We start from the raw sequence: 72089 nt of genomic DNA, 5'->3' as shown, positions 1-72089 counted from the left end.
CGAGCGTGAATCATATAGTAGATATGATCAACATAACGATGTTCACCATTGAAAACTATTCCATCTCACGTGATGATCGGTCATGGTTTAGTTGATTTGGATCACGTAATCACTTAGAGGATTAGAGGGATGTCTATCTAAGTGGGAGTTCTTAAATAATATGATTAATTGAACTTAAATTTATCATGAACTTAGTACCTGATAGTATCTTGCTTGTTTATGTTGATTGTAGATAGATGGCTCGTGCTGTTGTTCCGTTGAATTTTAATGCGTTCCTTGAGAAAGCAAAGTTGAAAGATGATGGTAGCAATTACACGGACTGGGTCCGTAACTTGAGGATTATCCTCATTGCTGCACAGAAAGATTACGTCCTGGAAGCACCGCTGGGTGCCAGGCCTGCTGCTGGAGCAACACCAGATGTTATGAATGTCTGGCAGAGCAAAGCTGATGACTACTCGATAGTTCAGTGTGCCATGCTTTACGGCTTAGAATCGGGACTTCAACAACGTTTTGAACGTCATGGAGCATATGAGATGTTCCAGGAGTTGAAGTTAATATTTCAAGCAAATGCCCGAATTGAGAGATATGAAGTCTCCAATAAGTTCTATAGCTGCAAGATGGAGGAGAACAGTTCTGTCAGTGAGCATATACTCAAAATGTCTGGGTATAATAATCACTTGATTCAATTGGGAGTTAATCTTCCGGATGATTGCGTTATTGACAGAATTCTCCAATCACTGCCACCAAGCTACAAGAGCTTCGTGATGAACTATAATATGCAAGGGATGAACAAGACTATTCCCGAGCTCTTCGCAATGCTGAAAGCTGCGGAGGTAGAAATCAAGAAGGAGCATCAAGTGTTGATGGTTAACAAGACCACTAGTTTCAAGAAAAAGGGCAAAGGGAAGAAAAAGGGGAACTTCAAGAAGAACGGGAAGCAAGTTGCTGCTCAAGAGAAGAAACCCAAGTCTGGACCTAAGCCTGAAACTGAGTGCTTCTACTGCAAGCAGACTGGTCACTGGAAGCGGAACTGCCCCAAGTATTTGGCGGATAAGAAGGATGGCAAGGTGAACAAAGGTATATGTGATATACATGTTATTGATGTGTACCTTACTAGAGCTCGCAGTAGCACCTGGGTATTTGATACTGGTTCTGTTGCTAATATTTGCAACTCGAAACAGGGACTACGGAATAAGCGGGCACTGGCAAAGGACGAGGTGACGATGCGCGTGGGAAACGGTTCCAAAGTCGATGTGATCGCGGTCGGCACGCTACCTCTACATCTACCTTCGGGATTAATATTAGACCTAAGTAATTGTTATTTGGTGCCAGCGTTGAGCATGAACATTATATCTGGATCTTGTTTAATGCGAGACGGTTATTCATTTAAATTAGAGAATAATGGTTGTTCTATTTGTATGAGTAATATCTTTTATGGTCATGCACCCTTGAAGAGTGGTCTATTCTTATTGAATCTCGATAGTAGTAATACACATATTCATAATGTTGAAGCCAAAAGTTGCAGAGTTGATAATGAAAGTGCAACTTATTTGTGGCACTGTCGTTTAGGTCATATCGGTATAAAGCGCATGAAGAAACTCCATGCTGATGGACTTTCGGAACCACTTTATTATGAATCACTTGGTACTTGCGAACCGTGCCTCATGGGCAAGATGACTAAAACACCATTCTCCGGTACTATGGAGAGAGCAACAGATTTGTTGGAAATCATACATACCGATGTATGTGGCCCGATGAATATTGAGGCTCGTGGCGGATATCGTTATTTTCTCACCTTCACAGATGATTTAAGCAGATATGGGTATATCTACTTAATGAAACATAAGTCTGAAACATTTGAAAAGTTCAAAGAATTTCAGAGTGAAGTTGAAAATCATCGTAACAAGAAAATAAAGTTTCTACGATCTGATCGTGGAGGTGAATATTTGAGTTACGAGTTTGGTGTACATTTGAAAAACTGTGGAATAGTTTCGCAACTCACGCCACCCGGAACACCACAGCGTAATGGTGTGTCCGAACGTCGTAATCGTACTTTACTAGATATGGTGCGATCTATGATGTCTCTTACTGATTTACCGCTATCATTTTGGGGATATGCTTTAGAGACGGCCGCATTCACGTTAAATAGGGCACCATCAAAATCCGTTGAGACGACGCCTTATGAACTGTGGTTTGGCAAGAAACCAAAGTTGTCGTTTCTTAAAGTTTGGGGCTGCGATGCTTATGTGAAAAAGCTTCAACCTGATAAGCTCGAACCCAAATCGGAGAAATGTGTCTTCATAGGATACCCAAAGGAAACTGTTGGGTACACCTTCTATCACAGATCCGAAGGCAAGACATTCGTTGCTAAGAATGGATCATTTCTAGAGAAGGAGTTTCTCTCGAAAGAAGTGAGTGGGAGGAAAGTAGAACTTGACGAGGTAACTGTACCTGCTCCCTTACTGGAAAGTAGTTCATCACAGAAAACTGTTTCAGTGACACCTACACCAGTTAGTGAGGAAGCCAATGATAATGATCATGAAACTTTAGATCAAGATACTACTGAACCTCGTAGATCAAACAAAGTAAGATCCGCACCAGAGTGGTACGGTAATCCTGTTCTGGAGGTCATGCTACTAGATCATGATGAACCTACGAACTATGAAGAAGCGATGGTGAGCCCAGATTCCGCAAAGTGGCTTGAAGCCATGAAATCTGAGATGGGATCCATGTATGAGAACAAAGTATGGACTTTGGTTGACTTGCCCGATGATCGGCAAGCAATTGAGAATAAATGGATTTTTAAGAAGAAGACTGACGCTGATGGTAATGTTACTGTCTACAAAGCTCGACTTGTCGCAAAAGGTTTTCGGCAAGTTCAAGGGATTGACTACGATGAGACCTTCTCACCCGTAGCGATGCTTAAGTCCGTCCGAATCATGTTAGCAATTGCCGCATTTTATGATTATGAAATTTGGCAGATGGATGTCAAAACTGCATTCCTGAATGGATTTCTGGAAGAAGAGTTGTATATGATGCAACCAGAAGGTTTTGTCGATCCAAAGGGAGCTAACAAAGTGTGCAAGCTCCAGCGATCCATTTATGGACTGGTGCAAGCCTCTCGGAGTTGGAATAAACGTTTTGATAGTGTGATCAAAGCATTTGGTTTTATACAGACTTTCGGAGAAGCCTGTATTTACAAGAAAGTGAGTGGGAGCTCTGTAGCATTTCTGATATTATATGTGGATGACATATTACTAATTGGAAATGATATAGAATTTCTGGATAGCATAAAGGGATACTTAAATAAAAGTTTTTCAATGAAAGACCTCGATGAAGCTGCTTACATATTAGGCATTAAGATCTATAGAGATAAATCAAGACGCTTAATTGGACTTTCACAAAGCACATACCTTGACAAAATTTTGAAGAAATTCAAAATGGATCAAGCAAAGAAAGGATTCTTGCCTGTATTACAAGGTGTGAAGTTGAGTAAGACTCAATGCCCGACCACTGCAGAAGATAGAGAGAATATGAAAGATGTTCCCTATGCATCAGCCATAGGCTCTATCATGTATGCAATGCTGTGTACCAGACCTGATGTGTGCCTTGCTATAAGTTTAGCAGGGAGGTACCAAAGTAATCCAGGAGTGGATCACTGGACAGCGGTCAAGAACATCCTGAAATACCTGAAAAGGACTAAGGATATGTTTCTCGTATTTCGAGGTGACAAAGAGCTCACCGTAAAAGGTTACGTTGATGCAAGCTTTGACACTGATCCGGACGATTCTAAATCGCAAACCGGATACGTGTTTACATTAAACGGTGGAGCTGTCAGTTGGTGCAGTTCTAAACAAAGCGTTGTATCCGGATCTACATGTGAAGCGGAATACATAGCTGCTTCGGAAGAAGCAAATGAAGGAGTCTGGATGAAGGAGTTCATATCCGATCTAGGTGTCATACCTAGTGCATCGGGTCCAATGAAAATCTTTTGTGACAATACTGGTGCAATTGCCTTGGCAAAGGAATCCAGATTTCACAAAAGGACCAAACACATCAAGAGACGCTTCAACTCCATCCGGGATCTAGTCCAGGTGGGAGACATAGAGATTTGCAAGATACATACGGATCTGAATGTTGCAGACCCATTGACTAAGCCTCTTCCACGAGCAAAACATGATCAGCACCAAGGCTCCATGGGTGTTAGAATCATTACAGTGTAATCTAGATTATTGACTCTAGTGCAAGTGGGAGACTGAAGGAAATATGCCCTAGAGGCAATAATAAAGTTATTATTTATTTCCTTATAATCATGATAAATGTTTATTATTCATGCTAGAAGTGTATTTACCGGAAACATAATACATGTGTGAATACATAGACAAACAAAGTGTCACTAGTATGCCTCTACTTGACTAGCTTGTTAATCAAAGATGGTTATGTTTCCTAACCATGAACAATGAGTTGTTATTTGATTAACGAGGTCACATCATTAGCAGAATGATCTGATTGACATGACCCATTCCATTAGCTTAGCACCCGATCGTTTAGTATGTTGCTATTGCTTTCTTCATGACTTATACATGTTCCTATGACTATGAGATTATGCAACTCCCGTTTACCGGAGGAACACTTTGGGTACTACCAAACGTCACAACGTAACTGGGTGATTATAAAGGAGTACTACAGGTGTCTCCAATGGTCGATGTTGGGTTGGCGTATTTCGAGATTAGGATTTGTCACTCCGATTGTCGGAGAGGTATCTCTGGGCCCTCTCGGTAATACACATCACATAAGCCTTGCAAGCATTACAACTAATATGTTAGTTGTGAGATGATGTATTACGGAACGAGTAAAGAGACTTGCCGGTAACGAGATTGAACTAGGTATTGGATACCGACGATCGAATCTCGGGCAAGTAACATACCGATGACAAAGGGAACAACGTATGTTGTTATGCGGTCTGACCGATAAAGATCTTCGTAGAATATGTAGGAGCCAATATGGGCATCCAGGTCCCGCTATTGGTTATTGACCAGAGACGTGTCTCGGTCATGTCTACATTGTTCTCGAACCCGTAGGGTCCGCACGCTTAAGGTTACGATGACAGTTATATTATGAGTTTATGCATTTTGATGTACCAAAGGTTGTTCGGAGTCCCGGATGTGATCACGGACATGACGAGGAGTCTCGAAATGGTCGAGACGTAAAGATTGATATATTGGAAGCCTATATTTGGATATCGGAAGTGTTCCGGGTAAAATCGGGATTTTACCGGAATACCGGGAGGGTTACCGGAACCCCCCAGGAGCTATTTGGGCCATAGTGGGCCTTAGTGGAAAAGAGAAGGGGCTGCCCTTGATGGGCTGCGCCCCCCCTTCCCCTAGTCCTATTAGGACTAGGAGAGGTGGCCGGCCCCCTCCTCCTCTTTTCCCCTCCGAGGAATCCTAGTTGGACTAGGATTGGAGGGGGAATCCTACTCCCAGAGGGAGTAGGACTCTCCTGCGCCTCCCCCCCTTGGCCGGCCAGCCTCCCCTCCTCTCCTCCTTTATATACGGAGGCAGGGCACCTCTAAACACACAAGTTGACACAAGTTGATCCACGTGATCTATTCCTTAGCCGTGTGCGGTGCCCCCTGCCACCATATTCCTTGATAATACTGTAGCGGAGTTTAGGCGAAGCCCTGCTGCTGTAGTTCATCAAGATCGTCACCACGCCGTCGTGCTGACGAAACTCTTCCCCGACACTTTGCTAGATCGGAGTCCGGGGATCGTCATCGAGCTGAACGTGTGCTCGAACTCGGAGGTGCCGTAGTTTCGGTACTTGATCGGTTGGATCGAGAAGACGTACGACTACTTCCTCTACGTCGTGTCATCGCTTCCGCAGTCGGTCTGCGTTGGGTACGTAGACAATACTCTCCCCTCGTTGCTATGCATCACATGATCCTGTGTGTGCGTAGGAATTTTTTTGAAATTACTACGAAACCCAACAGTCTTGTATTCATCAAGCATCGTTCTTGCCATCTCAATGAGCGTCCGGTTCTTCCTCTCAACAACTCCATTTTGTTGAGGCGTGTACATAGCTGAGAACTCATGTGAAATCCCTTCTTCGTCAAGAAAGGTATCCACATTGGCGTTCTTTAACTCCGTTCCGTTGTCGCTTCGAACCTTCTTGATCTTCACTTCAAATTGATTTTTGGGCTTCCTAGCAAAGTTCTTGAAGATATTTTGGACCTGCTATTTATCATCAAGAAAGAACACCCACGTAAATCTGGAAAAATCATCAAAAACAACCAAACCGAATGAGTTACCACCGAGACTCTTGTAAGCGTTGGGACCAAGAGATCCATATGAAGCAGCTCGAGTGGTCTTCTCGTGGTCATGATGTTCTTCACGGGATGACTTCCTCCAACTTGTTTTCCTGCTTGACAAACACTGCAAAGTCTATCCTTGTCAAATACATCGTCTTTTACACCAAGGATATGATCACCTTTAATAAGCTTATCAAGATTTCACATGCCCACGTGACCTAACCCTCTATGCCACAACCAACCTTTAGAAGATTTAGCAATTAAGTAAGTCGTAGGTTGAGCCTTTTTAGTGAAGTCAACAATGTATAAATCACCTCTACGTATACCGGTAAAGACCATATTATGATTATCTCTTCAAACTTGGTAATATACTTCAGTAAATAGAACATTGAAACCGAAATCGACTAGTCTAGATACGGAAAGCAAATTGTAGCCAAGAGATTCAACGAGCATAACATTTTGAATGGAGCTGTCATGTGAGATGGCCACCTTACCAAGGCCAACCACCTTACCATTTGAGTTATCACCAAAAGTGACATACTTTCGGGGACCATTGTTTTCAGCAAGCTCTCGGAACATATCCTTGTCACCGGTCATGTGATTGGTACATCCACTATCAAGAATCCATTCCTTTCCTCCGGCCATGTAACCACGAAGGTTAGACATAAGACCAAAGTGCCTCATAGACTCATCGAGATCAAATTCACTATCATCATCCTCTTCATAATATCCATGTTCAACATCGTCTTGGGATTGATCATCACCTGGAGAAGGTGATTCATTAGATTTATGTTCATAACAATGTGCATCTTTATGAATTCTAATGACTTGAGAGATGATGCTACTAATGAATCCAACGTCTCCTTTGGCACGCATGAGATCACGAAGCTCAAATAGACAATCATCAAATTTAGGATCACTAAGTTTCATCTTATGAAAAGCTATGGACTTTCGAAGAATCTCATCTAGATTTTTCAAAGAGTAGTTTGGAAAGCGTTCCTCAAGATATATCCATATAGTATAAGCAAATTCAAATGTAGGCAAGCATACAAGCAAATTTCTAGGCAATCCTCTTATGATAAGATTGATAGTTCTAAGGTTTCGGGTCATGTCAAGATACTCATTAGAGGTAGGATGCAAGGGATTAATAGGGGCACACAAGGGCTAGTAATGTACTTGTTCAAACCATATTCATTGAAAATATCAAGCATATCATTTTTCCAAGTATTAAAGAACTCTTCGTCAAGCACATGCACTCCATGTCTAATACTCCCAATCGTAGACTCATCCATCTTCCTCCAATGGTGATTAAACCAAAGCAATGGAGACCAATGCTCTGTTACCAATTGAAAGGATTGAGAAGAGGTGTCTAGAGGGGGGTGATTAGACCCTCAACAAGTAAAGGTGGCAGTTTTTAAGTTCTTCAAGTTGGGGTTGTAGATAAGCACAATTTTAAGCATTCCCAACACAATTCAAGCAAGCATGGCAAGAGTATAGGCAACGGAAATAGTAATGCATGCTAGTTGTAAGAAAGTAAAGGGATGGGATTGGAGCGTGCAAACGCAATGAAGACACAATTTTTTTTGGTGTGGTTCCGATAGGTGGTGATATCGTACATCCATGTTGATGGCGACTTCAACCCACAAAGGGTAACGGCTGCGCGAGTCCGCGGAGGGCTCCACCCAGGAAGGGTTCACGAAGAAGCAACCTTGTTTATCCCACCATGGCGCTTGCCCACGAAGGACTTGCCTCACTTGGGTAGATCTTCACGAAGTAGGCGATCTCCTTACCCTTACAAACTCCTTGGTTCAACTCCACAATCTTGACAGAGGCTCCCAAGTGACACCTAACCAATCTAGGAGACACCACTCTCCAAAAGGTAATGGATGGTGTGTTGATGATGAACTCCTTGCTCTTGTGCTTCCAATGATAGTCTCCCCAACACTCAACTCTCTCACCCAAATTTGGCTATGGTGAAAAGATGATTTGAGTGGAAAGCAACTTGGGGAAGGCTAGAGATCAAGATTATTGTGGTTGGATTGGAATGTCTTGGTCTCAACACATGAGTAGGTGGTTCTCTCTCAGAAAATAAGTAGTGGAAGTGTAGGCACATTCTGATGGCTCTCTCTCAAATGGAGAAGGGGGTAGAGGGGTATATATAGCCTCCACACAAAATCTAACCGTTACACACATTTGACCCAACTCGGTCAGACTGAATAGTGAAACTCAGTGAGACTGATTTAGTTCAAAATGTGAACGTTAGGAATCTCGGTAGGACTGACATGATCAACTCGGTGGGACCGATGTGCTAGGGTTGGGGCAAAACCTCATCTTGGTGAGATCGATCGCATAAACTCGGTGAGACGAATTTCAACGATTGATCAAACAGAGTGTTGTTCAGGCAAACTCGGTGGGACAGATTGCACATTTCGGTCAGACCGAAATAATTGCAATAGGAAACAGAGAGTTTGCAAGGCCATCTCGGTGAGACCGAGATCCATATCGGTGTGATCAAATTGATTAGGGTTTCTAGTAGTGGTTATGTCAAAAGAACTCGGTGGCACCAGGTAGATCAAATCGGTGGGGCCGAGTTTGACTTTAGGTTTTGGACATATGTGGAAATGAGAAAGTGGTTGAGGGTTTTGGAGCAATATCACTAAGCACTTGAGCAAGTAAACCATTAAGCAACACCTCATCCCCTTTTAATAGTATTGGCTTTCCTATGGACTCAATGTGATCTTGGATCACAAAAATGAAAATGAAGAGTCTTGAGCCTTTGCCAATCTTGGTCTTAGCATTTTGAAGGGGTTCCACATCCTATTGTCCTTGCCACTCCATTGTTGAACTCATCTAAAATATACTTGATAAAGATATTAGTCCAACAAGAGATATATTGTCATTGATTACAAAAATCACCCAGGGAGCACTTATGCTTTCAATGGCCCAAAGAATTTGTTACATATTTTGATCATAAATCTTTGAAACATGTTAAAAGACAAGCAAACTAAACCATAGACATGCTAAATAGGTTGAATTGATTGAGGTTTTCCCTTATGTCATTAAACACAACAATAGTAAAGAAAATATTATTGTTGATGCATTGTCTTATCGCTATACTATTTTTTCACAATTTTACTTTAAAATATTCGGTTTGGAGACCATGAAAAATCAATATGTGCATGATGCTGAATTTAAAGTTGTAATGTAGAATTATAAAGAAGGAAGAACTTTCATCCTTTTGTGCTAACAAGCTATGCATTCCAACTAGCTCCATTCATCTTTTCTTGTTGCAAGAGACGCATGGGGGGGGATTGGGACACTTTTGCGTGAAGAAGACAGAGGACGTACTTGTTGCACATTTCTTTTGACTAAAGATGAGAAGGGATGTTGAGAGTTTTGTTGCTCGCTGCATTACATGTGAAAAAGCTAAGTCACGACTCAATCATCATGGTCTATATATGACTTTCCCTATACCAAGTGTTCTGTGGGAGGACATATCCACGGACTTCATTTTAGGTTTACCTCGAATAAAGAAGGGGTGGGATAACATATTTTTGTTGTGGATATATTTTTGACAATGGCGACATTTATACCATTCTTTAGGGTTTCATATCCATAAGAGTGGCTGAGTTTTTACGATGGCTCGCCAAACCTATCACAACCCTCCTCCTTTACCCGGGCTTGGGACCGGCTATGCTGAGACAACATAGGCGGAGTTGTTGTTACACACTTTATACCATTGTCATAAAAGCTATGATGTTGCTACTGTTATTGATTTGTTCTTTCGTGAACTTGCATGGTGTACCAAATACTATTGTTTCATAGATACTAAATTTCTTAGCCACTTTTGAAGATGCTTGTGGGCTAAGTTGGGGACAAAGTTTCTTTTTAGTACTACATGTCACCCCCAAACTAATGGAAAAACCGAAGTAGTCAATAAAACATTGTCTACTATGCTTATGACTCGAAGGATAGCTTGAAAGTGTGGGAAGAATACTTGCCTCATACTGAATTTTTCTTATAATCCTTCACTGCATCTACCACTAAGATGTGCCATTTTAAAATTGTGTATGATTTCCTTCCTCATGCACCATTGATTTATTGCCTCTTGCATCTTTGGAGAAGGTCATTTTTATGCTAAACAACATTCTGAATTGCTTAAATATGTATGAGTTAACTAAGCAAACATTGATCGCATGAATGCTAAATACGAAGTTGCTAGTGATAAGATTAGAACACATATTGTATTTGAACCGGAAGATTTTATTTGGTTACATTTACGCAAAGATAGGTTTCCCAATTTGCGTAAATCTAAGCTAATGTCACACGTTGATGGTCCTTTTAAGATGTTATAGAAAATAAACGATAATGCATATAAACTTGAGCTGCCTATAGACTTTGGGGTTAGTCCCATATTTAACATTGTAAATTTGAAGTCTTATTTGGGTGAGGAAGTTGAACTTCTATCGATGACAACTTCATTTCATGCAGGGGAGGATGATGAGAACATCTCTACCACAACTACACCCATAGTCCATGTTGCTACACCTATTGGAACAATTACTAGAGCTCGCGCTCGCCAATTAAATCATCAGGTACTTCCGTTTCTTGCTAGTGTTTCTAATGTTCATGAGAATATGATGGGACCTAAATGGGATACATTTGTGTTGCTTACAAATGAAGGGCCTAGCATGGACAACAGGGACAAAAAATGGAGAATGATCAACCATGGAGATAACAACACACGCGAACGGAATAAGAATGGAGTTTTCAGCACTGTGAAGGCACCATGATAACATCCAAGGACATGAATGAAATAAACAAGAGAGCCTTTCATGAATTTTGTCCACAACTTATTATAGGTGTTGTGCCACCTTATTTTTAGGCCAGACCCATGTATTTTTATATACCTTTTCCTAAACTATTTTAGACTCTGTATTATAGTGGAAATGACTCAAAAGGTGTTTTAGTCCCACCTTACCAAGGGTGGACGGAATTTGCCCTATTTTCCCTCTAATACATCCCTTAATTAAGGTGTCATTTAGACTAGGGTTTTGCTTAGATTATCAAAGTTCACCATAGTTGCAACTCACATCCTTTGTTTATGTCCAACGACCAGGCCGAGGCGTTTCATAACCCCACTTCCATCAATATAGGTTTCCTCTTAAATTTGCAATATCCAAATTGCACTCTCAGTTTCTTGCATGTTCTTAGTTTGTGTGCAAGAAATAGACCCTCGTGCTCAGGTTGATCATGTGCCGGTGTGGTCAATAATCACTCAGAGTTGGTTTAGCGATTGCTAAGGTGAGATGTCTTCGCACGTTCGTAATCAAATTGGCAAATTCAACTTTCATCGTAAACAATATCTACCACTTATCGAAAGACGGGACACCTTCACCTCTATTAGGACATATTTCTCCCTAAGTGGTTTTGGTGATTGATGACAACATGTTTGCGGACTAATCATGTGCATTGAGCTTTTCAGTTGTTCAAGCATTTGGCACAAGATGATTTGTGCCCCTCAGAGTTTCAAGAGAAGACGGTTTTTGTGCCTACGGTTCTTTTCTGGTCGTCTTGAGTCGTAGGGATAACCGTACTATCAAGGGGGGGTCCGCTTCGGAAAGGTTCGGGTGGAATCAACATGTACACACTCATATTGCACCCTTTGATCCTATCTGCATCATTGGAGTTGTCCATCGTTTGTACCGAAGAAGTGGTGAAAAGCTGCAAGCGGTGGTACCGCGGACTTGGGCGGTAGTACCGCCTATGGGCGGTAGTACCGCTACGAGTACCGCTCGTGGCTGGGACCTCGATTTTTCATGTCGGGATCTACGGTAGTGCCTCCGGATTACTACCATGCTTCTCGTTTGTCCCTAGAAACTGGGTGGTTGTAGCAGCGGTAGTTGAGGCGATAGTACCGCCCATAGGCGGTAGTACCGCCCCTATTACCGCGGGTACCACCGCTCGTGCCTCTGTTTTTCCCAGTTTCCTGTTATCTCCTGTGATGCCTTCAAGGAGCGGTAGTACCGCGGATTGGGGAGGTAGTACCGCTTCTGGAGCGGTAGTACCGCATGTCTGCAGGCTGAGTGGTGCATAACGGTTGGATTTGTCTTCCAACTATGAAAGGGGTTCTTCTTCTTCAAGAATACCTGACCTCTTTTCCCCCAAGCTCCATTGTTGCTCCAAAGCTCATTTTCTCCCAATCTCTCTCTCTAGCCAATCAAACTTGTTGATTTTCTAGGGATTGGTTGAGAATGCCCGGACCTACACTTCCACCAAGAGAAATTTGATCCCCCCCCACTAATCCCTTACGGATCTTGTTACTCTTGGGTGTTTGAGCACCGTAGACGATTGGGGCCGCCTCGAAGCCACATTCCATTTTGGTGAAGCTCCATGGTATCGTTGGGAGCCTCCAATCAAGTTGTGGAGATTGCCCCCAGCCTTGTTTGTAAAGGTTCGGTCACCGCCTTCAAGGGCACTACTAGTGGAATCGCGGCATCTCGCATTGTGTGAGGGCGTGAGGAGAATGTGGTGGGCCTAGTGGCTTTTTAGGGAGCATTGTGCCTCCACACTGCTCCAATGGAGACGTACTTCTCCAAAGGTAAGGAACTTCGATAACACATCCTCGTCTCCACTGGCTCCGCTTGTGGTTATCTCTTCTCTTTACTTTGTGTAAGCTATTGTTGTGTTGTATCCGTTGCTTGAACTTGTTGTTGTTGTGGTTTGCATCATATAGGTTGCTCACCTAGTTGCACATATAGATAAACTATTTATTGCTAAATCTAATTTGTTAAGAAAAGCTAAAAAGTGGTCGTTGCCTATTCACCCCCCCCCCTCTAGTCAACCATATCAATCCTTTCAACCTCTATCAACCTCCCACAATGCACCTCACGTGGGGAGAAAGCCACATATTCCCTCCATTCGAAAATACTTGCCGAAGAAATAGATGTATGTAGATGTATTTTAGTTTTAGATACATCCATTTTTATACATTTCCATGACAAGTAATTCCGGACAGAGGAAGTACATGGCTGCCATCTGCAAACCAAGGAACTGTCGACGTGCACAACCACGATGGGTTGATAGACAGCATCACGACACTAGGAAGTCCTCGGCCGCCACCAAACGCAACAGAGAACGCCAACACGCCATTCGCATGCCAAACAAATAGGGAGCCCAGTCTATAACAGAGGCACGGGAAAGACCAACTCTCAATGGATCTGTGTGGGATTCAATCGGATCCACACCACAACACGCCCAGATGATGACAGGACGGGGACTCGCACGGACGAGGCCACCACCTGGGACCACCTCCCATGCCTCGTAGAGGCCCTCACCATCGACCCATCCCATGGTCGAGGGATGCAGGACGACTGCGATGCCCACCACCCGCACAAGCCGGAGCATCGCTGGAGCTTCGAGGACCGCCACGCACGCACCACCGGAGCACCTACACCGCCGATGTGCTCCCACGTGAGAGTCATACCACACGGGGAACGAGGCCCACCATTGCCACCCAACACCAAGGTTTGCTCGGCGGCGCATGCCAGCGACGACAGGGGGGGTGGAGGGGGCAGCGAGGTTGATGGCTAGGTTTCTACCCGAGCCGCTCTTGTGGAGCGACTTTTTTTTCAAGCACACGCAAGAGCATTGCACACTTTTCCATTTAAGAGAGAAGATAGTTCATTTACATGATAGTTACACAATGCAAAAGAAGCATAGTCCACAGGCCCAAACTATTACATACTATGTTACATCTCTCACTAGTTCACCTATTTTGGCTCTAATCCACATTTGAAATTCATCTTGGATTCTATGGGCCACTTGAGAGTGCGTTATATCGACTAGAGGGGGGTGTCGGTGTCAAAACCGGCGGATCTCGGGTAGAGGGTCACGAATTGTGCGTCTAGGCGGATGGTAACAGGAGACAAGGGACACGATGTTTTTACCCAGGTTCGGGCCCTCTCGGTGGAGGTAAAACCCTACTCCTGCTTGATTAATATTGATGGTATGGGTATTACAAGAGTTGATCTACCACGAGATCAGAGAGGCTAAACCCTAAAAGCTAGCCTATGGTATGATTGTTGTTCGTCCTATGGACTAAACCTCTCCGGTTTATATAGACACCGGAGAGGGCTAGGGTTACACAGAGTCGGTTACAATGGGAGGAGATCTTCATATCGTATCGCCAAGCTTGCCTTCCACGCCAAGAAAAGTCCCATCCGGACACGGGACGAGGTCTTCAATCTTGTATCTTCATAGTCTAGGAGTCCGGCCAAAGGTCATAGTCCGGCCATCCGGACACCCCCTAATCCAGGACTCCCTCAGTAGCCCCTGAACCAGGCTTCAATGACGATGAGTCCGGCGCGCAAGTTGTCTTTGGCATTGCAAGGCGGGTTCCTCCTCCGAATACTTCATAGAAGATGTTGAACACAAGGATAGTGTCTGGCTCTGCAAAAATAAGTTCCACATACCGCCGTAGAGAGAATAATTTCTACACAAATCTAATCTGCTGACGTATTCCGCAGCGTGACATCACGCCACGGCCAAGCCTGTATTTGAATCGTTTTACTGCTCCACCTCAGCGTGTTTAGCGAGGCGGTTTCCTTGGCACGTCTCGTCAAAGCAGAGACTGTGTCCCTTATTCCGGGATTCTCATCAATATGGGCGTGGGTAACCCAACCGCGCCATTAACCGCGGCGCTTGGGAGATAAGCGAGTTTTATTAGGCCGATGGGGGCTCATAGTTTCGGCCACCCATATAAGGGGATAAGGATCTACCCTTTCCATTTATGCCTTCTTCCTCCTTTGCTTATCCGTCCCTGCGCGCTCGAGCTCCAACGCCCAAGCCCGCACTTCCCACCTCAACCTTCTCCAATCATGTACGGAGCGGGAGGTAGATGGATGGCCTCCTCCGTCACGGAGGGGCAAATCAAAAAGTTGAGGACGGCCGAATACTTGTCTGACGACATCGCGCACCAGCTTCCAGATGCGGGGCAACTCATCCCCACCCCCAGGCCCCATGAGAGGGTTGTTTTTCTCCCTCATTTCCTCCGCGGACTGGGTTTTCCTCTTCACCCGTTCGTCCGGGGGCTCATGTTCTACTACGGCCTGGACTTCCACGATCTGGCCCCGAACTTTATCCTCAACATCTCGGCGTTCATCGTCGTGTGCGAGGCCTTCCTCTGCATCCAGCCCCACTTCGGCTTATGGATGAAGGCTTTCAATGTCAAGCCGAAAGTGGTGGGCGGCCGCCAAGCGGAGTGCGGAGGTACCATGGTGGGCCGGATGGCCAACGTCCTATGGCTCGAGGGCTCCTTCATGGAGACAATAAAAGGATGGCAATCGGGGTGGTTCTACATCACCGAGCCGCGCGACCCCAAATGGGAAGCGGCCCCCAAATTCCAATCTGGCTTTCCCACACGGCTCACCTCCTGGAAAGAGATGGGCCTAACGTGGAGAGATTCGGAAGAGCTGACCGGACTCCAAACCTGTGTCAAAAAGCTGGTGAGCAAGAACCTCAAGCTCGTCAACGTAGTCCAGGTCATGCTTATCCGCCGGGTCCTCCCATGCCAACAACGGGCCTTCAAATTGTGGGAGTTTGATCCGGCACAACACCCAACCTTGAGCGGGCTCTTCTACACCACGTACGAAGATGCCTGGAAGGTGCTGTTCAAGGGTGTCGAGGCCCCCGCGTCCGCTACCGAGGATCGCGGATTCAGCTCGCGGCGCCAGGCCAACGAGGTAAGATATTCTACCCTCTACGGGACTCTTGTCTTTCATAGTTTGACTCTATGCGGGATCTAAAGTCCCCTACCTTTGACAGGACTGGCTGAAGAAGTCCGGGCAGGTTATCTGTCCGGCTCCCCTAACAGAAGACCCAGCGGACGCCCGATTGACGGGGCTGCTGGTTCCGGCACCTCACGTGGTGCCGGCGAAGAAGGCCAAGAAGAAGGCCACGGGGACTCGAGAGAGCTCCCGGCGCCTGGTGGTGTCGGATTCATCGCCCGACAACCCCGACGCACCCTCCGCCTCCGAAGACGAGGAGGAGGAAGAAGAAGAAGCCTCTCCCCCTCCAACGGGGGGAGGAAAGAAAAGAAAGGCCGCCCCAACTGGGGAGGCCGGAGAGTCCAAGAAGGGGAAGACCCTTCTACCGGACTACGCCTCTGATGCCGAAGACGGCGGGGAGGAATGGCCATCCAGGGTCAAGCCCCTCGCAAAATCGTAAGTGTCCGTCTACCCGAATGACTTATGGCGCTCCTCTATTATTCGATAGCTTCTGACGCCGAATTTAATTATGCAGTCCACCCAGAGCTCAGCTCGGCGATTCGTCGAGTGGCTCCCTGAATTCGTCGGATGTGAATAGCACTTCACTTCTGACGGCCTCCTCCCCGCTCCCTGCGGACAACGCCGAGGTGGAGTCCCAAAAGGGACCGAACCAGGAGGAGGTGGTCCTGGAGGCGCCTCAAGGCGACCTCCCAGACTCCAGGCCCAAAGGGGGTAAAGCCCCAGAGGGATCTAAGTCCGGCCCCAGGTCAGACACTGCTCCGGAACCATCACCAGTTCCAGAGTCTGACAGGCGGCGCCTTCATAAGAAGGGAAAGCCTACGATGTTGGCGACCCCCGTCCATCCGGAGGTGCCGGACAATTTGCTGGAGGTGCTTAACGGCGCCTCCATCAATGAAGAACACCGCACTGTTATGAGTGCGGTGATTCAGAAGGTTCAGTCCGCCAAGAGCGGGCTGACAGAAGCCTGTACAAGTCTGTTAACAGGCTTCGAGGTACGTGTTCAAAACACACACAAAATGTTACCGCATAGACAGTAGCCCCTGATGCTCAGTTCGGCATTCGGAAAGAAGAGCTAAGCTGAGGTTCTAAAATGATATACGCAGGAGTCTAATAAAAATATGTCAATATGGGAATGCAGGCTGCGCTGCTGACCTCTGCCGCACTGACTGCGGAGGTCAATGCATTGAAGGAAAGCCTCGAGCGGTCCGAGAGCAAGCTCGGCCGTGCCAAGAAGCAGCTCGAGGATAAAGAGGGTACGTAGTACCGCATGTAAATGTATATAGAAATACTTGGTTGCAAATAATGATAGGACCAACGTAAATGTTGCACGGGCCACGGCCGAGGTGGCGATCCTGAAGGAGGCGGTCTCCAAGGCCGAAAACAGTGCGGCCCTGGAGCGCACCAAGCGAGAGAAGCAAGAGGCACGGGTGGCGGAGCTGCGGCAAGAGCTCCAGGCTCTCATGGAAAAACACGAGAGTTTGGAGCGTGACTTGAAGACTCGGGAGTCTGAGCTCGCCTTGGCTCTTGAGAGTGCCAAAACCGCTAAGGCCGAATCCCAGAAGGCCCTCCAGGAGATCGAGGCGATGAAGAAGATAGCGGTGGGTAAGGCATTCTTTATGCAAAGCAAGAACATAAAAGTAAATTATCTGTTACTTACCCGAATCCGGAGCTCTCCAGGAGCGTTCGCCGATCTACCCCGTAGTGTGTGTGATGCTGCCACGTTCTACCGAGCCGAGGAGGGGAGCTCGACGGAAAAGGTGTTCTGGTCTCAGTATGCTGAGGCCGAACATCCGGTGCCCCTGAGCGACCAGCTGAAGTAGCTGGTCGAGCTCCACAAGGTGGCCGAACATGCCATGAAGGGCCTCATAGTTCGACTATGGCCTAGGGAAGCCATGCCTGGGAGCTACTTTGGTCTGGTGCGGCGGCTGGCAGACGCTTGTCCGTGGATTGAGGTCATCAAGCGCTCCGTCTGCATTGAAGGTGCCCGTCGGGCCCTTGCCCGTTGAGGGAGTCCTGGATTAGCGGGTGTCCGGATGGCCGGACTATGACCTTCGGCCAGACTCCTGGACTACGAAGATACAAGATTGAAGACTCCGTCCTGTGTCCGGATGGGACTTGCTGTTTTGATGCTACTCGTCTTGCTCTATCCAACAAGCTTGAGTTTGCTCAATTCGGAGCTCATATGAAGAAGTTATGGCAGTTCTGGTTTTCCTTGGAGTATTCTTTGTTTTCGTGGTTGTGGCTTAAGGTTGGTGCCAGCGGTAGTAACGCGACCCTCAGCGGTAGTACCGCCGAAGCTCCCCAGTGGTAGTACCGCTTTTAGAGCGGTAGTACTGCTCCAAGCGGTAGTACCGCTAGTACCGCTTGGGAGTTTCGGCCGTAGTACCGCTGTGCGTCTGGGCTACTTCCGCCTTGATTCTCGAACGAAGTTTTTCATGTCGGGTTTTGCGGCACTAAGAGAGGTAGTAGGAGCGGTAGTACCGCCCTAAGCGGTAGTACCGCTCTTCCCTAGCGGTAGTACCGCCCTGGGGTCAGGGACCTGGCAGCGCGGCAGTACCGCTGGGTTGAGCGGTAGTACCGCCCGGAGCGGTAGTACCGCCCTTCCCTAGCGGTAGTACCGCTCTGTGCGGGGATGTTCAATGGGGTAACGGTTGGATTTTCCCCCTCCTATAAAAGGGGGTCTTCTTCCCCATTGAACCTTATCCTTTGAGCTCGTGTTCTTCCCCCATTGTTGACCTTCTCCGAGCTTGCTATCTCTCAATCCCTCCATGGATTCTTGCTAGTTTTTGGGGGAAAAGAGAGAGGAGATCTAGATCCACATTTCCACCAATCACTTTCTCCTCTATGTGAGGGGAACCCCTTGGATCTAGTTCTTGGAGTTCTTGGTGTTCTCCTTCTTGTTCTTCCTCTCATTTTCCTCCCTAGCATTAGTTGCTTTGGTGGGATTTGAGAGAGAAGGACCTGGGCACTCTGTGTGCCCTTGCCATTGCATTTGTGCATCGGTTTGAGTTCTCCACGGTGATACGTGGAAGTTACAAGTTGAGAAGCTTATTACTCTTGGGTGCTTGGTGCCCTTGAGCTTGTTCATCTTGGGTGCTTGGGCGCCCTAGTCGGTTGGTGGTGTTCGGAGCTCAATCATTGTGGTGTAAAGCTCCGGGCAAGCATCGGGGTCTCCAATTAGGTTGTGGAGATCGCCCCGAGCATTTTGACGGGTTCCGGTGACCGCCCCCAAGGGTTGCCAAAGTGTACGGGTTCGGTGACCGCCCCCAAGGGTCGCCATTTGTACGGGTTCAGTGACCGCCCTCAAGGGTCCCTTAGTGGAATCACGGCATCTTGCATTGTGCGAGGGCGTGAGGAGATTACGGTGGCCCTAGTGGCTTCTTGGGGAGCATTGTGCCTCCACACCGCTCCAAACGGAGATTAGCATCCGCAAGGGTGTGAACTTTGGGATACATCATCGTCTCCGCGTGCCTCGGTTATCTCTTACCCAAGCCCCTTTACTTATGCACTTTACTTTGTGATAGCCATATTGTTCTTTGTCATATATCTTGCTATCACATAGTTGCTTATCTTGCTTAGCATAAGTTGTTGGTGCACATAGGTGAGCCTAGTTGTTGTAGGTTTTGTGCTTGACAAATTAACCGCTAGGTTTATTCCGCATTTGTTCAAGCCTAAACCGTAATTATTTTAAAGCGCCTATTCACCCCCCCTCTAGGCGACATCCTCGATCTTTCAGCCTGTTCGGCCACCTTGTGAAGCTCAACCAGCTACTTCAGCTGGTCACTCAGGGGCACCGGATGTTCGGCCTCAGCATACTGAGACCAGAACACTTTTTCCGTCGAGCTCCCCTCTTTGGCTCGGTAGTATGCAGCGGCATCAGACACACTACGGGACAGATCGGCGAACGCTCCTGGTGAGCTCCGGATTCGGGTAAGTAGCAGATAATTAACTTTTATATTTTTGCTTTGCATAAAGAATGCCTTACCCTCTTCATCGCCTCGATCTCCTGAAGGGCCTTCTGGGCTTCGGCCTTAGTGGTCTTGGCACTCTCAAGAGCCAAGGCAAGATCGGACTCTCGAGTCTTCCAGTCACGCTCCAAACTCTCGTGTTTTTTCACGAGAGCCTGGAGCTCTTGCCGCACCTCCGCCACCCGCGCCTCCTACTTCTCTCGCTCGGCGCGCTCCAAGGCCACACTCTTTTCGGCCTTGGAGACCGCCTCTTTCAGGGTCGCCACCTCGGTCGTGGCTCCTGCAACATTAACGTTGGTCCTGTTACTATTATTATGCAACCAAGTATTTCTATATACATTTACAGGAGGTACTACGTACCCTCTTTATCCTCGAGCTGCCTCTTGGCACGGCCGAGCTCGCTCTCGGACCGCTCGAGGCTTTCCTTCAAGGCATTGACCTCCGCAGTCAGTGCGGCAGAGGTCAGCAACGCAGCCTGCATTCCCATATTGACATATTTCCATTAGACTCCTGCGTATATCTTTTGAGATCCTCGGTTCGGCTCTTCTTTCCGAACACCAAACTGAGCATCAGGGGCTACTGTCTATGCGGTAACATTTTTATATGTTTTTAAACACATACCTCAAAGCCCGTTAACAGGCTTGTGCAGGCTTCCGTCAGCCCGCTCTTGGCGGACTGAACCTTCTGAATCACCGCACTCATAACAATGCGGTCTTCTTCGTCGATGGAGGTGCCATTAAGCGCCTCCAGCAAATTTTCCGGCGCCTCCGGATGGACGGAAGTCGCCGGCGTTGCAGGTTTGCCCTTCTTATGAAGGCGCCGCCTGTCGGGCTCTAGAACCACTGATGGTTCCGGAGCAGTGTCCGGCTCAGGGCCGAACTTAGATCCCTCCGGGGCTTTACCCCCTTTGGGCTGGGAGTCCGGAAGGTCGTCTTGTGGTGCTTCCAGGACCACCTCCTCCTGGTTTTGTCCCCTACAGGACTTCGCCTCAGCATCGTCTGTAGGGAGAGGGGAGGAGGCCGTCGGAAGTGAAGTGCTATTCACATCCGACGAATTCAGAGATCCGCTCGACGAATCACCCAGCTGAGCTCTGGGCGGACTGCATGATTAGCTTTGGTGTTAGAAGCTATCAAATAATAAAGGAGTGCAATAATTCATTCGGGTAGCCAGACACTTACGACTTTGCCAGGGGCTTGACGATCGATGGCCAGTCCTCTCCGCCGTCTTCGGCATCGGGGGCATAGTCCAGCAGAAGGGACTTCCCCTTCTTGGACCCTCCGGCTTCCCTAGTGAGGGCGGCCTTTCTCTTCTTTCCTCCCCCCGTTGGAGGGGGAGAGGCACCTTCTTCTTCCTCCTCCTCGTCTTCGGAGGCGGAGGGTGCGTTGGGGCCGTCAGGAAAATCCGACGACACCGGTCGCCGGGAACTCTTTCGGGTCCCCGTGGCCTTCTCCTTGGCCTTCTTCTCCGGCACCACGTGGGGTGCCGGAACCAGTAGCTTCGCTAAGTCTACGTCTATTGGGCCTTCGGGCAAAGGGGCCGGACAGTCGAACTGTTTGGATGTCCTCTTCCAGTCCTGTCAAAGGAACGGGAGTTTAGATCCCACATAAAGTCACACTACGAAATTCGGGTATCCCGTAAGGGACTAAAGGTAAGCTTACTTCGAAGGCTTGACGTTTGGTGCAGAACCCGCGATCCTCGGTGACAGGAGGGGAGACCTCGAAGATTTTGAAAAGCACCTTCCAGGCGTCCTCGTGCTTCGTTTCGAAGAGCCGGGATAGAGTCTGGTGCCGGGCCGGGTCGAACTCCCACAAATTGAAGTCCCGTCGTTGACACGGGAGGATCCGGCGGAAGAGCATGACCTGGACCACGTTGACAAGTTTGACCTTCTTGGCCACCAGGTCTCGGACGCAGGTTTGGAGTCCGGTCACCTCTTCCGGATTTCCCCACAACAAGCCCGTCTCTTTCCAAGATGTGAGCCGGGTGGGGATGCCGGATCGAAATTCAGGGGCCGCTGCCCATTTAGGGTCACGCGGCTCGGTAATATAAAACCACCCAGATTGCCACCCTTTGATGGTTTCCACGAAGGCACCCTCGAGCCAGGTGACGTTGGCTATCTTGCCCACCATGGCACCTCCGCATTCCGCCTGTCGGCCTTGCACTTGACGCTGAAGATCTTCGGCCATAGGATAAAGTGGGGCTGGATGCGGAAGAAGGCCTCGCACACGACGATAAACGCCGAGATGTTGAGGATGAAGTTTGGGGCCAGGTCATGGAAGTCCAGGCCGTAGTAGAACATGAGCCCTCGGACGAACGGGTGAAGAGGAAAACCCAGTCCGCGGAGGAAATGGGGAAGAAAGACAACCCTCTCATGGGGCCTGGGGGTGGGGATAAGTTGCCCTGCATCTGGGAGCCGGTGCGCGATGTCGTTAGACAAGTATCCGGCCTTCCTCAGGTTTTTGATTTGTCCCTCCGTGATGGAGGAGGCCATCCATCTACCTCCCGCTCCTGACATGGTTGGAGAAGGTTGAGGTGGGAAGTGCGGGCTTGGGCGCTGGAGCTCGAGCGCGCAGGGACGGATAAGCAAAGGAGGAAGAGGGCGTGAATGGAAAGGGCGGATTCTTATCCCCTTAGATGGGCGGCCAAAACTATGAGCCCCCCACCGTCCTAATAAAACTCGCTTATCCCCCAAGCGCCGCGGTTAATGGCGCGGTTGGGTTACCCACACCCGTATTGATGAGAATCCTGGAATGAGGGGACACGATCTCTGCTTTGACAAGACGTGCCAAGGAAACCGCCTCACTAAACGCGCTGAGGTGGAACAATAAAACAAATAAAGAGCCTGGCTGTGGCATGATGTCACGCCACAGAATACGTCAGCAGATCCGATTAATACAAATATTATTCTCTCTACGAAGGAATGTGGAACTTATTTTGCAGAGCCGGACACTACCCTGGTGTTCAACATCTTCTATGAAATATTCGGAGGAGGAACCCGCCTTGCAATGCCGAAGACAACTTGCGCGCCGGACTCGTCGTCATTGAAGCCTGGTTCAGGGGCTACTGAGGGAGTCCTGGATTAGGGGGTGTCCGAATGGCCAGAACCTTCAGCCGGACTCCTGGACTACAAAGATACAAGATTGAAGACTCCGTCCTGTGTCCAGATGGGACTTTCCTTGGCATGGAAGGCAAGATTGGCGATACGATATGAAGATCTCCTCCCATTGTAACCGACTCTGTGTAACCCTAGCCCTCTCCGGTGTCTATATAAACCAGAGAGTTTTAGTCCGTAGGACGAACAACAATCATACCATAGGCTAGATTCTAGGGTTTAGCCACTCCGATCTCGTGGTAGATCTACTCTTGTACTACCCATATCATCAATATTAATCAAGTAGGAGTAGGGTTTTACCTCCATCGAGAGGGCCCGAAACTGGGTAAAAACATCGTGTCCCTTGTCTCCTGTTACCATCCGCCTAGACGCACAGTTCGGGACCCCCTACCCGAGATCCGCCGGTTTTGACACCGACACCCGTGCTAAAGTGCACTGGGGCAAGCTGGACGCGGAGAAGCTTTTGACGGACGCGCCACCGCCGGGCAAGGAGTATCGCACGCCCGAGATGTATTATAAGGGCGTCCTGAAGGGTGCCCGCCGTATAGCGGATGAGTGCTCCAAAGATGTAATTTTTGAGTAGACTCACATTTGTTATCCTGTACGCTGAAAACTTTGTTCATGTGCGTTAAGCAACGCTTGTTAATTTAAAATATTGCCTTCTGTGCGGCCGTTTATCAAATCTGAGAGATGCAAGTCGTCGGCTTCTACCCCCATGTCAAAACCGGCGGATCTCGGGTAGGGGGTCCCGAACTATGCGTCTAGGCGGATGGTAACAGGAGACAAGGGACACGATGTTTTTACCCAGGTTCGGGCCCTCTCGGTGGAGGTAAAACCCTACTCCTGCTTGATTAATATTGATGGTATGGGTATTACAAGAGTTGATCTACCACGAGATCAGAGAGGCTAAACCCTAAAAGCTAGCCTATGGTATGATTGTTGTTCGTCCTACGGACTAAACCTCTCCAGTTTATATAGACACCGGAGAGGGCTAGGGTTACACAGAGTCGGTTACAATGGGAGGAGATCTTCATATCATATCGCCAAGCTTGCCTTCCACGCCAAGGAAAGTCCCATCCGGACACGGGACGAGGTCTTCAATCTTGTATCTTCATAGTCCGGGAGTCCGGCCAAAGGTCATAGTCCGGTCATCCGGACACCCCTAATCCAGGACTCCCTCCCTGAATAGGTGACTTTTACAAATTCGTCACTGGGGAATTTCTACGTGAAGATATTCCTAAGCAACGACACACTAGCAGCGGAATAAGTACTTAGCTATAAACAGAACAGGGCAACATCATAGTCATCATGATGAAATGAAAACAAGCACAGAGTACAGATAGCGTGATAACAGGATAAGCAGGCTGAAGACTATGTGATTGAAGAAATTGGATTGAGGAAATAGAGAAAGTCTTCAGTCAAAGTCATCAAACAGTAATGATCAGGTCCATCAACACATGAATGAGGAAATGGAAGGGTTGAGGAAATAGAACCAGTTGGCTTGATGAAGACAATGATTTGGTAGACCAGTTCCAACTGTTGTGACAGTTATACGTCTGGTTGGAGCGGCTGAGTATTTAAACTCGCGGACACACAGTCCCGGACACACAGTCCTCACCGTATTCTCCTTGAGCTAAAGTCACACAGACCTCACCCAACACTCGTGGTAAGTCTTCAGGTGACTTCCAAACCTTCACAGACTTGGTCACTCGGTGATCCACAATTCCTCTTCGATGCTCTGACCATGATGCCTAACCGTCTGGAGGATACACAATCCTCAAAGGTAACAAGCGTCGTTTCCACACAGGAACAATCTCTTCAGTGATGCTCAATCACTTTGGGTTTGTTGGTGTTTGGGTTTTCCTCACTTGATGATTTTCGCTCAAAGTCCTCGGAGGATGGGATGCTCTCAATGACAAGTGTTAGTTTCTCGCAGAGCGGCCAACCAGCTAGTGGTTGTAGGGGGTGACTATTTATAGCCTAGGGAGCAGCCCGACATGATAAGACATAAATGCCCTTCAATGATATGACCGTTAGGTGGGTAGATATTTGGGGATAGCTAGCGCGTAGCACAGCAACGGTCGGATATTTGAGGTTCGAATTGCTCAGGGCTATCATGTTCCTCACTGTGTAGGCAATCCGCACTGGCAAATTCCTAACTCTTCAGTCAGAAAAAATTTCTCAAAGACCAGAAGATCTTCGTCTCTGTCACTGAAGAAATTGATTAAACTGATATGAGATTTCCAATGGCTTCACTCGAAAGGATTAGGTAGGTGTAGGATTTTGAGATGAGCATCACTTGGAAATCAGTTTCCTTAGTATTACCTCGACCCCCTTTAACAGTATGGTGTTTCCTATGACTCAAGAAAGAGAAAATGAAACTACGAAACAAAAGTCTTCACACTTCATAATCCTCGCATGAATATCCAAGTCTTCAAGGTCACACCAATTTCTTCACTTTCAAAATCTTCAGGAGAACCAAAGTCTTCAGTTGAAGACATACATTTTTAGGGGTCGACTTTCATCGTAAATATCAAACTCCTCATCGACTTATAGAGCGTGTGTACACTCACAAACATATTAGTCCCTTAACCTATAAGTCTTCAATACACCAAAATCACTAAGGGGCACTAGATGCACTTACAATCTCCCCCTTTTTGGTGATTGGTGACAAATAGGTTAAGTTTTCAACGGGGATAAACATATCAATTGAAAGTGCTCAATATTGAGGAATTTGATTGCGAGATATAGAAGAACTCCCCATGAAGATGTGCACATGTGAGGAATTTGCTTTCAACAAGGAATGCACATTGTAGAGTAATATCATGGAGATCTCCCCCTATATCTTGTAATTCATACACGCATTTAACATATCGAATGAAGAATTTGAAATGCATGATGAAATATGGTGACTGATGTAATTCAGCATGCGTACATTAACATCTATGAGGAAATAGCAAACAGAAAAACAGAGCAAAAGTATCAGGCCACCATCGTACTTAAGTTTACAACTTGATCCAACAAATATTTCAGAAGAACGACAGTTGTAACTTAGCAAAAAAAATGCCCATATATAGACCCGCTTGAAGACTAACTCAAATTTCTCCCCCTTTGTCATCAAATGACCAAAAGGGATGAAAAGTGAGGAGTAACACCCCAGAAGAATATCATCATGATGTCGATGGAGGAGCGCCAGCGTTGTTGGGGTCGTCCAATGTAGTAGGCCCTGCTGTAGTGTTGTCCAAATCTTCACCTTCGTCCGTCTCGCGCGATGAAGAATATGAGCTGATGACCAGCGGAGGAACTTTGACCTTCTTGAATTTCTTTGAAGGTGGTTGAGACCAGTCAAAGTCCTGTTGGAAGTCTATCTTCTTGAGTTCATCATCGGTGTAGACATGTGAAAGAATAGCCCAGGTGCGGTCGAAGACTTGATGCAGATAATAGTGATTCTTCTTCACAGTATTTTGAGTGACTGTCATGTTGTGAAGAATAGCACCAAACTGACGCTTGACCCACTTGTGATTTCTGCCCACCTTCTGATGAAGACTTAGGAGCAGCTCACGATCAGTCATCACACGCGAAGTTGTTGCTTGAGGATTTTGCTTTGAAGCATTTGCAGCAGTATCATGTGTGGCAAAGTCATCATTAGTGGAGTAGGATGCTGCCTTTCGAAAATGTCCATCCAAAGGACGAGTGCCTTCATCAATAAATGCAGCCTTGCCCTTCTCATCAATTGAGGAATTAGTCCGTTTGAGAGCTTCAATCGGGGGAAAATAGTTGAGATGATTTTGAAAATCAGCCTTGTAGTGAATTGAAGTCCTTGATCTGATGAATTCCATGATCCAGGGAGCGTAAGGCTTCAACTCAAAAGGTGACAAAGTAGCATTGGCCAAAGTCCTCATGAAGAAATCATGATAGTTGATTGGAATACCATGCATTATGTTGAAAAGCAAGTTATTCATGATGCCAATAACTTCTTCTTCTTTAGAGTTGTGGCCCTTCATGGGACTGAGGGTTTTCGCCATAATGCGATAGACAGTCCTTGGCACATATAGCAGATCTTTGACGAGGAAATTTGTCCTTGGCGCTTCGCCAGCCTTCAAAGTCTTTGTCAGCACTTGCATCAGATGATTTGATAGTTCAGGTTCCTCATATAGCTTCAGTGCTCCTTCAGTGGGCGGACTAACTGGGACGGCATAAAGAAATTCAGAGGTCGGAACTTTGTCATGAGTATTTTCAGTCATCCAGTCCAAGACCCATGAATTCACATCGTCAACATTGCCTGTCAGATGCAGATGGCATAGAACTGAAGAATTAGCTCTTCATTCCAATCACAGATGTCGATGCAGAAGTTGAGCAGCCCTGCATCATGAAGAACACTGAGGACTAGAGTAAAGCACGGAAGTGACTCCATATCCACATGAGGAAGATGCTCATGGTCAAACACTTTATCCTTGTCAAACAGCAGCGAGGAATAAAAGTTCATCTGAGAAGCAGTCCATAAGTGCTTGCGGCGAAGGCGGGCAGCGTCATATGGTTTGAAATCTGAGAAGAAATGATGCTCAGCAAAGAAGTCATCAGCCTTGAACTTCTGCTTCTTGGAGTAAGGATTCTGTGGCTTGGGTTGAAGATTTATAGTTGAAGTCTTCACAGTCGTTTCAAGCGCAGCTTTTGGAGCCTCAGGCTGAGGAATCTGTGGAGCAGTTTCTTCTGATGTCTTCTTCTCAATTTCATCAGCACTAGTGGCTGGAATTTCTTTGGGGATGGAGTGAAGTGAAGCTTGACCTTGATCAGAAGCCGGGTGAGTGACTTCAGTGTGCACGGGGGACTGAGGAATTTGCTGCAGAGGAGTGAACATAGGAGAATTGGGATGATGACTTCCCCAAAAATCGTCATTCATTACTGGAGTTGTAGACCCGATGTCCACATCCTCTTCATCGGCTTCAACTTCTTCAACACCGGCCTCTTCAGCAGTGAACTGAGGTAGGGGTGATGATACGTGTAGTGGTGAAGGGATATTATCCACTTCGATTTCTTCATCCAACTGCTCTGACATAGCAGTAGATGATTCTTCTTCATCAATGTCATCATTGATGACATATTCTTCACCAAAAGGAACAATTTCCTTTGGTGGCATGACATTTAGTGGAACAACATCAATGGGATTCTCAAAGGAGCTCGTCAAAGTCTTCACTTTCTTCGGAGCTGAAGACTCTGAGGCATCTGCTGCTTTCCTCTTCTTAGTTGTTGCCCTTTCGGCAGCCTTGGTTTTCTTCGCTTTTAATACAGAAGGAAGGAGAGTGCTTTTCATCTGTGAAGATTTTGCAGGAGGAGCATATGAAAGAGGCACAATTCTTCAGGCACAACTGTGTCAGTTGCCCTGGCAAGTTTAGATTATTCAGGCACAGCGACAGATTCTTCAGTTGTCCTGGCTTGATCTTCAAGCGCAACATTGGTGGTTGCCCTGGCAGTTTCATCATGAGCTGGAATATCATCATCAGCTCTGGCACTCTCAGTTTCATCAGCGGTGCTGGCATGTTCTTTAGTGGGTTGAGCAGATGCTTCACCCTGAGGAACTTCTTGTTGCGCTTCAACAGCAACATTGGGCTTGAGGCCTTTAGCCAGCTTGACGAATCTGACTTTGGCTCCTAGCCAAACAGCTTTGTATGCGCCAAATTCAGCACTGAGAGCTTTGATTTTAGACTGAATAGTTACAAGTTCCTTGGTCGTCATTTTCAGAACATTCTTCTTCAGATAATGCTCCTTCTTGTACTGAGCTTTCTTCACTGATCTGGCCTTCTCAAACTTCCATTTTTCTTCAGCAATGAAAGCAGTCAACACGTGACTTTGGCCTGGTGTGAGGTTCAGATCAGGAAGGGGTGTGTTGGGATCTTTATGCCAAAGATCGATGTAGTCAAGGATCTTCTTCGGATCCAGCAAGGGTGGCACAGCACTACCTTTGGCACTAGCGGCCCGGTTTTGTCGGTCTCTGATGATTTGAGCCACTTCTTCATCATCAGCTTCATCTTCAGATGACGGAACTTCAAAGGCGACCTGCTTCTTATGAGGACTTGGCCTTGTGCCGCGTCCAACAGTGACCTTCTTCTTCAGCAGCTGCGGTTGTGCTGAGGAACTTGCTGAAGCTCCTAAAGCAATCGAAAAGCCTGTAGTCCTTTGGCACGTGGCAAGATGCACTGGTGCTGAGGACTTTGTTGGTGCAGCTGAGGGCTTTGCTTGAGCAGAAGACCATGAGGGTTTTGAGGAGCTGGGCCGTGAGGGCATTGAGGAGCTGGGTCATGAGGGCATTGTAGAAGAAGATGGCTTTACAATAGATTTCTTCTTCATAGCCTTCTTAGGCTGACTAGCAGAGGCTTCAGCAGCAGCAGCAGCAGAATCTTCGTTGAATTTCTTCACTGCCTCCTTTGCTACTTTAGCCAATTTCCTTTGGCGCTTGGCCCATTCTTTTGAAAACTCCTCAGCTCTTCTGATGCTAGAGGGATCAGCTATTTGTCCTGGTGCCAGCGGAGGTCTTGGGGATGGATGATTTACAGCGAATTTCTTCATGTACTTAGGAGTGACATAGCGGTACTCCCTCCATTCCTGTACCCTTCTTTGTTCAATCCGCTAAATGCGCACCTTGCGCTGATTTTTATTCTCCTTGCCATGAGTGGCCTCATCAGGAGTGTATTAATCTGCATAGATATCTTCAGGGATTTCAAACATTGTGTTGGTCTTAGGCCCCTTGCCTCCCTTCTGAGGACGCTTTTCTTCAGCCATATTCTTCAGTTGAGGATATTGAACAATAGATGTCTCTGAGGAAGTATGCAGTTTTTCTTCGAGGAACGCTGCAAATGAGTTAAGTTGATGAGAACCTAGTGATTCAGAAGCAGACATGTGTACCTGTGAATAGAGTATAGGTGCGAAGAATTTGAAGAGGTCATATGCTTTCTCAGAATTTGTTTTTTTAAGGAATCAAGTTTGAGGAGTTTGACCAGGGAGTCTTGAAGAATTTCACTAAGAGTTCTTGTCTTAGGTTCCAGAGTTGTATAGATTGAAAATCCACACAATCGAGGAATCTTGAAGAAAAGTACATCTTAGAGAGAAAGATCAAGAACAGATGCAACTGTGGTGTTTAAGAATGTGAAGATTGAAGAATAAACACCTTTTGAAGATTTTGTGTAAATCATCAGAATCAACGAGGGCAGTAAAAGCGAGTTTTATTTACCCTTGACGAAGAACGCGATGAACAGAGAGATGAACTATGGAAGCTCATCCGTTCAGATCGTCCACGCCCTAACTTGGCGGAGGAAGATAGCTACAACGGCGGCAGAGGTGAAGATTTCCGCGGCCGGCGCGAGTACGACGGCGACGAGGTCGAGGCAGCTAAGCTCTTCCTCACCGGCGACGATGGAGATTAGCAGCGGCGCTAGGTCAGAGAGATCGAGCGGGAGAGAGAAAGAGGTCGAGTGGAGTAAATGAACTGAGGTGCAAGGGGAGGGGTATTTATAAGGAAGTGAAAATTTGTTCGTCCGAAGAATTTGGACGAACGTGCCCCTGACCCTTGCTATCCTAGCGACATGTGTCACCCACATATAGAGAGGTGGAGATCGAGTGAGATCATGGGTGAGTTTTTTAATCCAGTCGTGGGATGCGGAAGGATTTGAGCGGCAAAAGCCGAAAAATTAGATATGAAAATTTTAACGTTTCGTTTGCAAATTCTTCAGCTGTCAAGGACACAATGAAGATTTTGAACGGGATTCAAATAGAACGCACATGAAGAATTTGTGAATAGACTGGGTTGAGTTTAGCATAGAGGGGAAACGGGTCCAATCGCATTCACTTAGATGAAAAAGCAACTTGAAGAATTAGCTATAAGTGAATGTTGTAGAGGACATGAAAAACTCAAATATATATGTATAGCAATGAAGAACAATGACGGAAAGACTCAGGAAATTGAAAATTTGAAGAAATCACAGAAACTCAAATTGAAGATTTTCAACTTTGGTTGGTGGCGTAACCCATCGTATAAGAATGATGATTTCAGACACCGCCTAGAATTGTCGTAGGGTTCTGATAATCAAATTCTTCATTGATTTCTTCACACTTAGAGGGTTAGTCTTCATTGGTTGAATAAAAAGATTACTTCGTGTGTTGCACATCTAAGTCATCAAATTTGCATAAGTGTTAGGATGTGTGTCCTTTTCAAAGAACATTCGAAGATTCTAAGATATTTAGCTCACACCGCAACTTGCTAAATCTCTTCTCATCCGGGCTTTGTGAATATATCGGCCAGCTGATCTTCAGTATTTGCGTGGTCGATGGAGATGTCGCCCTTCAACACATGGTCATGAAGAAAATGATGACGAATCTGGATGTGCTTTGTCTTCGAGTGCTGAACTGGGTTGTGAGCAATCTTGATAGCACTCTCGTTGTCGCAGTAGAGTGGCACATTCTTCACATAATGCCATAGTCCTTGAGGGTTTGCTTCATCCATATCAATTGAGCACATCAAGATCCAGCAACAATGTACTCAGCTTCAGCAGTAGAGAGTGATACACAGTTCTGCTTCTTCGAGGACCAACATACCAAGGATCGTTCGAGGAAATGACATGTGTCTGATGTTAACTTGCGATCCACCCAATCATCGGCATAGTCAGAGTCAGAATATCCAATGAGATCAAAAGAAGAGCCCTTGGGATACCATAATCCAAGTGTTGGAGTGTGAGCTAGATATTGAAGAATATGCTTCACAGCCTTATGGTGTGATTCCTTCGGTGTAGCTTGAAATCGGGCACACATGCAAACACTAAGCATAATATCCGTCCTAGATGCACATAGATACAATAAAGAGCCAATCATGGAGTGGTATACCTTTTGATCGAAGTCTTTACCATTTTCATTGGTGCATAAATGGCCATTTGTGGGCATAGGGATTTTGATGCCTTTGCAATCTTGCATGCCGAATTTCATCAACACATCCTTGAGGTATTTCTCCTGGGATATGAATATGCCATTGTGTTGTTGACGAATTTGAAGACATAAGAAGAATTTCAACTCTCCCATCATGGACATTTGATATTCCTCATTCATCATATAGGCAAATTCGTCACTGTAACGTTGGTTAGTATAGCCAAAGATAATATCATCAACGTATATTTGGCACACGAATAATTCATCATCATATGCTTTGGTGAAAAGAGTTGGATCAAGTGAATCGGGTTTGAAGCCTTTCTTCATGAGGAATTCCTTCAATGTATCATACCACGCCCGAGGTGCTTGCTTGAGGCCATAGAGGGCCTTGTTGAGTCTGTAGACGTGATATGGAAATTTTGGATCCTCAAAACCTGGTGGTTCAGCAACATATACTTCTTCCTCAAGCTTACCATTGAGGAATGCACTTTTCACATCCATTTGATGTAAGATGATATTATGATGGTTAGCATAAGAAGTAATATGTGAGTAGCTTCAAGTCTAGCAACAGGTGCAAAAGTTTCATCGAAATCAATTCATTCAACCTGTGTGTAGCCTCGAGCTACAAGACGAGCCTTATTCCTCACCACAAGGCCATTTTCATCTTGTTTGTTGCGGTAGATCCATTTGGTGCCGATGATGTTGTGCTTGTGTGGGTCTGGTCGCTTGACAATCTCCCACACATTGTTGAGCTCAAATTGATGCAATTCATCTTGCATAGCTTGAATCCACTCAGATTCCATGAATGCTTCATCAACTTTGGTGGGCTCTGTGATAGAGACAAACGCAAAATGCCCACAAAAGTTAGACAAATGTGAAGCTTTTGAGCGCGTGAGTGGACCTGGTGCATTGATGTTGTTGATGATTCTCTCAATCTGCACTTCATTTGCAATGCGAGGATGAGCAGGTTGACGACTTTGATTTGACCCAGCAATTTCTTCAGGGCCATTTTCTTCAGTAGCACCAGCGTGATTTTCTTCACGATCCAGAATGACTTCTTCAGCAGATTCTTCGGTAGGGATGACATCCTCAGTAGCCTTGAACTTGATGGATTCCTCAGGTGACATTTCATCTAGCACAGGAGGTAGGTGCTCTCTTTGCGAGCCATTAGTTTCATCGAACCGCACATCTACAGTTTCAACAACCTTGTGATGATAGGTGTTGAAGACTCTGTAGGTGTGCGAATCCTTTCCGTAACCAAGCATAAAACCCTCATGTGCTTTCGGTGCAAATTTAGAGTGGTGGTGAGGATCATTAATCCAGCATTTAGCACCGAAGACTTTGAAATAACTTACATTGGGTTTCTTGTCAGTGAGGAGTTCATATGAGGTCTTTTTGAAGAATTTGTGAAGATATACCCTGTTGATGATGTGGCATGCAGTATCAATAGCATCTGGCCAAAAACGTTGTGGAGTCTTGTATTCATCAAGCATAGTGCAAGCCATCTCAACAAGAGTTTTGTTCTTGCGCTCCACGATGCCATTCTGCTGAGGAGTATAGGGAGCAGATAACTCATGAGTAATACCAAGCATATCAAGATATTCATCGAGACCAGTATTCTTGAACTCGGTTCCATTATCACTCGTGATATACTTGATCTTCACACCGAAGTTCGTAGATGCTCTTGAGGAAAATCGTTGGAACACTTCCTGCACTTCATTTTTGTAAGTGATGATATGCACCCGGGTATAACGAGAATAATCATCAACAATGACAAAGCCATATAATGATGCATAATTAGTGAATGTGGCATAATGAGTAGGGCGATGGAGATCCATGTGAAGTAATTCAAAGGGACGAGAAGTGGTCATGATAGTATTAGAGGGATGCTTAGCTCTGGTGATCTTTCCAGCCTCACAAGCCCCACAAAGATGATCTTTGAGGAATTTTACACCCTCGATTCCAATGACATGCTTCTTCTTCGCGAGTGTATGCAAGTTCCTCATCCCAGCATGTCCAAGTCATTGATGCCATAACCAGCCTTCTGAAGCTTTTGCAAGTAGACATGTGGTCGGCTGTGGTCCTGTAGAGAAATCAACAATATACAAGTCTCCTCTCATAAAGCCTTCGAAGACTTTGGAATTGTCAGATTCCATTAACACAATGCAACGATATTTGCCAAAGACGACAATCATATCAAGATCACAAAGCATTGAGACAGACATGAGGTTGAATCCTAAGGACTTGACAAGCATGACTTTGTCCATGTGTCTATCCTTTGAGATTGCAACCCTACCTAGACCCAATACCTTTCTTTTGCCTTTGTCAGCATAGGTGATATGCTTCAGATGAGATGGAGATAAAGTAGTGTCCATCAATAAGTTCCTGTCACCGGTCATGTGATTTGTACATCCACTGTCGAGGACCCACTCAGTAGCTTTGGGTTGTTCATCCTGCAGATGAATTCGTGCAACTTACGAACTCATATACTTCATCAGTGAAGAATATGATATCAATTTCATTAGCAGTAACAGATATAGCAATTATGAGGATGTGAGAAATGAGTAATTCATTTTTTCATGATTAGCTTGCGTCCATTCAAGCACATTCAGGTCTCTGGCAAATTCTTCAAACGATTAAGTTCGTCTGGAGACCTGACCCTGCATAAGAGATTAGTTCTTTTTCTTCACCACCCACATTTGAAGGGGTGGCAAAGAGTTCATCATTCTACGAGCTCCATAAGAAAAAGATGGCATTGAAGCCAGTGCACTTTGTTTCACAGAAGAGGGGTTAGGATAAGCATATGAATAAGCAGAGAAATTCTTCGAGGACTTATGAACATAATGGTTTGAAGAATAATGCACATATTCATAGCCTTTGGACTTTCCTTGCGAAATAGAAGTGTTAGCACGATGATGTTCATATGAGGATTTGGATCCACATGAGGAATTTGATCCAGATGAAGAATTTGGTCCATACGAGGACTTGGATCCATATGAAGAATTTGATCTGGGGTTCCTATTCTTCATAGGTAGTGTCATGATGACATTCACCTGAAGATTTTCAAGGCACCTTTTGGGAACCCAGATTTTCTTCATAGGGGGGCCGTTCCTGCAGTTAGTTCCAACATATCGAGCAAATACTTCACCATTCTAATTCTTGAACAGTTTGTAGTTGGAGTCAAATGACTCATCAGAGGAATATGAAGATTCACAAGTAAAGCCAGATAAAGTGCATGGATCTATGGAAGGTACTTTCACAGCAACCCATAAGGTTTTGGGGTATTGCTCAGGTTTCCAGTAGGTCCCATCAGCATTGAGTTTCCTCTCAAAGGCAATACCCTCTTTCCTAGGGTTCCTGTTCAAGATCTGCTTTTTGAGCACATCATAAAGAGTCTGATGCCCTTTCAGGCTTTTGTATATGCATGTCACATACAATTCCTTCAACCCTGCATTATCGTCGGTGATACTTGTGGTATCCTCAAATGAGGAATTTGTGACCACAGAGGCAATTGAAGAATTTGCAGAAATAGAAGTATTTGAACATTCCGGGAAAGAATTAGCAGATTCACGCTCAATGCATTTCAGACATGGTGGAATAAATTCTTCCTAAGCGGAACTGATCTGTTGAGCAAGCAATGAATCGTTTTCCTTCTGAAGATCTTCATAACTCACTTTTAACTTCTCAAGATCTTGTTTCTCTAAATAAATTCATAAGAAAGCTTATCATGATCAGATAAGAGAGTGTTATGATGACTTTGAAGGTTGTCAAACTTAGACTGAAGTCTCTGAAGATTATCAGTCAAAACCTTAGTTCGATTCAATTCCTCACCCAACATATCATCGCTTTCATCAAGCATGTTTTGAACTTTTTCAAGACCTCTTTGTTGTTTAGTGGCAAGGGAAGCAAGTTTAGTGTAGCTGGATCCAAATTCATCACCAGATTCACCATCACTAGATTCAGAAAGGTAGCATTCAGTTACATTGGCACCTTTTGCCATAAGGCATGGTGCAGAGGATGATGATTCTGGAGCGAAAATCATCTCCTTGAGTGATTCCTTGTAATCCTCAAACCAAGGATCTTGACGAGTTCGATGACCTTCATAGACCTCAGCGAGTCGGTCCCAGATAAGCTTCGCATGGTTGAGATGCATGATGTTCCTGAACTGATTTTGGGATAAACAGGAGCAGATGATATCCTTCGCAGTGAGGTTAAGTAGAGTGTACTTGTGAATATCATCAGCTTCCGCCATCTTGCACAGATCGGTAAGACCAATCTCAGTGACGGTCCACAGTTCGTTGTTCATCACCATGAGTCACTTCTTCATCATGGCCTTCCACTTGGGATACTCATGACCGTCAATGATGGGGCATGTCACTTTCTTCATTCCTGCAGTCGACATAACTAAAACTCCAGGTGGTTAAACCAAAATCACACAGAACAAGGGAGTATCTTGCTCTGATACCAATTGAAAGTGTGTCATGTCGACTAGAGGGGGGTGAATAGGCAATTTTTACAAATTCGTCACTGAGGAATTTCTAGGTGAATAAATTCCGAAGGAACGACACACTAGTAGCGGAATAAGTACTCAGGTATAAACAGAACAGAGCAACAACATAGTCATCATGATGAAATGAAAACAAGCACAGAGTACAGATAGCATGATAATAGGATAAGCAGGCTGAAGACTATGTGGCTGAAGAAATTGGATTGAGGAAATAGAGAAAGTCTTCAGTCAAAGTCTTCAAACAGTAATGATCAGGTCCATCAACACATGAATGAGGAATTGGAAGGGTTTAGGAAATAGAACCAGTTGGCTTAATGAAGATAATGATTTGGTAGACCAGTTCCAACTGATGTACAGTTGTACGTCTGGTTGGAGCGACTGAGTATTCAAACTCGAGGACACACAGTCCTCACCGTATTCTCCTTGAGCTAAAGTCATATAGACCTCGCCCAACACTCGTGATAAGTCTTTAGGTGACTTCCAAACCTTCACAGAATTGGTCACTCGACGATCCATAATTCCTCTTGGATGCTCAGACCATGACGCCTAACCGTTTGGAGGATACACAATCCTCAAAGGTAACAAGCGTCGGTTCCACACAGGAACAATCTCTTCAGTGATGCTCAATCACTTTGGGTTTGTTGGTGTTTGGGTTTGGGTTTTCCTCACTTGATGATTTTCGCTCAAAGTCCTCGGAGGATGGGATGCTCTCAATGACAAGTGTTAGTTTCTCGCGGAGCGGCCAACCAGCTAGTGGTTGTAGGGGGCGACTATTTATAGCCTAGGGAGCAGCCCGACATGATAAGACATAAATGCCCTTCAATGATATGACCGTTAGGTGGGTAGATATTTTGGGACAGCTAGCGCGTAGCACAGCAACTGTCGGATATTTGAGGTTCGAATTGCTCAGGGCTATCATGTTCCTCACTGTGTAGGCAATCCGCACTGGCAAATTCCTAACTCTTCAGTCAGAAAAAATTTCTCAAAGACCAGAAGATCTTCGTCTCTGTCACTGAAGAAATTGATTAAACTGATATGAGATTTCCAATGGCTTCACTCGAAAGGATTAGGTAGGTGTAGGATTTTGAGATGAGCATCACTTGGAAATCAGTTTCCTTAGTATTACCTCGACCCCCTTTAACAGTACGGTGTTTCCTATGGCTTCATAATCCTCACATGAATATCCAAGTCTTCAAGGTCACACCAATTTCTTCACTTTCAAAATCTTCAGGAGAACCAAAGTCTTCAGTTGAAGACATACATTTTTAGGGGTCGACTTTCATCGTAAATATCAAAGTCCTCATCGACTTATAGAGCATGTGTACACTCACAAACATATTAGTCCCTTAACCTATAAGTCTTCAATACACCAAAATCACTAAGGGGCACTAGATGCAGTTACACCACTACATGCGGCATGAGAGCAACTTTGTTGAAAACCCGCCTAGTGCGCTCAAGCCATATGAAACGTAGCACAAGGCAGACCATGGTGTTTATTCTGGGGCGGCTTCTACTGGGAGCAGCGTTGCTGAGCGTCGGCCACCAATCCTTGATGCTGTCGGCTGGGGTTAGAGTTCTTCTATCCAAATGCCATGGGAGCAGAACATTGTACCACACTTCCCTTGCAAAAGAGCAGCCCAACAACATGTGATTCAGGTTCTCATCCTCCTGTGCACAAAGCACACAGCATTCCGGGTGCTCCAGCTGCCGCCTAGCAAGGTGATCCGTAGTCCAAAGTCGATCATGGAGGACAAGCCAAACAAAAATCTTTATTTCCAGTGGTGCCCATGACGTCCACAACTCAGCAGCAGCAGGATGAAATTCCCGGCCTAAGAAGAAGAGGTGGTATGCACTGCTAGCTGAGAAAATCCCATCTGACGCTTGCCTCCATCGGAACGCATTTGATAGCTCCGACAGGCTCTAGTTGGAGATCATTGGCCAGATTTTGAGAACATCCGCAATGGCATGAATGTCCAGGTTTCCACGTAGGTCATTAATCCAAGCCCCATTAGGCAGATCATCCGCAACAGATTTTTGCAAGGCAGCGGGCCGAACAAACTTCAAAAGGGACGGGGCAAGCTGTGAATTTCGGTGCCATTGATCCATGGGTCAGTCGAGAACCTGATATTATTGCCGTTACCAAGCGAGCATTGCAACCCAGCACTAAAAACACTATCAGCCTCTGCATTGCAACCCAGCACTAAAAACACTATCAGCCTCTTCAGCAACCTTCTCAAACCAGCGCCATTTGAGGAGTAGGGCATGGTTCAACAACTTGAGATTGTGTCCCGAGTCCACCATAGACTTTAGGCGTGCAAACACGATTCCAGTTGACTAGACAGTTCCCACCTTTGGCCTCTTCGTGTCCACACCAAAAGAATCCACGTCTGATTTTGTCAATGCATGAAATGAACCACGCCGGCAAGTCAAGCACAAGCATTAGGTAGATGGAGGCTGCGGTGAGCGTTGAGTTGATTAGGACGAGTCTGCCAGCCCTACGAAGATATCGAGCTTTCCAGGTGGGCAGATAGTCAGCAGTTCTGTCAATGAGCAGTTGGAGAGCAGATTTTGGAAACCGAGTGACCGAGAAAGGCAAGCCCAGATAGGTTAGCGGGAATTCCTTAATGGAACAGGCAAGGATTGATGTTACTTGATGGATTTCCTCCTGCTTACAATGGATCGGCGAGATGGAGCTTTTGGCCATGTTGCAAGACAGCCCGAATGCATGCCCAAACGCAGCCAACAGCTGCACGGTTGCTTCTTCTTCTAGCACATCTGGCCTTGTGGAGCGACGTGAGTGGCCTTCAATTTCTAATGGTTCCCTCTCCTCTTCTTTCAAACGCACTGAGTCGTTTCTTATATTTTTATATTATACTAGGGAAACCAGATTATTTGTGTTTTTTTAACATAGTATAGGTACAGACGCTCATACATATGCACATACACTCATCTCTATGAACGTACATGCACACACACACATACCATACCCTTATGAGCACCTGCATATGTGAGAGACTGAAACAACACATCATCTTGAGATTGACGAAGTCGCTGCAGACACCTTCGTAGTCGACAGAAATGTCTCCTTCCACTAGGCTGTGAATATCACTGTCCTCCTAACAATCCAACCATAGGTTGGTTTGCAACCCGATTAATTATGTTAACTGCCAACAATTTGCACAATAGAGGTATGGATATAGAAATACCAGTTCCATCAAATATGTCTATGCTATGTGAAAATGAAATCCAATGATCGGGCACTCCGAATTCAAATTCTAAGTCATAAGTACTCTATGTTCCTAACATCTTTAACAATTTTAGAGCACACGTGACATATTCACTCATTATTTTTTACGATCAGCTAATTGTACAGAAAATCGGGCACAATATCTCCACAAGCCGGATTCAGTTTCAATCACTTGAGAACATAAATAGAACTAATAAATTGATTTCCATTTTGTAAGAATGTTACGTAGTTGTATCAACTTATTACAAACATTATCATACATTATACACAAAATAGTTTTCTATTCCAAGGCACATATAGATATACTAGATCAAAATAGAGTTATACCTTGCTCTTGGTAATTCACTTTTACTTAACGGAACTACTCTTGTCGGTTGGAGTCCTGACGACACTGTTTCTATTCGTGTTCTCATCATTCCTTTCATGCCGTCGATTTTCCTCCTAAACAATTTCCCAGTATACTCAAAATGATGACATATAAGATAAACTATTCAACTTGTAATCGACGAACAACTGAACATAATCTGTCATGACGAACAAAATATTTAGCACAATACATCAAATGTTTCCATGTTTATCAGTCTTGCGGCACATTACGAATGCTTTTATTTGCTGAGTGTATATAGATCGTCAAGTCAAATCGTTCGGTGGTTTACCAAGAGACCAACCGATGTTCCCATTCTTTGTTTGTTCTTTTATACCTATAACAAAATTCAATCCAGGGTGCAGTTTGTCAGCAACATTCCATACATCTGCCTGTAAGAATGGTCCCGTAACGAAATTCTTTGTTCTCAGTGCAGCTACTTCTTGCCTTTTACCTATAACGAAATTCACTCCGGTGTGCAGTTTGTGAGCAACTTCTTTTCAGGGGTGCAATTTGTGGACATGCTAGGACACATGCAGTTCCTGGTTGTAAGAATGGTTCTGTAATTTGCTTCTCCTGGCCTCAATGAACGTCTCAACTATGCAGCTCATAGGAACAATTGCAACGCTACCTCTTTTTACTATGGTATTTGTCTGTTTATGTTCATTGCGATCAGGAACTCTAAAAAGGGAATTGCATATTAATATTGTCACAGCAAAGCGTGCAGTTGCTCGAGTATAATAGACCCTGGCTGCTCTTCATCAATCAAATATAGACATTCCCAGGAACAATAAGAAGTGAATGCTCCATGAGAGGATTGCGAAATCACTATCTCCATAAAAGGAGAAGGCAATGAAATAACAGTACAGCACCGACTCTAAAACAAATTTCAGTGAGTATGATAAACAACAGCAGGAATGTTTTGTTGCCATGTAAACAAGGGAAATCCTATGGCTACTTGAACAGAAAAGGGGCATCAAAACCCTGACGCCTGCTATTGCCGCAGACAACAGGTTGTGCTCTCCCTGCATACACACACCTAGGTGATCCAAGAGGTAACACGTACGTACATGACAGGAGACATAAATATAAAGCAGACATGGCATGGTGACATGTTAGTACTTGTCGGTAGCTCCGAGCCCCCGTGATTTCGGTCGTCTTACCGCGGTCAAGGGGTTGACAATGCCCTGGCCATCCTTCCCCAGGCCAGAACCCGGAACAAACCCCATCTTCACCATCATTTTGGATCCAAAACCCTTTGTATGCCTCTCAAAAGTGCCGCAGTCATACATCTCCAGTGGCCGTGTGTTGCGCCTCGGTTCTGACCTGGTTCTACTCAGTTCTCGCGTTGCATTAGCCGGTGGCTCTGGCCTTGCTTTGGCCGGTGGCTCTGACCTTGCTTTGGCCGCCTCCAATTCGCTGTCAAATTCTACACCTAACCCAAGAGATTTGGGACGCTGAATTGCTTGGACAGGCTGCAATATGCCTTGGCCATCTTTGCCAAGGCCAGTGCCCTCTATGAATCCCATCTTCGCCATCATCTTGGAACCAAAGCCCTTGGTGTGCGTCTCAAAGGTGCCCAGCTTGGAGTCGCTTCCGACAACCTTCTCACATGACACATCGCCAGCAGTTGAGCCAACTGCTACTGCCTCGGTAGCAGTTTCCGCCATAGTGCCAGAAGACACAAAAGATACAGGACGCTCCGCAAATGAGACCTTTTTCGTTGGAACTTTCTTCCCACAAGAATCGCTGTGCCTCACCAATTTCCCTGGAGCTGAAAGGCCCTTCGCTCTTGCTGGACCTTTGGAGCTGTTCCAGTTGACACTGTAGTCCTCAGGCTCAGTCCCCAAAAGCTGGAATCAGCAAACAAGCCATAATTAGCAAAGAGATACCTGAGGGACTTCACGTCAAAAAAGGATAGCTGAGAAACAAGAGAAATATCACACACAGTATAGTCCCAGCAATGCAAACATAGAGACTACCTACCTACCTTATCAAGTCGAACTTGACCATCTGCAGATGGCATGGAAGACTGTCCAGTTAATGTCACCGTAACAAACCTGTAAGGCAGGATTACTTGGTACCGAATAACAATAATATTTTAACAACATTTGACACAAATCCTATATAACTAGCTGTAGTTTCCAGAGCACACAACTAGGCTGTGAGCTGTGGAGGTCAGCTACTGTAGCAGGTCCGTTACTGTATCACCTCCCCTGCAGCCTATATAAGCAGGCACCCCATATGTAAAATGCAAGCTTGTAGCAATTGAGATATCTAATAAAGCTTGCCATTAATGGTAGCTCATTGTGTGTGTGAAGCAGCTAGAGAGCTAGTGATTCGAACACTATATATTGCAACCAACTCCCACAGCAACGCCGGGGTAGGTACATACAATGCATTTTCTATTCAATGATATCGAGAGTAAAATGATGGAGAGGTGGAGTAATGTTTTCTATTTACTTGACTTAACCACTGGAGTAAATATTAAACATAATGCACTACCACATGTAATACTAATTTTACCTGGTTATGGTAGTGACAAAAGGAAGCAGCATTCACTGATCTTAACCATTTAACATTATGTTCCCATGCTTATCTAATCGCATTTCCGCAATTGATATATGAAACAACAACAAAACCAAGGAAATCAACTAAGTGACTAAACATGAAAAGCGCAGAAAAAAAAGGTGAATTGCAACACACGCTTGTGAATGAGAGGTGCAATATCCTGCAGCAAACTGTCCCATAACCATTACGGTAAGATAACCGCGTTACGGTAGTTGCTATATTCACGGACACATCGCTTACGCATTTGTCTTATTAGACAGTATTCACACTGAGCACGACCGGCGTGCATGTCAGTGGCATACGTCTCGTATCAATGCCCATGCAATACAGAACAGTGGTTGGTGAGCCACTAATCCTTTTATAATTGTCCACAATAGGACTTATGGATAATTGCAGGAGAGGTCATGCACCTCTCTACCTCAAGATTATAACATACTGTAATAAATACGTATGAAGCTACACCAGTAATTTCTGTCAAAGTTGCACAGGCATTGGAAAGTAAAAGATAATAAAACAATTGATTCCATGCCCACTTGGCAGCATGGTGGCGATGAATGATGCAAAGATCTTTGGCACTCCAACCAGACACGAAATACACATACATGGTATTTGCAATTTGGTGTTTTTCTTACTGTGCTACAACAGAACCATATCCCAAGGATATTTAGCTTACTTAATAATATTCAGCATCCAAAAGATGGGAACATGTACTATTATGGAAGTATGAGCCAGACGCATCATGATTCAAGATGACATGAAGTGCTATTACTGTGATAATTTACTTGATGGAAAGCATAAAGCTCATATTCAACTTTAGCATTACCTTTTATTGCCTGAACCTTGACACCCACTTTTCAATTGATAAATAGATGCGAGGCGTTGTACCTACAAACATTAAGGAAGAACATTATAACTAATTCATATGGGCACAAAAGGATGATAAATTGATTAATTTATGTAGCACCAGTGTATTAGTGTTTGATTATGTCCTATCTAAATTTCCCTTTAATTGCTTCATAATGCAAGTAAGTTGATTACAGTCTACCAAGCAATGGCATATACAGTTTGTTGTCAATGTGGATAAAAAAATAGCACCTCTATAGAGACCACACACATAAATTGATTTGGGATATATTTTAATAATGTCACAATCTTGCTTCAAGAAGCAACCCAGCAACTGAATGGCACCCATACCTGAGAACAGTCCCGAGAGTGCATAGGCTGAAAGCACAACATATCAAGTTGATTGACAACCATCTTCCTCAGTTTCTGCATATTGGAAAGAGAAATAATCCAGTTTCAGGAAACAAGATAGCTCAAAGTTAATATGTGCAGGTTGAAAACATTAGAAAAGCTACATGATGACATAACAGAGCAAAGGTGAAACATACAACCTTCATCAACATCTGCATTACTTTTATCACGTATATTCTAAGCAAATGTGAAGATGAAATTACACGAATGCACCATTGTACACGAGTGCACTCAAAATGAAAATGAATTGATAGAACTAGTAACTATCACACTCCTTTCCTGCATTTTACCACAGACGTTTTAAGTTTCAACAAGAGCCATTTTTTCCTCCTATTCTGCAACTTAATATAGAGCAGCATTGTCTATTATATATTACCTCCGTCCCAAATTAGTTGTGTTAAATTTGTCCAGATGCGGATGTATCTAGACATGTTTTAGTTTTAGATACACCTGTATCTAGACAAATCTAAGACAACTAATTCCGGACGGAGGGAGTATCATATAAATTCATAAAATGCTCATATAACTGATCTTAAACTGGGTGGCAATAGCGAACTATAACAAGATTATTCCAGTTATGATGCTTTAGAAACAAGCAAACAGATAAAACTTGCAAAGATCTTCAGAATAAACCAAGATCCGTAAAAAAAACTAATTATATGACTCACAGTATTGATTTGCTCTAAGTCAACTCCTCTACTTAGCATCCGTTGACGGCGTTTCTTTGCAATGTGTTCCTTCTTGTGCTTCTTTTTTTCACCTAAATCGCATAGCCAAATGTTATGACTTTGTAGAAAAAAAATCTAAACATACAAGGAGACAGACACACATAAATATAGTAATAAAAAGATGAATAAACAAGGCTTTTAGAGTGACCGTTGGTTCAAAGCATAGGTGGGTTTTCCAACATGTAACCTATGTTTTGCGGTTTATATGAGCATACCATCTTTTTACAACTAGGAGCTAGAAGAGTATGTAATACTAAAGTTCAAAAGCTAGCTTCCATATACAAACTAAATATAGATTCAACGTTTGGTTCTTCCATACTGAATTATAGTCCTCACCTCTTCTATACCAAAATAGATAGCCAAAAACTACAGAATTAACAATTAAATGAGATTCGTTAGGTCATATTTCCAATTCACTGAGTACTTGCAGACAGACCCTAAATGCATGGCATGCAGAGTTACTTTGTTTTTCCACATTAACTATCAAATTCAACATAACAATCTTACTTCACACTACAAAGAAAAGTAGCACAAAACATGGAAGACCTTATACCTGGGACCCTCTGATATTTCTTGCTCTTCCTGGACGCATCGGGCCAGGACCTGGAGAGCTGAGAGGACGATGAAGCCTTTGAACCCTTACTTGACCGATTTGCCATCCTTGCATCCTTTACCATCATCACATCCTCCAGCCCCATAACTTGTATACTAGCCAGGCCCCTGTCACAATCCCTGACATTAGTGCTCTTTCCTTTGCGCCTTTCAGCCGAGTTGGGCATCTTCATCCCATACTGCTCAGATGCACGCATTAGCGCATAACCCTCAAGCTTTTCCTTCCCCTTCTTTAGGAACCCGTCCTCATCGTCGTCTGTATCCATCTCATCATCATCTGAATCAACCAATTTCATGCCATTCAACCACCTACTGCTCAATAGCTCCTCGCTGCCACCAATCCCCTCCATGTAATCGGCAACAATCTCATCATCAACCGATGAGTCCCCAATGCTGAGACCCTCCTCGGAGTCTGACCCTGAACCGTCCTCATCAGACTCCGGATCCACCTTATCATCATCACTATCTTCCTCACTGCTATCAACATCAGCGTTGCGATCTCTCACCTCATAATCGGAATCTGATTCCTCGTCGGAGTCGCCCATCCCCTCTGATTCCGGTGATGAGGTATCCTCGCTGTAGATCCTGACTCCCCCAATGGAGATAAATCCACCATTCTGCCTCCCTTTGCTTTTAGCCTGCCTCGGTGTCACGAAGGAGACCTCCTCCAATTCCTCAACCTCAGCGTCCATCTCTTCTTCGATACGATCGTGGAATCCCAATCCTAGATGCGGCGCGCCCTCACCGGCCTCCTCCTGGCCCTCCGCCTCCTCGTCGCCGTGGAATCCAAGCCCGATCCCTCCGACCACTTCGTACGAGTACATCGACGCGGAGGCGGCCGGATCGGCGCAGGAGCCGGTGTCTATGGCCACCTCCAGCGCCTGCGTCGCCCCGCCGGCGGAGGCGGGGCACGGGCGAAGGGCGGCGGTGTAGCTGAAGGGGACGGCGTTGGCGGGTTCCGCCGCGGCGCCGCGCCGGCCGCCTCGGCCGCGCCCCCGGCCGCCCGAGGAGGAAGGGCCAAACGCGGCGGCGACGGAGGTGGGGGAGACGAAGGAAGGGAGTTCTGGGAGCGAGCGCCGGCGCCCGGCTCCGGCGCTGTGACGGGGCCCGCCGGCGGTGGGGTTGCGCTTGTAGCGGCGCTTGCCGCCGGCCATGTCGGCTAGGGTTACGGGCTGCTTTGGGATTCGTGCGGTGTCCGCGCTCGCCGAGGGGAGACCCTGCGCGTGTGGGGGTCGTTTGTGGCCCGAGTTTTGCAGGGATCGGAAACTTGGCTGCCGCGTCGGGGTCAGATATGCTTGTGGACTTCTTTTTATTTAGGGGAATATGCTTGTGGACTTGTGGTGTAGGTTTCGTAGAGGCCACGGCTGTTCCGACGCCGCGAAGTTGCCTATGCGTTTGGTTGAAGTTGTCGTATGAATGGATTGGGACCGTTCAATTTTTTTGGGATTGAACCATTCAATTCATGTGTTTGGCTGAATATAAGTGGTGAGCTAATTATTTAGGACGGGACCACCAGTCATGCTCACATAGTCATGCATGCAAAGGGTGACCATTTGATTCGACCGATTTGGTTGGGTGGAACGGTTCAGCATCTTCATGGCATATTCTCTTTTTTGGTTCGAACCATTCATGTGCTTTATAACCAAACATGTCTATTTTCTGAACGATCCCAACCCATTCATGACCGCGCTTGCAACCAAACGCACCCTAAAGGACTCCCGATAATTTTTATTTTTGGTAACTAGCACTAACTATATTGCCCCTTACCGCAAAATAACCGCCATTTTACAAGATCGAACACAATTTTGTCTCTTCCTCGTCTCGTCCCCAGTTTACCGCTCCCTCTACCCCACGCGCGATTTAGCGGGAGGGAAACTTCCGCCCCTTCCGTGCCACCCCTCCACGCCGCCAATCTTTCTGGCCCTGCGTCCTCTCACCTTGTCGTGCCTTCAATCGCCGGCATAGAGTTCCCATAGCTATCGGTAGGCGCATTTCATGTGCCGCCTGTCTCATCGATGTCACCTCGTCCTCTCGCGACCGTGTTTCCTGCGGCCGCACTAATTGCTTCTGTCGCCAGCGTGAAGCGGAAGCAGCAGAGAAACCACGCCGTACATGGAGCCATGCCAACTTCTTCCGCCGCAGCCCCCACCCCCCACCCCCACCCCCCTCCCCCCGTTGAAAATATGCCCTAGAGGCAATAATATTTGTATTATTATTTTTTATATTCATAATTATAGAGTTTATATTCTATACTATAACTGATATGATCTTGAATTAAGCGATTCGGTAAAAAACTCATATGCATGTGTGAAATGATAAGCAGTAAATATAAGGTTTTTAGTCTTGCCTCTAGGACTAGCTCAAGTGTTGTTCATGATCATGTTTTCCGAATCTTACGATATCATTTACTGTAACGGTAGTCCTAAAACAACATTGAGAATATGACGTTGGAAGAAAGATCATATTGAATCGACCCGATCTTGTTTGTTAGGAATTGAGTTAATATCGTCTGCATTCAATTATAATAACACGGACTGTTACACATGTGACTTTACTCCTTAGACCATGAGAGTATCGTAGTTACTTCTTACCGTACGGAGGGCTTTGGGGTTGCTCAAACGTCGCATGTAACATGGTGATCATAACGATAACTTACAGGTTCATCAAAAAGTTTGACAAGGGATTAGATATCTCGAGAATGGGATTTGCTCCTCCGACGATGAAGAGATATTCTTAGGGCCCTCTCGGTATGACGACATCAATTATCATCTGGCTGGACACATGTGACTTTGTCACGGGGATGCGGGAATACAATAACAAGAAAAAAGAACAAAACCTAGCTTTCCTGATGAGCAGTTAGTTGCAATAAATGTTTCTAATAGCACTATTTGGTATGTTGACTATGCTAATTATATTGTTGCTAAATATTTACCACCTAGCTTTACATATCAACAAAAGAAAAAAAATTCTTTTATGATTTAAGACACTACTTTTAGGATGACCCACATCTTTATAAAGGAGTAGATGGTATTGTTAGACGTTGTGTACCTGAGCATGAACAGGGACAAATCCTACGAAAATATCACTCCAAAGCTTATGGAGGACATCATGAGGGAGACAGAACTTCTCACAAGGTATTGCAATCTGAATTTTATTGGCCTACTCTCTTCAAGGATGCTCGTAAGTTTGTCTTATCTTGCGATGAATGTCAAAGAGTAGGTAATATCGGTAAGCGTCAAGAAATGCCTATGAATTATTCACTTCCTGTTGAACCATTTGATGTTTGGGGTTTTGATTACATGGGACCTTTTCCTTCCTCTAATGGGTATACTCATATCTTGGTTGATGTTGATTATGTTACTAAGTGGGCAGAAGCTATTCCAACTAGTAGTCCTGATCACAACACCTCTATTAAAATGCTTAAGGAAGTTATTTTCCCAAGGTTTGCAGTCCCTAGATTTTTAATGACTGATGGTGGTTCACACTTTATTCATGGTGCTTTCCGTAAAATGCTTGCCAAGTATGATGTTAACCATAGAATTGCATCACCCTATCATCCTCAATCTAGTGGTCAAGTTGGACTTAGCAATAGAGAAATAAAATTAATTTTACAAAAGACTGTCAATAGGTCCCGAAAGAATTGGTCTAAGAAATTAGATGATGCACTTTGGGCTTATAGGACAACATATAAAAATCCTATGGGCATGTCTTCCTATAAAATGGTTTATGAAAAAACTTGTCATTTGCCTCTTGAGTTAGAACATAAAGCTTATTGGGCAATTAAAGAACTCAACTATGATTTTAAACTTGCTGGTGAGAAGAGGATATTTAATATTAGCTCATTTGATGAATGGAGAACCCAAGCTTATGAAAATGCCAATTTATTTAAAAAAAAGTTAAAAGATGGCATGATAAAAGAATCCAAAAGCGTGAGTTCAAAATTGGAGAATATGTTCTTTTGTACAACTCTCGTTTCAGATTCTTTGCAGGAAAATTCTTCTCCAAATGGGAAGGACCCTATGTTATCGAGGAGGTTTAACGATCTGGAGCCATCAAAATAAATAATGCCGAAGGTACTAACCCGAAGGTTGTTAATGGGCAATGAATAAAACATTATATCTCAGGTACGCCCATTAATGTTGAAAACAATATTATCCAAACTATGACACCGAGAACACATAAAAGAAACCTTCTAGAACACTCCAAAATCGTGAAAAAGAGGAGGTACGTGATACGGTGAGTAAACGGACTCCAAAAAATCCGCAAAAATATTTTTTGTCAGATTTGGAGTATTTAAAAAATAGGAAAATAAGAAACTACCAGAAAGGTGACCCTGGTGGGCACAACCCACCTGGGCGCGCCTGGCTATTTAAAAAAAAGTGAAATAAGAAACTACCAGAAAGGTGACCCTGGTGGGCACAAGACACCAGGGCACGTCTGGCATGCCAGGCGCACCCAGGTGGGTTGTGCCCACCTCGGGTACCTTACGGACTCCGTTTTTCTTCTGTTTGCCTGTTTCCCAAGATAAAAAAATCTTTATATACCCCCCGAACATGTTGACCACTGTATTGCGGATCTGTTGAGCTAGGCAACATGTCCTCTTCTTCCGCCAACAACGTGGAAGAGGGTGCTTGGTTGATGAAGATCGAGCTGAAGAGAGAAGAGCCCTTAGAAGCCGTCAAAGGGGACAAGAGAAAGGAGGCTACCGGAGATCAAGCGCCGGTGGTTGAGTAGGCCTGGCCGACTGAGGAGGAAGAAGAAGATATCCTTAAACCTTACTATGATCAACTCACCCCCGCCGAGATCGAAGCCTTTCGGGTCATCAAAACGGTTCGTGTGCAAAATAAATATCTCACCCGTGAAAATATTCTGTTGCAAGAGCACATCACTTTCCTCCGGAGCTTCGTCCATAGGCTGGAAAATCTCTTGATCATGAAGGACAAGATCGCTACTTCATCACCACCACCTTCTTCTTCATCATTGAAAGAAAATTGAGTATCGGGTATGGGCACTCCCCTTGGCTTGCGCCAACCTTGGGGGAGGTGCCCCGGTATCGTATAACCTCCACTATCTTTTTCCTTTACTTATGTTAGTTCAATCCATAATTATCTTTTGCTTTAGATGAATAAAAAGTTTAGTTTGATCCTTTGTTTTCAAGTGGTTGCCTAGTGATCTATCTTTGTAATTGCGTGCGAGATATATAATAAAGTTTAGTTTGAGTTTTGCTTTCTTTACTTTCATGTTCCAATAAAAAGAAAGGAAATAAATGAAAAAGATCATATATTAATCTTATGGTAAGTAAGGACATCACATAAGGAAAAGTATAAGTAGAAAATTTTATTGGAGATTAACAAACATAGCATTGGTCAATGATGCAATTCATGAAAGAATTAATAAGGGAAGAGAAGATTCACATACAAATACACTATCTTGGAAATCTTTTGTGATTGTGAGCCCCCATCAAAATATTATATGCCAAAATTGTTGACATTGGATAAGGAAGACAACATAATGATTTATGTTTGTTCATATTCACATAGAAGTCATATTGTCATAGATCCTTCAACATGTGGTGCTTGCCCCCCATCTTTGCTAGCCAAAAATTCCGCACTAAGTAGAGATACTACTTGTGCATCCAAAAACCCTTAAACCCAAATCTTATTTTCAAGAGTCCACCATACCAACCTAAGGATTGAGTAAGATCCTTCAAGTAAGTTGTCATCGGTGCAATAAGGCAACAAAAATTGCTTCTAAAAGTGTTAGATCATTTAGTGTAAGAGAAAATTGAGCGTTGTACAAACTTGTGATAGCAAAGAATAAAAACGAAAGACTGCATAATAAAGGTTGATATCATAAGGGGCAATATAACATGACGTTATTTTGCACTAAGGGGTTGAGCATACAAACAAAAAGCGCATGGCAACCTCTGCTTTCCCCTGCGAAGGGCCTTGATACGTCTCCGTCGTATCTATAATTTTTGATTGTTCCATGCCAATATTATTCAACTTTCATATACTTTTGGCAACTTTTTATACTATTTTTTGGGACTAACATATTGATCCAGTGCCCAGTGCCAGTTCCTGTCTGTTGCATGTTTTATGTTTCGCAGAAACCCCATATCAAACGGAGTCCAAACGGGATAAAAACGGATGGAGAATTATTTTGGAATATTTGTGATTTTTGGGAGGAAGAATCAACGCGAGACGGTGCCCGAGATGGCCACAAGACAGGGGCCCACGCCCACTCCAGGTGGGCGCGCCCCCACCCTCATGGGCCCCTCGTAAGGCGGTTGTAAGGGCATATTTATCCCCAAGATGTTTTGGTGATTGATGACAATGCTTGTGCGGACTAATCGCGTGCGTTAAGTTCTTTCAGAGATTCATCCTTTGGCACGAGACGATTTTCTCCCCTCGGTGTTTTATTCAAGACAGTGTAGCTCCTTCGTTTCGTTGTTGGTGTTCTAGTCTCGTAGGAGTCACCGTAATATCAAGAGGGGATCTGCTTTGGTAAGACTTGGGTGGAATCAACACGTACACATCCATATCACACCCGTCGTTTTCTTTCCGCTTCATTGGAGCTGCCGTTTTCCCCTTAGTATGCTTTGCTCTGCCCCAGCGGTAGTACCGCGACCCACAGCGGTAGTACCGCCGAAGCTCCCCAGTGGTAGTACCGCTCTCAGAGCGGTAGTACCGCTCCAAACGGTAGTACCGCTTGGGACCTTCGGGCGTAGTACCGCAGTGCTTCCGGGCTACTGCCGCCTCGATTCGAGAACAATGTTTTTCGTGTCGGGTTTTGCGGTACTAAGGGCGGTAGTTGTGGCGGTAGTACCGCTCCAAGCGACAGTACCGCACCTACCCCCACGGTAGTACCTCCCTGGGGTCAGGCCCCTGTCAACGCGGCAGTACCGCTGGGTTGAGCGGTAGTACCGCCCGGAGTGGTAGTACCGCCCTTCCCTAGTGGTAGTACTGCTCTGTGCGGGACTGCTCAGTGGGATAATGGTTGGATTGTTCCCCCCACTATATAAAGGGGTCTTCTTCCCCAAAGTTGACCAACCTCTTTCCCCCAAAGCTCCATTATTGCTCCAAGCTCCATTTTCGCCCGATCTCTCTCCCTAGCCAATCAAACTTGTTGATTTGTTCGGGATTGGTTGAGAAAGCCCAGATCTACACTTCCACCAAGAGAAATTTGATTCCCCCCACTTATCCCTAGCGGATCTTGTTACTCTTGGGTGTTGAGCACCCTAGACGGTTGAGGTCACCTCGAAGCCATACTCCATTGTGGTGAAGCTTTATGGTGTTGTTGGGAGCCTCCAAGTGTTGTGGAGATAGCCCCAATCTTGTTTGTAAAGGTCCGGTTGCCGCCTTCAAGGGCTCCAATAGTGGATTCACGGCATCTCGCATTATGTGAGGGCATGAGGAGATTACGGTGGCCCTAGTGGCTTCTTGGGGAGCATTGTGCCTCCACACCGCTCTAACGGAGACGTACTTCCCCTTAAAAGGAAGGAACTTCGGTAACACATCCTCGTCTCCACCGGCTCCACTCTTGGTTATCTTGTCCCTTTACTTTTGCAAGCTTACTTGAGTTGTATCTATTGCTTGCTTGTGTGCTTATTGTCTTTGCATCATATAGGTTGTCCACGTAGTTGCACATCTAGACAACCTATTTCATTGCAAGGTTTAAATTGTTAAAGAAAAGTCTAAAAATTGTTAGTTGCCTATTCACCCCCCCTCTAGTCAACCATATCGATCCTTTCAATTGGTATCAGAGCCTCGTCTCTTTATTAAGGACTTTGCCGTCCGAAGAGTATGGTTGACACCCACGACGGTGCGGAGGAGCACTCCGGTGTGAATCCCATCTCGTCCACGGCCGAAGGGGGAGCCTCGTTCTCACTTGAGGAATTCAATGTGGCTTTAGACACATTGAAAACCTCCATGACGGCCGAGGTTAAAACATGTTTTCTGAATTCCTAGACGGACTTAAACTATCTACCTCGCCGATGAAAGTGGGTGATCCCACTAACAAGGTGACGGATGCTACCTCCGACAAAGGGGAAGCTAACAGTGAAAAGAGTCTGTCTACTAGTGGTAGAAATGGCACCGGCATCTTTGCCAATGTGGAACCCCCAGTGTATAGAGGACCGATCCCCTCTACTCATTTGAATCATGCCGGTCCTCCTCTTAAATATGTGAAAAGTGAAGATTTTGACTCTTGGGTTTATCGCTTCAAGCGTCACTTAAAACATGTGAACACTAACCTTTGGAGAATTATTGAAGAAGGTTTCTTTCCTCATGATCCAAGCAACTTCGCCCCTCGAGAAGAAGTGGACAATCAATTCAATGAGAGTGCTCTCTTCATCATCCAAGATGCAATCCTTCCCGAAGATCTCCCTCATCTTCGACCTCATGTCATGGCTAAAGAAGCATGGAAATGTGTTGAGTCTCTCTATCGAGGAAGTTCTAGCATTCAACGCTCCAACTATGAAGTGGTGCAAGATGAAACCGATGAGTTTGCAATGAAAGAGGCTGAAGAACCTCGTGAGCTCTTTCGAAGAGTGACCAAACTCGCGGTCGCACTCCGAGATCATGGGAGCAAGGACACGGATGACAACTGGATCAAGCGCAAGTTCCTCAAGGCCATGATGCCCTATAACAAGGCCATGCCCTCCGTCATTCGCCAAAGACCGGACTTCCACTCCATGACCTCAGGTGAAGTGTTGGATGAGTTTGTTGCAATGAGCATCTTGGACAAGACCGCCGATAATGCGGTGCTCCGTTCTCAAAGGGCAAAGAAGCCCAATCTTGCCTTGAAGGCCAAGGTTAGTGTGGAAGAAGAAGAAGAAGAGGAAGATGAGGAGAGCAACCCCGAGGACATGAAGTATGATTATCATGAGCACATGGCTCTTGCCTCAAGACAATTTTGGAGTAAGAAGAATACAAGACCCAACTTCAACAAGAACAACTCAAGTGGCCTCAAGGGAAAGCAACGAGTTAGAACTTGTTTCAACTGTGGCAATGTTAGCCATTTCGTTGCGGATTATCCTTACGAGAAGCGGGAAGACAATGGTGGCAAGTTCATCCGAAAAGACAAAGCCAAGTCCTTCCCCAACAAGAACAACTTCACCAAGAAGACTCCTACTCGCGGGTTGGTGGTTCAAGAAGAATACCGTGAGGATGACGATGACGATGAAGATGGTGAAGGCCATGGCATCCGTTGCCATTGTCACAACTCCCCGGGTGTCTCTCTTCGATGCACCTAACGAGAACATCACCGCCAAGTGCCTCATGGCTAAGGCCACCAACAAGGTAACCCCCAATATCAAAACCACCATTATTCCTAATCCTCCTTCAACGGATGACTTTGATAATGGTAAGAGGTCTAATGAGGAGATTAATGAATTTGAGTCCTTCATGAGTAAGCTCAAGGGCAAATCCAAGAAGCACTTTGTTGCTCTCTTGGAACAACTTGGTGAAGCCAATGACATGATAGAGGCTCACAAAGAGACCATCTCTGAGATGGAAGGTCATAGTCGTGATTACGCCGATGAGATATCGGATCTATCGGATGATCTTGCTAAGGAGCGTGGGCATCGTTTGGATCTTGAGGAGTCACACAACGATGACCATGCCAAATTAAAGAAAGATCTTGATCATGCTCTTGTTGTGTCTCGTGTTCTAACTTTCGAGAAGGCTAAACTTGGGGTTCATCATGCTAGACTCAAGGAGGAGTTTGATGTACTTGACAAGGCCCATAAGGTCTTGAAAGGTGCTCATGCAAACCTCAAGGAGTCTCATGCTCAACTCCAAGTTAAGCTTACCAAGGAAAAGGCCACATTTCCTCACATGGTCTTAATTGATAATGCAAATGCTACTAACCCATATTGTGAGCATGTGCATCTTGTGGAGGAGAATGCCAAGTTGAAGGAAGAACTCGAGAAAGGTCTTGTGTCATGCATACAAGGCGAGAAGAACCTAAATGACCTTTTGAGCAATCAAAAGGAAGTTGTGGGCAAGGAGGGAGTTGGGTTTACGCCCAAGTCCAAGAACAAGAAGAAGAACAAGGAGAAGAATAACAAGACCAATCGACCTCCCCCGCTCAAGCAAACTTTTGTGAAGGAGGGAGAGGGTGCTCCTAAGAAGAAGAATGACAATGCGAAGAGTGGTGATGCCAAAGAGCGCAAAGCCATCTCTCCCAACAAAGCCGGAGACTTTAACCCTTCTTATGTGTTGTGTCGTGCTAGCGATGGGCATGTTTATGCTAAATTTGTTGGTTCTTCTTATGAGTACATTGAATGGTCTATTTGGGTTCCTAAGACCCTTGTTACTAACATCAAAGGACCATTACTCAATGGGTACCTAAAACCAAGCATTGATATCTTGTAGGTGTTTGCTTCCGGTGGAGGATCATGGTTGCTCGATAGTGGAGCAACAAATCATATGACCGGGAGCAAGGACTTGGTGGTGGACGTGCACAAGATCCCATCTATGCCCACCAATGTTGAATGGGGTGATGCCTCACATTCTAAGGTATTGGGTCTTGGCAAGGTTGTCATTTCTCATGATCTAACGATCAAGAAAGTCATGCTTGTTGAGTCCCTTGCGTTCAATTTACTTTCCGTTCGTCAACTCACACTCATGGGCTTTGCCACGTTCTTTGATATTGATACCGTGGCCCTCTTGTGGAGCAAGACTCTTAAAGTAGCCTTTGTTGGGCATGTCGAGAACGGTCTCTATGTGATTAACTTTTCGGAGCAACCCACTAAGACCACGACATGCCTAATGGCTAAAGTTGATGTGGGATGGCTTTGGCATCGCCGTTTAGCCCACGTCAATATGAGATCTTTGCAAAGTCTTCTCAAGGGGGACCATGTTCATGGACTAACGAATGTTAGTTTTGCCAAAGATCGTGTTTGCAGTGCTTGTATCGAAGGAAAGCTTCATGAGACGGCTCACCCTCCCACGACTATCATCTACTCGAAGAGACCCTTGGAGCTCCTGCACATGGACCTCTTCGGGCCTCCATCCTTTGATAGTCTTGGGGTAGAAAGTATTGCTTGGTGATTGTGGATGATTATTCAAGATACGCTTGGGTATACTTCTTCAAGAGGAAGAGTGAGACTCAACAAACCGTCATCGACTTTGCAAATGAAGCTCAACGTCAACATAATGCAAAGATCCTGACTATAAGAAGTGACAACGGCACCGAGTTCAAGAACTACACCTTGGATGAGTTTCTTAGTGATGAAGGGATCAAGCATCAATATTCTGCACCATATACCCCTCAACACAATGGTGTTGCGGAGAGGAAGAACCGGACATTGATGGATGCGGCAAGGACCATGATGGCGGAGTTCAAGTCTCCATACAACTTCTGGGCCGAAGCCATCAACACAGCAGGTCATGCATCCAATCGGCTCTATCTCCGCAAAGGCTTGAACAAGACTTCATATGAGATACTCACCGGGAACAAGCCCAATCTCAAGTACTTCCGGGTGTTCGGGTGTAAGTGTTTCATTCTCAAGAAAGGTGTTCGTTTGTCTAAATTCGAGGCTAGAGCTCATGAGGGCATATTTGTTAGTTATGCTACAAACTCTCATGCTTACCGTGTTCTCAACAAGTTCAACGGACTCGTTGAGGAGACGTGTAACGTAGAGTTTGACAAAAATAACGGCTCCCAAGTGGAGCAAAGTGGTACTTGTGATGTAGGTGATGAAATTCCTCCCCAAGCCATAAGAAGAATGGGTATTGGTCATATCCTACCCATTGAGGAACCCCTTGTGGCCGAAGGAGAAGGACAATGCTCCACCTCTGTGGAGCCTTCACCTACTCAAGACCCACACGCTTCCGAAGAACAAAGTGAAGGCTCTCATCCTTGGGAACAAGACCAAGGGCAAGATCAATCTCAAGATGGTGGTGAACCCTCACATGATGCCCAAGGTCAAGTTCTCCCCCTCGACCAAGTTCAAGATCATGAGCAAGCTCAAGATCAAGAACAAGCTCATGACGACGCTCAAGATGATCAAGTGAACCCTCCTCCTTTGACATCCGAGGAGGAATTGGAGCGTCGTGCCGTGAAGATTGCTTCCAAACTCACCACCAAAGGTCATCTCATGGAGAATGTGGTTGGAAGCCTAAGAAAGGGGGTAAGAACTCGTAGACAATTAGCAAACTATTGTGAACATCACACGTTTGTCTCTTGTGTTGAACCCCATAAGGTCTATGAGGCGCTCAAAGACTCGGATTGGCTCAATGCCATGCATGAAGAACTCAACAACTTCGAGTACAACAAGGTGTGGAGGTTGGTGCCAAGGCCTTCCGGGAACCATAACATCATTGGAACCAAGTGGATCTTCAAGAACAAGCAAGATGCTCATGGGAACATAATTCGCAACAAGGCAAGATTGGTAGCTCAAGGCTACTCCCAAGTCGAGGGTATCGACTACGGTGAAACCTTTGCTCCCGTTGCTCGCCTTGAATCCATTCGTTTGTTGATTGCTTATGCTTCCCATCCCAACTTTTAAGTTGCAACAAATGGATGTGAAAAGTGCTTTTCTTAACGGTCCTATTAATGAGTTGGTCTATGTCAAGCAACCCCCCGGGTTCGAGGATCCCTTCTTTCCGGATCATGTATATCAACTCGATAAGGCACTCTATGGCCTTAAACAAGCCCCACGTGCGTGGTATGACCACCTTACCGAGTTGTTACAAGATTGTGGATTTGAAGTTGGGCTAATCGATCCCACTCTTTTTACTAAGAAGGTCAAAGGGGAGTTGTTTGTATGCCAACTATATGTTGATGACATTATCTTTGGTTCCCCTAACAAAGCTTTCAATGAAGAATTTGCCGCTCTCATGACCTCTAAGTTCAAGATGTCTTCAATGAGAGAGTTGAAGTTCTTCCTTGGTTTTGATATCAAACAAAGAAGATAAGGTACCTTCATCAACCAAGCCAAATACACTCAAGACATGCTCAAGAGATTCAAGATAAGTGATGTCAAGCCGGCCTCTACTCCAATGCCCACCAAGTGCCAACTTGACATTGATCCCAATGGTAAAGCGGTGGATCAAAAGGTATATCGCTCCATGATTGGCTCCTTGCTTTACCTTTGTGCATCTAGACCGGATATCATGTTGAGTGTGGGGATGTGTGCATGGTTTCAAGCTGCACCGAAGGAAAGTCACTATGTGGCGGTCAAGCGAATCTTTCGATATTTGGCTCATACCCCAAACTTTGGCTTATGGTACCCAAGAGGGGCAAACTTCAAGCTTGAAGGATTTACGGATTCCAATTGGGTGGGAGACAAAGTGGATAGGAAGTCCACTTCCGGAGGGTGCCAGTTTCTTGGGTGCTCTTTGGTGAGTTGGTCTTCCAAAAAGCAAAGTTGTGTATCTCTCTCGTCCACCGAAGCTGAATATGTGGCGGCCGGTAGTTGTTGTGCACAACTCTTATGGATGAGGCAAACTTTAAAGGAATACGGTGTCATTTGTGACAAAGTGCCTCTTTGGTGTGACAATGAAAGTGCCATCAAGATTTCTCTCAACCCGGTGCAACACTTCAAGACGAAGCATATTGAGATTCGGTATCATTTCATCCGGGATCACATTAAGCGAGGAGAGATCGAGCTCAAGTATGTCAACACTCATGATAACATTGCAGATATTTTCACGAAGCCCTTGGATGAAGCAAGATTTCGCGAGTTAAGGCATGAGCTAAATATCATTGATTCGAGCAATGTGACTTGAACCCTTGCACACCCCACCCCACTCAACTTGGTGTCTAGCTTAGATGTAGGCATGGACATAGGGAGAGTGTTGTTATCTCAATGAACTCTCCCTCCCCCCATTATGCATAAATCGATCAACCCTTTCACATTAGCCATTTTTGATGGTACTTGTGCTTCAAAGACGAGTGTTGGTCATGGGCCCAAGGATAATTCTTCGCGGTGCCATACCAATTGACTCAAACATAGGTGGCTCCGGCCACCGTCCTGTCCTGAGAGAGGCCAGAGCTCGCTCTGTTTCGTGTGTTTGTTTTTGTTTGAGTGGTTTCTGGTCTGTTGTTTGTGTGTGTGTGCTGCCTGGTTGGTCTTCTCTTTCTCTTGCCCTTGCTTTCGTTTTTTTGGAGCATTAGCCGTAGGTTTAGGAGCAGTGTGGTTGCTGAAGCGGTACTACCGCTGGTGGCGAGCGGTACTACCGCTCCTAGCGGTACTACCGCCCTCCAGCGCGGTACTACCGCCGTGAGGCGCGGGCCGGAGGTTATATCGGGGGCAGGGGGAGTTTTCTTCTCCCCCATACCCATTCGCTCGCCCCCTCGCTCTGTTCCTCTCTCCTCAGCAATCGGCGCCGCCGGAGGGCTCCGGCGGATCTCCCTCTCCGGGGCGCTGCTCTCCATTTCCTTCGGTGGAGTCGATCCCCACCGTTTCCTCTTGCCATGGATGCCGGTATTGCCCCCGTTCTCTTTTTCCTTGTGTCTAGATTTCCAATCTAGCTTCTTAGGGGCAATAGCAGTTGCATCTCTAGATTTTTGGCCAGATCTAGGCGTGAGTAGGATGGAGATTGCTTCTAGACAGATTTGATTAGTGTTTGGTTGGAGTATTTTGGAATTTGGTAGGACGGTAGTACCGGATCTGACCACGGAAGTAGGAAACTGCTGTTTCCCCGCCTCGAGCGGTACTACCGCGTTCTCTCCAGAGTGGTACTACCGCTTGGAGCGGTACTACCGCTCTCTCCAGAGCGGTACTACAGCTTAGAGCGGTACTACCGCTGAAGGGTCACGGTACTACCGCCCCTCTACTAGTTTCTGTCATGCTCCTACCTCTCAGTGATCTTTTTGCTCATGTTTTGTGGCTTACGCTCGTTCTCTCTGGTTGTTTGCGTGTTTGTGTGTGTGGTTCCAGGTGATGAGGTTCCTGAGCATCAGGCTCATCGTGTCAACCCCAGTCATGCCTCGTCCAAGCACTACCGCACCACTGAGCCCGCCGGAGGATCTTCTAGTGCTCCACCTCCTCCTCAACTGCAGAAGAAGCCTGGGGTCAAGCCAAAGCCAGGCAAAACCGTGCCAGAAATGCCGCCCAAGGAGTTCTGGGCAAGGTGCCGCCGCAACCCGTATGAGGTCGACCAAGATCCCACTTTGGTCAACCGTCTGTTCTGGAACAGGTTCCAGTTTGCCATCTTCTTTGATGTTCTCAAAGCCAAGAAGAATCTCTATGTCAACATGCACTCCATCAACACCGAGCATATGGAGAACGATCCTGAATACTTTGGTGAAGCTCTTCAGATGTGCACTCAACTGAACATTCTCGGGATCATGCAATTCAACAAGGACTATGATGCTGATATTGTGGCCCAATTCTATGCCACGGTTCACCTTGGGACTGATGAGGACAGGACACTGACTTGGATGACCAATGGCAAGTTGCTTTCAGTCACGTGGAAAGCTTTCATGGAGTTGATTGGGGTGGAAGATCTAGGTCTTGAGTCGTCTGTCGGCTTTCGCCCCCACCGTCGCGCCAATGCCACTCACAAGCAAGCTCTATGGCCCTACTGCACTTTGAGGATCAACCCTGAGACGAAGAAGGAAACCTATGAGCTGCCTGCCTATCTGGATATCCTTCACCGTATCTTCAGAGAGACTCTTTTCCCTCGTATCGGGAATCTGGACCAGGTTCACTCCTATCTCGTGGACATGCTTCTCTTCTGCCAGCGTGAGAAGGGACAGAACACCGGAGAGTCCTTGGATATCTCTCATGTTATGTGGTCCGAGCTGCTTTCTGCTATCTCCGAGCACAAGTGCCCGATTTATGGTCCGTTCATTATGCTGCTCATTGAGAAGGCCTGGGATCGTGTCTATTCCAAGGTGCTACTGGAGACTGGAGAGTTGGTCTCTCACGATGTCAAGCGTCTGAGGAAGAAGGATAACTGGGGCACTCAGGCCCCTAGGACTGGAGTTCCTTCATCTACTGCTGCCATGGAGACTGAGGAGGAGATTGGGGCTGAGGCTGAGGCTGAAGATGATGACTACGTGCCTTCTGAGGCAGAGCCCTCTTGGGCCAAGAAGCTCAAGATCAAGGTGAAGAAGCTATTCTGCATGGAGTCTCACGGTCAGTACATGACTCATGTGGCTGAGAAGAAGGCCCGAGGTTGCCACAAGGAGCTCATGCGTCAGATGGGTGCTATTGTGATTAGTGGTTTTGAGGATCAGCTTACCGAGGAGGAGTGGATTCAGCAGCACTGCCCTTGGACTGATTCTGATGTTGAGCACTTCCCGGCTGACGATGGTGGCGCAGATGATCCCTCTGAGATCTGATGTGTGTCCCTCGTTTGCCATCACCTGGAGCCGTAGCAGCACTCCCTCTCCTTTTTGGTGTCTCGATGCCAAAGGGGGAGAGAGTTTAGGGATTTGTGCTTTGTGTCTTCCGTCTTCTGTGTTTGTGTTTTCCTCGCCTGTTGCTTTATTTGGTTTGTGTCTGTGAGACCTAATTTCTGGTTTCTGTCAGTGAGACCTAAGCTCGAGTCATATGGTGTGAGACATATGCTACCTTACCTTTCCAGTATCATTATCTTGTCTATCTAGCTTATGAGTTGCATGCTTATCCTGTTATCTATGTTGCTCTCATATATCTTGCTTAGGTAGTTGGTCTCTAAAATGTAGGGGGTGCATTGATCCTGGCATCTGTGCCGTGCAGTCCAAAGCACTTATCTAGGTAGCACACATCCAGGGGGAGCCCTTCTACATTTTACGACGGTTGTGTTTTTGCGCTTATCCTTTATCTATCATATTGTGCAAATTCCATATTGTCATCATTCCACCAAAAAGGGGGAGATTGTAAGGGCATATTTATCCCCAAGATGTTTTGGTGATTGATGACAATGCTTGTGCGGACTAATCGCATGCATTAAGTTCTTTCAGAGATTCATCCTTTGGCACGAGACGATTTTCTCCCCTCGGTGTTTTATTCAAGACGGTGTAGCTCCTTCGTTTCGTTGTTGGTGTTCTAGTCTCGTAGGAGTCACTGTACTATCAAGAGGGGATCCGCTTTGGTAAGACTTGGGTGGAATCAACACGTACACATCCATATCACACCCATCGTTTTCTTTCCGCTTCATTGGAGCTGCCGTTTTCCCCTTAGTATGCTTTGCTCTGCCCCAACGGTAGTACTGCGACCCATAGCGGTAGTACCGCCGAAGCTCCCCAGCGGTAGTACCGCTCTCAGAGCGGTAGGACCACTCCAAGCGGTAGTACCGCTCTCCGAACGGTAGTATCGCTTGGGACCTTCGGCCGTAGTACCGCAGTGCTTCCGGGCTACTGCCGCCTCGATTCGAGAACGATGTTTTTCGTGTCGGGTTTTGCGGTACTAAGGGCGGTAGTTGTGGCGATAGTACCGCTCCAAGCGGTAGTACCGCACCTACCCCCACGGTAGTACCGCCCTAGGGTCAGGCCCCTGTCAGCGTGGCAGTACCACTGGGTTGAGCGGTAGTACCGCCCGGAGCGGCAGTACCGCCCTTCCCTAGCGGTAGTACCGCTCTGTGCGGGGCTGCTCAGTGGGATAATGGTTGGATTGTTCCCCCCACTATATAAAGGGGTCTTCTTCCCCAAAGTTGACCAACCTCTTTCCCCCAAAGCTCCATTGTTGCTCCAAGCTCCATTTTCGCCCGATCTCTCTCCCTAGCCAATCAAACTTGTTGATTTGCTCGGGATTGGTTGAGAAGGCCCAGATCTACACTTCCACCAAGAGAAATTTGATTCCCCCCACTTATCCCTAGCGGATCTTGTTACTCTTGGGTGTTGAGCACCCTAGATGGTTGAGGTCACCTCGAAGCCATACTCCATTGTGGTGAAGCTTCGTGGTGTTGTTAGGAGCCTCCAAGTGTTGTGGAGATAGCCCCAATCTTGTTTGTAAAGGTCCGGTTGCCGCCTTCAAGGGCTCCAATAGTGGATTCACGGCATCTCACATTGTGTGAGGGCGTGAGGAGATTACGGTGGCCCTAGTGGCTTCTTGGGGAGCATTGTGCCTCCACACCGCTCTAACGGAGACGTACTTCCCCTTAAAAGGAAGGAACTTCGGTAACACATCCTCGTCTCCACCGGCTCCACTCTTGGTTATCTTGTCCCTTTACTTTTGCAAGCTTACTTGAGTTATATCTATTGCTTGCTTGTGTGCTTATTGTCTTTACATCATATAGGTTGTCCACGTAGTTGCACATCTAGACAACCTATTTCATTGCAAGGTTTAAATTGTTAAAGAAAAGTCTAAAAATTGTTAGTAGCCTATTCACCCCCCTCTAGTCAACCATATCGATCCTTTCAGCGGTTGATGCCCTTCTTTGACTGCAAGAAAGCTAATTTCTAGAAAACAATCTGGGCGAAGGTTTTAATCCAATCGGAGTTATGGATCTCCATATATAAAGTACACGGTGCCAGGGCAAAATCCCAGAACACAGAAACAGAGAGAGACAGAGAGATAGATCCAATCTCAGAGGGGCTCTCACCCCTCTCAAGCCATGGGAGCCAAGGACCAGAGGGGAAACCCTTCTCCCATCTAGGAAGAAGGTCAAGGAAGAAGAAGAAGAAGGGGGCTCTCTCCCCCTTGCTTCTGGTGGCGCCGGAACGCCGCCAGGGGCCATCATCATCACCGCGATCTTCACCAACACCTCCGCCGTCTTCACAAACATCTCCATCACCTTCCCCCATCTATATTCAGCGGTCCACTCTCCCGCATCCCGTTGTACCCTCTACTTGAACATGGTGCTGTATGCTTGAAATTATTATCCAATGATGTGTTGCCATCCTATGATGTCTGAGTAGATTTTTGTTGTCCTATCGGTGATTGAAGAATTGCTATGATTGGTTTGAGTTGCATGTTTTGTTATTGGTGCTGTCCTATTGTGCCCTCCATGTCGCGCAAGCGTGAGGGATTCCCGCTGTAGGGTTTGCAATATGTTTATGATTTTCTTATGGTGGGTGGCGTGAGTGACAGAAGCACAGACCCGAGTAAGTAGGTTGTTTGTGTATGGGATAAAGGGGACTTGATGCTTTAATGCTATGGTTGGGTTTTACCTTAATGAATCTTTAGTAGTTGTGGATGCTTGCTAGAGTTCCAATCATAAGTGTGTATGATCCAAGAAGAGAAAGTATGTTAGCTTATGCCTCTCCCTCAAATAGAATTGCAATAGTGATTACCGGTCTAGTAACGTAGTCAATTGCTTAGGGACAATTTCACAACTCCTACCACCACTTTTCCACACTCGCTATATTTACTTTATTGCATCTTTATCTAAACAGCCCCTACTTTTTATTTTTGTGTTCTTTATTATCTTGCAAACCTATCCAACAACACCTACAAAGTACTTCTAGTTTCATACTTGTTCTAGGTAGAGCGAACACTAAGCGTGCGTAGAGTCGTATCAGTGGCAGATAGGACTTGAGAGAATATTTTTTCTACCTTTAGCTCCTCGTTGGGTTCGACACTCTTACTTATCGAAAGATGCTACAACTATCCTATAAGTGCATCTAGTGCCACCCCTAGTTGGTTTTGGAGTATTGACGACAAAGCTGGTTGAGGGACTAATGCGTTTGTGAGAATTGCAGGATAACGCAGGTAGTGTCCCTCATTGATTCGGTTTACCTATCGGAGATGACCCCTAAAAATGTATGAAGACATTGACGACAATGGTGGTATGTGAAGATATTCACATTGAAGACTATGACATGAGAAGACAATGAGTGAAGACTATGGAGCGCGAAGACTGTGTTGTTTCGTTGTTTCCTTTTCTTCTTTGTTGAGTCATAGGAACCACCGTACTGTTAAGTGGGGTCCAAGTGAACATAGTCAGAATGACTGAAGTGATGCTCAACCCAAATCCTATGTCTTCGAGCGAAGACAATGAGAGCAAATCTTATCCAGAGCTGGATGAGTCAGCTTGGCTTGTAGCCCAAGTAAAGTTGTCGTGTGTGTTTGAAATCTGACCGTTGGAACACCTGTCAGTTCCTTAGTGACCTATGGTCATTTCGGACATATCAGGTCGGGTTGCCTGGTGGCTATAAATAGCCCACCCCCTACACCATAAATTGGTGGCTGCTCAGAGTTAGTTTACGGCTTTTGTCGTTTGAGAGCAACCCACCTCGAAGCCTTTGAGAGAGAGAAATCCTTGCGAGGACAAAGCCCAAACACCCAGAGCCAAAGAGTGTTAGGCATCACTAAAGTCTTTCTGTCTGAGTGGCCTGAAGACTTATTACACTTGAGGACTGTGTATCCTCCAACCGGTTAGGCGTCGCGTTCTGAGCATCCAAGAGTCATTGTGGATCGCCGGTGAACGAAGTCTGTGAAGGCTCGGAAGTCTACCTTGAAGACTTACCAGAGTGATTGGGCAAGGACTGTGTGTCCTTATCTCAAGGGGAATAAGGTGAAGACGCGGTCTTCTGAGTTGAATCTCAGCCTCCCTAACCAGATGTACAGTTGTCACAGCAACTGGAACTGGTCCAACAAATCATGTGTCTTCAACAAGTGATTGGTTCTATCCTCTAACTCCCCTTACCTTAAGTTTGTCTTCGTGAAGTCATTGCCTATTTGTCATAACTGTTTGACTTCATTGCTTGACTGCTATCGTTGATTGGCTTCATACCATCTTCCATCCTGATCCTTACTACCAAGCTGCTATCAGTCTTTGTACTCTCACATTATTGCATACTTGACTATGGCTTGCTTGTTGTAGTTTATCTTCCACTGCATATCAATTAGGTCATTTCTATTGTTTGTCTTCGAAACTTCCATGTTTTGAAGACTTTGATAAAAATCGCCTATTCACCCCCCCTCTAGTCGATAACTAGCATTTTCAATTGGTATCAGAGCAAGGTACTCCCTTATTCTGTGTGATTCGGTTTAACCACCTAGAGTTTAGCTATGTCGACTATAGGGATAATCAAAGTCTCCACTGCATGTCCCGTGTTCGATGGAACTGAATATCCCTACTGGAAGAATAAGATGCGCATGCATCTTGAAGCCATTGATGTCGACCTCTGGTATGTCGTCAAGAACGACATTCCCAAAAATGGTGAAGGTGTCACCCCTACTGATGTCAAGAAGTTCATTCAACTGGACTCCACTGCAAAGAACATCATTTGTGGTCATATGACCAAAGGACAGTATGGCCGTGTGAGTGCTCTGGAAACGTCAAAGCTAGTCTGGGATTGGCTATCCAAGGTCAACGAAGGCGTCTCTACATAGAGAGACCAAAGGATCAGTGTTCTTCGCAACCTCTTCAACCGCTTCAAGAGAAACGACAATGAAAATGTCCTGCTCACGTTTGACCGCCTCACTGACATCACAAATGAGCTTCAGGCTCTCGGCGCCACTGAGATTACCAAGCATGAAATCGTCAAGACACTACTGAGATCTCTTGACAGCTCCTTTGACACCCTTGCCCTCATGATACAAGAATGCCCTGACTTCAAGACACTCGATCCGTCTGATATACTTGAGAGGCTCAACACACATGAGTTCCAGCTTTCTGAGAAAAGAGATATCTATGGTCCCAACTATGGCCGAACTCGCGCTTTGAAGGCAAAAGTTGTTTCCTCATCTGAAGAAGAATCTGACTGCGGTTCTGATGATCCTGAAGACATTGGAACGGAACTTGCTATGCTTGTGAAGAAGTTCCAGAAGTTCACTAAGAAGAAGGGCTTTAGGAAGTCTTCACGATCTAGCTCAAGAAATGATGAAGCTTCCACTCATGACAACAAGAAGAGAACATGTCACAAGTGCAAGAAACTTGGACACTATATCTCTGAGTGTCCACAGTGGGACAATGAGAAGAAGAAGAAGAAGAAGAGCAAGGAATATGATTCTGATGACAAGAAGAAGAAGAAATCCTCAAAGTCTTCTTCCAAGTCCTCATCAAGGTCTTCATCTCATAAGAAGAGCTCTTCTAGCAAGGCTCGTGCTTTTGTTGGCAAGGAAATGGACTCAGAGGAGGAGTCTGCTTCTGAGGAGGCAGAGGTGGAGTCTGAAGAAGAGTCCAACCCTGGTGTTGCGAGTCTGGCTCTAGCCACAGCCTATGTTGCCAAGTCCATCTTCAACACTGAAGACAATGACTTCAACACCAACGCTGAAGCTGATGACATGGATGATCCTGCTCCCACCTACTGCTTCATGGCACGTGGTGCCAAGGGTATGACAACTCGTGCTTCAGAATGGATTATGGACAGCGGATGCACTAATCATATGACTGGTGATCGAAGTATTCTCATGGACTCAACCTTACGTCCATCCGACAAGAGTCACATCACATTTGCTGACACTGGTAAAAGCAAGGTATTGGGTCTAGGTAGAGTTGCAATCTCAAAGGATCAACACATGGATAAAGTGATGCTTATTGAATCCCTTGGGTTCAACTTAATGTCTGTCTCAATGCTTTGTCACTTGAACATGATTGTACTATTCGGAAAATATCATTGCCTTGTACTAATGGAATCTGACAAGTCTCTAGTCTTTGAAGGGTATCGGAAAGATGATCTATACATGGTAGATTTCTCAGCAGGTCCACAGCTTGCCGTATGTCTTCTTGCAAAAGCTTCAGAATGCTGGCTTTGGCATCAGAGGCTGGGGCATGCTGGCACGAGGAACTTACACACACTCGTCAAGAAGAAGCATGTCATAAGCATCGAGGGTGTCAAGTTCAAGAAAGATCATTTGTGTGGTGCCTACGAAGCTGGAAAGATGACTAGGGCAAAGCACCCCTCGAAGACAATCATGACGACATCTCAACCCTTCGAGCTGTTACACATGGACTTATTTGGCCCTACTCACTACTCTACCCTCACAATAACAGCTTGTCTCTATGGCTTCGTCATTGTTGATGACTACTCAAGATATACATGGGTGCACATAATTCTCTACAAGACTGAAGTACAAGATGTCTTCAGACGCTTCGCCAATCGAGCCATGAACAATTATGGCGTCAAGATCAAGCATATCAGAAGTGATAACGGCACTGAATTAAGAACACCAGGCTTGATATTTATCTGGATACAATGGGAATCACTCATGAGTTTTCTGCTCCATACACACCTCAACAAAATGGCATTGTAGAGTGCAAGAACAGAACCCTCATTGAGATGGCTCGAACAATGCTCGACGAGTACAAGACACCAAGAAAGTTCTGGCCTGAAGCTATTGATACAGCATGTCACATCATCAACCGTGTTTACATCCACAAGCTTCTGAGCAAAACATCCTATGAGCTCCTTACTGGCAAGAAGCCAAATGTCAGCTACTTCAGAGTCTTTGGTGCTAGGTGCTAGATCAAGGATCCCCATCACAAGTCAAAATTTGCATCGAAAGCTCACGAAGGCTTCATGCTCGGTTATGGAAAGGACTCACACTCTTACAGAGTCTTCAACCTCTATCACTACAAAATCGTTGAAACTGTGGACGTGCGATTTGATGAAACCAATGGTTCACAAAGAGAGCTCCTGCCAAGTACACTTGATGAAGCTCCGTCCAGCGAATCAATCAAGCTGATGGGGACAGGTGAAATCATGCCCTCTGAAGCACAGCCTGAAGAGGAACTTATCATTTCTGCACCAAACCAACCTGAAGACAATGCTCAAACCGAAGACAATCGTCCCAATGATGACAATGATCAGCAAGAGCAAGGTCTTCGTCCAGTTCATCCTCGTGTTGCTAATGAAGTACAAATTGAGAAGATAATTGATAGCATCAATGCGCCTGGTCCACTTACTCGCTCAAGAGAAACACATTTAGCAAATTTCTGTGCGCATTTTTCATTTGTGTCAATATCAGAACCCAAGAAAGTTGCTGAAGCCTTTATGGAACCTGAATGGATTCAAGCCATGCAAGAAGAACTTCAACAGTTCAAGCTGAATAATGTTTGGGAACTTGTCAAGCGCCCTGACCCTCGCAAGCATAGCATTATTGGCACAAAATGGATATATCGAAACAAGCAAGATGAGCATGGTCAAGTCGTCAGAAACAAAGCACGTCTTGTGGCTCAAGGATACACTCAAGTTGAAGGAATTGACTTCAATGAAACATTTGCTCCCGTGGCTAGGCTTGAAGCTATTCGCATACTGCTAGCCTATGCAAACCACCATAACATCTTACTATATCAAATGGATGTGAAGAGTGCATTCCTCAACGGCAAAATTGAAGAAGTGTACGTTGCTCAACCACCTGGCTTTGAAGATCCAAAACATCCTGATATGGTGTACAAGTTAAACAAAGCACTGTATGGCCTCAAACAAGCTCCTCGCGCTTGGTATGATACGATCAAAGACTTCCTGAAGAGCAAAGGCTTCAAACCTGGATCCCTCGATCCCACACTCTTCACGAAGACATATGATGGTGAACTGTTTGTGTGCCAAATATATGTGGATGACGTTATCTTCGGCTGCACCAACCAGAAGTATAGTGATGAGTTTGGATACATGATGCAAGAGCAATATCAGATGTCCATGATGGGTGAGCTGAAGTTCTTCCTTGGTCTTCAAATTCGTCAGCAAAGGAATGGCATCTTCATATCTCAAGAAAAATATCTCAAAGACTGTCTGAAGAAGTTTGGAATGCAAGATTGCAAAGGTTACACGACGCCAATGCCAGCCAAAAACCATCTTGGTCCTGACGACAATGGTAAAGAGTTCGATCAAAAGGTATACCGCTCCATGATTGGTTCCTTACTTTACCTATGTGCATCTAGGCCAGATATCATGCTTAGTGTTTGCATGTGTGCTCGATTCCAAGCGGTACCAAAGGAATCACATCACTTAGCTGTGGAGCGAATTCTTAGATATTTGGCTTACACCCCAACACTCGGATTATGGAATCCAAAGGGCTCAAGATTTGATATGGTTGGATTCTCGGATGCTGATTATGCTGGAGACAAGGTTGATCACAAGTATACATCAGGCACATGTCACTTTCTGGGACGATCACTTGTCTGTTGGTCTTCAAAGAAGCAAAACTGTGTATACTGCTGAATCTGAATACATTGCTGCTGGATCTTGATGCGCTCAGCTTCTGTGGATGAAGCAAACTCTCAAGGACTATGGCATCAATCTGAAACAAGTACCTCTCTTCTGCGACAATGAAAGCGCTATCAAGATTGCCAATAATCCAGTCCAGCACTCGAAGACAAAGCACATTGAAATTCGTCATCACTTTCTCAGAGATCATGTCATGAAGAAAGATATTGACATCATTCACGTCAACACTTAAGAGCAACTGGCAGATATCTTCACAAAGCCCTTGGATGAGAAAGGGTTTTGCAAGTTACGGTGTGAGCTAAATATCTTGGAATCCTCAAATGTCCTGTGATCTAGCACACGTCCTAACACTTATGCATGTTGATGACTTAGATGTGCAACACATGAAGTAAAGTATATCTTCAATCAATGAAGACTTACATTCTGAGTGTGAATACATTAACGTGGAATTTGACTTCGGAGCGCCACGATAATTGTGCGCCGTGTCTGGGTCTAATACTTCCTATACGGTGGGTAACGCCACCACCAAATTTCTTGGTTTGAAGTGTTTCACTCATGGCGTTATTGTTGCAATATCTTCGCATTTGATTTGTCTTCAACTTTCAACTTATCTTCATGATTTACTTCACTATGTCGATTTGATTGCTTTCTCAGATATATACTAGTATTCTGTCCTCTACAGCATTCACTTATAGCTATGTCTTCCTTGTTGAATCTTTTGAACTAAGTGAATGTGATCGGACCCTAATCTCTCTATGCTTACTATCTCAAAATCTATCTGTCCAAATCATATGCATTCTATTGAAACTGTCGAATGTCTTCTCTGCATCCTTGTCAGCAGAAGACACAGAGACAAACATCAAGTCTTTTTAAATGATTCATCATTATTGTTGAAATCCGGAGAAGCCGGAACAACCATTCGACAAACTTGGCGGGCGTGGGAATGTGGGACAACTCTGAGTATGTTGCATGCTTGCCACGTGTCCCTCAGATGTGAACAGGCAGGGGCACCTGTGTAATTGCGCTATGCCGCACACCTTCTTATAAATACGTGTCCCCCGCAGTCAAGAAAACCTTCTTCCACCTCTCCACCTCGTCAAAACCCTAGCGCCACCGCTAGCTCGCGACGACGCCGGCAACAAAGCGCTTAGCTGCCGCGACTTCTCCGACGCCGTCCTCACACCGGTCGCGGACATCGTCCTCTCCGCCGCCGCCGTAGGTGTCCTCCATCGCCAAGTTAGGGCACGGTGGATTGAACTGCTCGTCTCCTATTCATCCCATCTAGCAGTTCTTCGTGTGGTAAATATAACTCTATTTTTACCATCTTTTTGATCCTCAATGATTCATCCTATTTACCAAAATTGGTTTCTGCCTATATGATGTTAGATCTATTCTGTCTGCATCTCATACCGCCTAGTATATTCACTTAAGCTTCATATCTAGTTAGATTCCTCACTTGTACTTATTCACGGATTTGTACAAATCTGGAACCAACTCTCAACATATAAGTGAATGTCTTCGCATCATGAGGTCAATGTCTTCAAACTGATTTATCTTCAAATCTTCTGAGAATGCACATGACCTCTTCCCCTTCCCTCGCATCTCTAATGCTGTCACACGTACATGTCCGTGGGAGAATCCCTTGGTTCTCATAGTCTGCATTCGTTTGCAGAATTCCTAAAGCAACACATTAACTCTCCTGAAGCTAGTTCCTGTTTGACCAGC

At 45.5% G+C, this 72089-nt stretch overlaps 1 protein-coding gene across 1 annotated transcript; it reads right to left on the bottom strand.

The window, feature by feature from the left end:
• Nucleotides 1-41001: 41001 nt before the first annotated feature.
• LOC123110229 (uncharacterized) lies at nucleotides 41002-46663 on the bottom strand. Its single transcript, XM_044530711.1, has 6 exons — nucleotides 45310-46663; nucleotides 44697-44788; nucleotides 43969-44043; nucleotides 43598-43659; nucleotides 42194-42263; nucleotides 41002-42056 (listed from the first exon to the last, which is right to left on the bottom strand). The coding sequence occupies exons 1-6, from the start codon at nucleotides 46520-46522 to the stop codon at nucleotides 41319-41321; spliced, it is 2250 nt and encodes a 749-aa protein (XP_044386646.1). The 5' UTR covers nucleotides 46523-46663; the 3' UTR covers nucleotides 41002-41318.
• Nucleotides 46664-72089: the final 25426 nt, after the last annotated feature.

Source organism: Triticum aestivum, chromosome 1B (genome assembly GCF_018294505.1).
Source record: "Triticum aestivum cultivar Chinese Spring chromosome 1B, IWGSC CS RefSeq v2.1, whole genome shotgun sequence".
Lineage (NCBI taxonomy): Eukaryota > Viridiplantae > Streptophyta > Magnoliopsida > Poales > Poaceae > Triticum > Triticum aestivum.
Note: the sequence above shows the minus strand (reverse complement) of the source record. Positions and strands in the feature narration are given on the sequence as shown.

Bases quoted from the DNA above. Each gene is read 5' to 3' on its own strand.
- LOC123110229 (XM_044530711.1), bottom strand. From the start codon at position 46,522: ATGGCCGGCGGCAAGCGCCGCTACAAGCGCAACCCCACCGCCGGCGGG. The intron at 44,789-45,309 runs GTATAAGGTCTT...TATGCGATTTAG, and splicing joins GAAATATCAGAGGGTCCCAG to GTGAAAAAAAGAAGCACAAG. The intron at 43,660-43,968 runs GTATGGGTGCCA...TAATGTTTGTAG, and splicing joins ACTCTCGGGACTGTTCTCAG to GTACAACGCCTCGCATCTAT.